Source organism: Gopherus evgoodei, chromosome 22, assembly GCF_007399415.2.
Source record: "Gopherus evgoodei ecotype Sinaloan lineage chromosome 22, rGopEvg1_v1.p, whole genome shotgun sequence".
In the NCBI taxonomy this organism is placed as follows: Eukaryota; Metazoa; Chordata; order Testudines; family Testudinidae; genus Gopherus; species Gopherus evgoodei.
In genome coordinates this window covers 13,410,529-13,473,061 of record NC_044343.1, presented here as the reverse complement: position 1 = coordinate 13,473,061, position 62,533 = coordinate 13,410,529, and the positions used below count along the sequence as shown (strand labels likewise).

Sequence of the window (62,533 nt, the reverse complement as noted above, 5' to 3'; positions counted from 1 at the left end):
TGAGGTGGCACTGGAAAGGGGGCAGGGCTGTGCCAGGTCACTGGATGGGAGGGGCAGGGCTGGCCAGGTGACTGATGGGAAGGCAGGGCTGGGCTGGGTCACTGGATGGGAGGGGCAGGGCTGGCCAGTGACTGGATGGGGAGGGGCAGGGCTGGGCTGGGTCACTGGATGGGGAGAGGCAGGGCTCTGAGGTGGCACTGAAGGGGGAGGGGCAGGGCTGTGCCAGGTCACTGGATTGAGAGGGGCAGGGCTGGGCTGGGTCACTGGATGGGGAGGGCAGGGCTGTGCCAGGTCACTGGATTGAGAGGGCAGGGCTGGGCTGGGTCACTGTGGGGAGGGGCAGGGCTGGGCCAGGTGACTGGATGGGGAGGGCAGGGCTGGGCTGGGTCACTGGATGGGGAGAGGCAGGGCTCTGAGGTGGCACTGGAAGGGGAGGGCAGGGCTGTGCCAGTCACTGGATGGGGAGGGGCAGCTGGCTGGGTCACTGGATGGGGAGGGGCAGGGCTCTGAGGTGGGACTGGATGTTCTCTCTAGCTAGGTGCTTGGCTGGTTGGCCCTTGCTCCCATGCCCAGGGACTAACCCATCACCCAGTGTGGGTCAGGAAGGGATTTTGCCCCAGGTCAGGCTGGCAGTGACCTGGGGGGGAGGGCGGTTCGCCTGCCTCTGCAGCGTGGGGGTGCGGGTCCTTGCCAGGTTCTCTGGGTCTCTCTCACTTACTCATTTCCCTGCCATTGCAGGGCCTCGGGCACTGGGGCCCCTCGGCCCTCCTTGCTGTGTCTGTGGCACAGGCCGTTCTAGTTTCCTGTGGGCTGTAATACCTTGGTCTCATTTCGGTTGTTGGATAAGTGTGCGGGGGCTGGATTGGGGGGGAGGGGGCTTTGAGCTCCAGGAAGTCAGGCTGGATGGCCTGGGGTCCCTTCTGCCTTTAAACTCTAGGACCTAGTGGTTAGAGCAGGGCAGGGGAGTCCTGGCTCTAGGAAAGCATGTGATCTAGTGGGACAGCAGAGGGACCAGGGGTCAGGACTTCTGGGCCTAGTCTTGGTTCTGCCACTGACTTGCTGGGTGGCCTTGGGCAAGACACCTCGGGGGTGGGGCGGGGGCTTCTCCCAAGTGCTCCCCTCTGGCCTCAGGGAGAAGCCGCCCAGTGCCCTCAGTGGGAGCAGATATGGGCCAGAGCCGAGCGCCTGAGAATCCCACCTTTCTATTGTTTCCATCTGCAAAGCCGGGATGCTGCCGTCTTGGGGAGGTGCAAGAGGGGCTGGGGGTAATGAAGGGATGATTGGTATGTGTTTGGAGGCTGTCTGCGGGAAGGAGCTGTCTTGGTGTGAAAGGACCTTGTGTGATGGTAGCTGGACAGTTCACCAGGCTCATGTTAGGCTGTGTGATCATTAGTCACAAAGATCAGCATCATGCTACACCTTACCCAGGTCACCTGGTGTTGGTCAGACACTGGCTCATGGTTATCACCATAAACACCTTCAGCTCAGACCCGCCAGGTGTGAACACACCCATCACACTGACATTCATGGGCAGTTGTGGTGCTGAGAGGGGAAAATGCCTTTCTGATAATAACAGTGACATGTAATCCCCCATGTCTACACCTCGAAGAATCTCAAAGCTCTTCACAACTGCACAACACGTAGTGGGAATCAGTTCACCCCAGACTAAAGGCAGCTGCTTCTGGGTGGAGCGAAACAGCTGTCCTAATGTTTGCTTGACAGTTTCTCTTTGAACAAGAAAACTCCAACAGAGTGGAGACAGGGTTGGCCCCTGCAGTCCTTCCTTCTCTGCAGCCCAGAGACCAATGGCCGTCTCTGTCTCCTCCCAGGTGATTGCTGCATTTTCTCAGAGACAGGATTCCCCAGAGCTGCTGTGGATGCGCTGATGAGCCAGGCAGCATGTCAACAGTAAGTGGTGCAGGCTGCTCCAGCCCTCGCAGGGCCCCTGGCAGCACAAAATCCCAGGAGCGTGGCTGACTTTCACTTTCCTGGAGGGCTGGATTTTCAGACCCGGGTGCCTGTAGTGTGCACGAGGCCATGCACATGGGCAGCATGTGGGCACCACAGCCTGGGGAACACAGCCACACGGGGGGCAGATTGTGCAGGCACCACTGGTCAAGAAGGGGTCACTGAATGTGACATCCCAAGGTGAAATCCCGCTATCTCCCTCCCCCCACGCACTTGCAGGTCTCCCCTCCTCTCCTTCACCCACTCACCGCCCTTTGGCTGGGCTGTGCCCTGGGACCATCTCCAAATGCATGAGTGGCCTAGCCCCTCCACTCCTCCTTTATGGAACCCCCGGTGCCAGGGTCTGACCCATTCCCTCGAGCTCCAAGGCATAAACCAGCCGCTATCTGCCTGGGGCCAGCAAGGAAGAGCCTTCCATCATGGGCAGATAATTGTCCTGTTGTCCCTTAATGGCGCTACGCGCCCCTTCTCCTGCAGCAGCTGGCACTGGGGGAGATGATCCCATCTGGCATGACACTGCTTGCCTTCCTAGCTAACCTACAGCGCCTGCACGCCCCTCTACCATTGCCTAGTTGGCACCTGTTTGCCTGGCAATACCTGGCATTGTGTCATACCCGCTCGGCCCTTTGATCAGCTGTGGGGCACCCCATACCCCTTGCAGCTCGGGTGGGGAGTGCCCCAAAGTCACAGCGTGGAAGTGCCCGTCTCGCCCTTGCAGTCCTGCAGGGGGTTCAGCCAGTCCCTAGAGCGTGCCCCTTACACCCACCTGGAGGGGCGGCAGTCTCGTGTCTAGCTGCCAGGGGAGCAGGGCTTGTTGCCAGCTGCCCTCATGCCACCCCTGTTGCCACAGAAATGCTGGTTGCCGGGGACGCAGTGCATCACCAAGCGACCACACCAAGCCCAAAGCCCGCGAGCTCGCCTTCCGCAAGGGCGACATTGTCACCATCGTCGAGGTCTGCGAGGTGAGCTGGGCAGCGCAGGGCATGGGACACGAGCCCAGAGGGCCAGGCCGGCTGGCTCCAGCCTGTTGCACGAGCACTGGGGGAGGGGCTGTTCCCAAGGGCAAACCACCGTTAAGGGGACCTGCAGAAAGAGCAGCGGCTGCTTGCCCACGTTCTCCTGGCAATGGGGCAAAAGCCCCCGCCTCCTCTAGGGGCTCTGTGGGGCAGGGACCCCCTTTCCTTAGCCGTGTGTGTGCAGTGCCTGGCCCAGCCGCACGGGCCCCAAGGAGCTGCTGTAACACTGCTCCATGAAGCATGGGTATAGAGCCGGCAGGGTCAGACTCTGATTTAGCCTAGGACGGCAGGATCCCACCTGGCACCACCCCACCGTCCATCCTCGCCCCCCCCCAGCTCGCCCCTCCCCACATCACTCCCTTCCCAACTCCCCACCCTCGTCACAGCAGCAATGAGAACCTGCCAGTGGAGGGAGTCGGGGGTGAGGATTGCTGGGGGTGGACTAGTGGAATTGTCTCCACATGCCCTTTCCCCTGGGGAGTAAGACCCCCCCCCCAAAGTGCCAGTGGCATCAAGATCCCACCACATTCCCCTGCAGCAGAAAGGCTGGTACCAAGCAAAACACAACGACACCGGCGAGGAGGGGCTGCTCTCGGCCAGCTCGGTGCGGGAGCGTGAAGCCATCCGCGTCGACCCCAAGCTCAGCCTGATGCCGTGAGTACAGCCGAGCCCCCGCAGCACTGAGGCATAGGGTGCGCTTGCGTTATGAAGGAGACCGATTTCCTTCCCACTTTTGGCTGGGGTCAGCGGGTTCTACGGTGCTGGCACCCACCACCCAGAGCACCTGGGAGTTAACACCATGCCTAGGCCGCGGGCCTCGCCATGGCTCAGGACACATCTAGTAAGGGGGGAAGACAGGGTCATTTTACAGCTCTACTGGCTGATGTAGGAGTAACTCAAATCTCAGGCTTCAGGCCACGTGCTGGTCACTGTAGGGGTCAGGAAGGGGATATTCCCCACTCTATAGTCAGCTGCGTGGGGTTGGCCAGGTGCATTGTGGGTGCTTTTTGCCCTTCTCCCAAAGCATCAAGGATTGGCCTAGCCACAGGCTGGATGTCTGGCTACGTGGGCCTCCCCTGGAGTGCCCCCCGCCACCAGACTGGAGTGACCAGGGGGTCAGCCCTGCTCTGGCTGGGAGAGGGGCCAGCTGGGTAGTGACCTTCTCCTGGGGCTATTGGTCTCTACGGTGGCACTCAGAGGGGGTGGGTAGGTGGGCGGTTGGCTGGATGTAGTGCAGGAGCAGCTCATCCTCCGCCCCTTCCCCACACTCCCGGGATGGGAGGGTGCTCTGGTGGGGTGGGGGGCGGTCTCCGCCGTACTGCTTATGTGTGGAGCTGGGCCTGATTCCCTAGTGCATGTAGTGTTTCCTCTCAGGTGCCCTCAGGAGGAGTGGGAGATACGAGGGTAGGGATAGGCTACAGAGTGACCTAGACAAATTAGAGGATTGGGCCAAAAAACCTGATGAGGTTCAACAAGGACAAGTGCAGAGTCCTGCACTTAGGACAGAAGAATCCCATTCACTCTTACAGACTAGGGTCTGAGTGGCTAGCAGGGCTGGCTCCAGGCCCCAGCACGCCAAGCGCGTGCTTGGGGCGGCATGCCGCGGGGGGCACTCTGCCGGTTGCCAGGAGAGCAGCAGGTGGCTCCGGTGAACCTCCCCCAGGCGTCCCTGCGGAGGGTCCGCTGGTCCTGCGGCTCCAGTGGAGCATCCGCAGGCACGCCTGCGGGAGGTCCACCGGAGCCGCGGGACCGGCAAGCGGCAGAGCACCCCTCATGGCGTGCCACTGCTTGGGGTGGCAAAAATGGCTAGAGCCAGCCTTGGCGGCTAGGAAGTAGTTCTGCAGAAAAGGACCTAGGGGTTACAGTGGACGAGAAGCTGGATATGAGTCAACAGTGTGTCCTTGTTGCCAAGAGGCCAACAGTATTTTGGGCTGTATAAGTAGGGGCATTGCCAGCAGATCAAGGGACGTAATAGTTCCCCTCTATTCGACATTGGTGAGGCCTCATCTGGAGTACTGGTCCAGTTTGGGGCCCCACACTACAAGAAGAATGTGGACAAACTGGAAAGAGTCCAGTGGAGGGCAACAAATGATTAGGGGGCTGGAGCACATGACTTCTGAGGAGAGGCTGAGGGAACTGGGATTGTGTAGTCTGCAGAAGAGAAGAATGAGGATGCATCTAGACTGTTCTCAGTGGTACCAGATGACAGAACGAGGAGCAATGGTCTCAAGTTGCAGTGGGGGAGGTCTAGGTTGGATATTAGGAAAAACTTTTTCACTAGGAGGGTGGTGAAGCACTGGAATGGGTTCCCTAGGGAGGTGGTGGAATCTTCTTCCTTAGAGGTTTTAAGGTCAGGCTTGACAAAGCCTTGGCTAGGATGATTTAGTTGGAATTGGTCCGGCTCTGAGCAGGGGGTTGGACTAGATGACCTCCTGAGGTCCCTTCCAACTCTGATATTCTATGATTCTATGATTCTTCTCCTTGTCCCCCAGCTGGTTCCATGGGAAGATCTCTGGTGTGGAGGCCGTGCAGGCGCTCCAGCCCCTGAGGACGGGCTCTTCTGGTGCGGGAGTCCATCCGGCACCCTGGGGACTACGTGCGTGCGTCAGCTTCGGCAAGGAGGTCATCCACTACCGTCATCTACCAGGAGAACGGCTGAGCATTGATGCCTCCATCTGCTTCTACAACCTCATTGACATGATCGAGGTCAGTGGGACGCCTGCCCAGGGTCCCAGCCCCCCGTGGCAACTCGCGCAGGCATAGCTCCCTGGAGCCACTGGGCAAAGAAACTAGCCAGAGAAAAAGCATCAGGCCCAAGAGCACCCGGGCTCAGCTCCAGGGCTGCATAAGAATCTAGACAAGCAGGTGCTCCATCCCGGGGATGCGGGGAGGGGGCGGGGGGCAAGCTACTCCTTCACTGCATCCAGCCACTCGCCCACCTTCCCCCCCTGCCGAGACCAACAGCCCTGGGAGAAGGTCATTGCTCAGCTGCCCCCGCCCAATTCTCAGTGCTCTGTCCCAACCTGTGCGACTGCTGTCAGCCAAAACCGCACGATCTAAATATAGAGCTGCTGCTGAAACCCAGCGGAAGGAAGTGGAGTTTGCTATTTCTTAGCAGTCATCCTCAGGCCTCTGCATCACCTCCCAGCCCAGGGCTGCTGTGACGAACTGGGAATGTTCTTGATGTTTCCTCTGAATACTGTGTTGGTGCCTCAGTGTCCCCTATGCAGTCTTAAGTATCTAGGTGGTGGGATAAGGGCATGTGATTGCTGAAGAGCAAAGGGACAGTGCACCTAAATGCCTGGCACTCTGTCTCCTAGCAACTGATGGCCTGGGCCCCTCCCCTGCAAAGGTGCCAGCTGAAGGTGTTGGAGACAAAGAGATCAGGTGACCTCCTGGCCCGGGAAAGGAGCTGAGCAGAGAGGAGGGGCTAGGGGAGTTGTTAGTCTGGAGCTGGCTGGGGACGAGGAGTGAAGTGCAGACGTGGGGGGTCTGGCTCACTGCCCCCAGAATGGACCCAGCGAGGGGTCCGTTCGCTGTACCTACAAGCTCTGTGTTAGACCCTGTTCCTGTCATCGAATAAACCTCTGTTTTACTGGCTGGCTGAGAGTCACGTCTGAGTGCAAAGTGGGGTGCAGGACCCTGTGGCTTCCCCAGGACCCCACCTGGGTGGGCTCGCTGTGGGAAGCGCACGGAGGGGCAGAGGATGCTGAATGCTCCAAGGAAAGACCCAGGAGGTGAAGCCGTGTGAGCTTCTTGCCCTGAACAAGTCTGCTCCAAGGGAGAGGAGGCTCCCCAAAGTCCTGACGGCTTGGTGGGGCTGTTCCAGAGCAGCGCCTGGGGACTCCGTGACAGCTGCTGACACCCGAATCTGGGGAAAGGACCCTGCCGGACGAAGCAGGGATGTATTTTATCCCTACCTAACAGGCAGAGAAACTGAGACGGGGAAAAGCAGCAGAGTTCTGTGCACCTGCATCCGACGAAGTGGCTATTCACCCCCAAAGCTCATGCTCCAGTACATCTGTTAGTCTATAAGGTGCCCCAGGACTCTTAGTCTGGATCTGTAAAAGCAGCAAACACGGCTACCCCCTGACACTTGAGACAGGAGGTGGCCTACTCCTGGTTGCACAATCAATCAGCCACAGAGCTGGAACTAGCCTTCAGGAGTCCTATGTGCCAATCCTGAGCCCTCCCAGGAGCCTGGGAGATGGACCTCGGGCGGGGGAGGCGGCATTGGCGTTCCATTTTGCCTATGCCGAGTCCCACCAGGTGGCAGGGGGCAGATCTCCATTGACAGATGGACACATTCACTGACTTGCCCAAGAGGGCTAGTGGCTGAGCCAGGAATCAAACCCAGGTCTCCTGCAGCCTTGGCCAAGGCCCTGTTGGCCAGGCTTGGCCAGTCTTCCTGCTGGGTTAGAGGGCTTGGTAGGGCCTTGGTCTGGGAGGGTGGCAGCGCATTCCCAGTGGGGGCGGGGCTAGGAGAGGAGCAGTCCTGGCTGTTACAGTGCCCCCTACTGGTCACTTTGTGATGAGTTCGTTCCAGCTCCCTTTGACCGTCACTGGGGTCTGCGGTGCGTGCGCACGCACACACAGAGTCTCAGCAACGCCTGCAGGGAATGGGAGAGGCTCTCAGACACCCTCTCCCCCCACTCCGGCACAGTAGGCCACTCCAGCTCCATGCAGAGTGGAGAGGGTGGCACAATCCTAGGGTGGTGTGGGACCCTCTGGGCTGCCAGTCCTGCTCTCTCTGGCAGGTCTCAGCACCTGCTTCCAGGTAGGGCTGGCATAACGCTGGGCTGTAGGGTGCAGCAGGCTTACTGGGCAGCAGCTGCGAGCCTGAGTAACTCTGTCTGTCTGGTCTGTCTGTCTGCAGCACTATATGAAGGATCAGGGAGCCATCTGCACCAAGCTGGTAAAACCCAAACCAAAGCCTGGGCTGAAGTCTGCTGAGGAGGAGCTGGCCAAGGGTATGAGGGATCTGTCTGCAAACTGCAGGGGTGGGCGGTGAAGGGGGATGGGGACACCAGGGCAAGTGGCTGGGACTTTGGGGGGAAGGTAAATCCCCAGGGTCCAACGTTCTCGAGCAACAGCTGGGAGCTCTGGCCAAGGAAGCCCATTGCCAGGGCTGAGCTGGGTGGAGCTTATGGGGTGTGAAACTCGCACTCAGCTCACGGAGGGTCCTCGATCGGTGTCCAGGCCCAACACGGAGGGAAGACCCAGCCCTGCCCCTTGTAACTAGCCAGTCTCCTCTCACCTGCAGCTGGCTGGTTACTGAAACTGCAGCACCTCACACTGGGAGACAAGATTGGGGAAGGAGAATTCGGAGGTGAGCGCTCGGGGCGGTCCAGGGAGCGGGTGGATCCTGAGGTGGCATGAGGCCCTGCCCACCCAGTGCACGGATTGGGCTCTGGGGAGCAGGCTGGGTGGGCAGCCCTGGAGGCTGAGTCCCTCTGTACAGCTGGGCAGCGCTGGGCACACCCCCTTGCTCCCATCAGCAAGCCCTGTGGGAGCCATGGGGGGCTAAGCTGGGAGGGTCTCGTGGCTGGGATAGACTGGGGGGATAGTTATCACGGGGACGTGCATACCAGGCCCTAGGAGCTACCCCATGATGGACCCCCCAGGCTCACTCCCAGGCTGGACTCACCCTTGGAGTTACCCCTCCCCTGCTTTCCCTTCACCTCCTCCAGATGTGGATGGGCTACTCAGCTGTGCCCTCCCTGCCCCAGACCCTGCTTCCATTTCCGCCTCGCCAGGCTGGGGCCACCGTCTTAGCACCTGACCACTCTCTCTCCCCACCCCCGCAGCCGTCCTGCAGGGAGAGTACATGGGGCAGAAAGTGGCCGTGAAGAACATCAAGTGCGATGTCACCGCCCAGGCCTTTCTCGCTGAGACCGCTGCCATGACGTAAGTGAGCCAAGAGGCTGGGCGGGCGCTCCCTTCCCTGCCCCCCGGTGCTCTGCAGGATTCCCCAGCGGGCAGGGAGCAGGGGCATGGGCAGCCTGCGAGGGATGACTGGGCATGCAGGGATCCTACTGGGGGCTGTGTGCGGGAGATGGAGAGCAGGCCGACAGGACGACTTGTGCTGGTAAAGCTGCATTGCTCGGGTGTGATCGCTGAGCCCCAGGGCTAAGCCGCTGTACCAGGAGAGCTCCTGTAATGGGGAGGGCGGGGGGGGGAGGGGCTGGAATAAGTGACGCTGACGAAAGCGTGGTTTGGCCAGCGTGACTGGCATCCGCACTAGGGGCACTTTGCTGCTCTAGCACCATGGCTCTCAGCCTTTCCAGCTACTGTACCCCTTTCTGGAGCCCGAGGCCCGAGCCCCGTCTCCAGGGCTGAAGCATGTAACTTAGTTTTGTGGGGCCCCCTGTGATGTGAGGCCCCAGGCAACTGCCCTGTTGGCCACACCCTAACACTGGCCCTGCACTTTCAACCCCCCTAAAGCTGTCCTGCGACCCCCTGGGGGTCCTGATGCCCAGGTTGAGAAACACTGATCTAGATGAGTGGCAAAGAGTCCTGTGGCACCTTGTAGACTAACAGACGTATTGGAGCATGAGCTTTCGTGGTGAATACCCACTTCGTCGGATGCATCCAAAGCTCATGCTCCAATACGTCTGTTAGTCTATAAGGGGCCACAGAACTCTGCCACTTTTACAGATCAGACTAACACGGCTACCCCTCTGACACTGATCTAGATGAGTGAACACCCCCCCTGGAAGACCTCTGCGTACCCCCAGGGGTACATGTACCCCTGGTTGAGAACCCCTGGGCTAGCAAGGGAGTAGCCTGGTGAAGAGCTGGCGTCCCTCTGTGAGACCGGGAGCTGTGTGTTTGTGAGAGAGACTGTGTGTTTCATAATGAACCTCAGTAATAACTACTGATAATTTACAGTGACTGTGATTTCAATATTAATCATTTATTATTCTGACTCCTTCTTAGCATTATATTGTGGTGGCCTCCATCCAGCCAGAGCCCCCCAGTGGGGGCACTGGACAAACACGTAGTGAGGGACAGCCCGTGCCCCGAAGAGAAAACTTGCTAGAGAAATTCAGGCTGGCAATAAGGCATGCCCTTTGAACAGCGGGCTTAGCGAAGCACTGGAATAACTTGCCAAGGATGTGGCAGACTCTCCATCTCCTGCAGTCTTTAAATCTAGACTGGATGTGTCTTTCCAGCTCAGCCACGAGTTATGGGCTGGATGCAGGACTGACTGGGCGAGGCTCTCAGGCCTGTGCGCTAATCAGAGCGGCCCCTTCTGGTCGTAAGGTCTGTGACTGTAGGATGGGGTTCCCAGGTGTCCAGTTTGCGACTGGAACGCCTGGCTGAAAAGGGATCCTGATGGCTCCGGTCGGCACCACCGACTGGGCTGTTAAAAGTCTGGTCAGCAGCGCAGCAGGGACCGAGGGCTAAGGCAGGCTTCCTACCTGCCCTGGCTCCACACTGCTCTTGGAAGTAGCCACCAGGCCCCTGCAGTCCCTAGGTGCTGGGGTAGCCAGGGAGGCTCCATTGCCCCACCTTGAGTATTGGCTCCACAGCTCTTATTGGCTGGAAAGGCAGAGCGCACTGCGCAGTGCGGCCTGACCGCCCATACACCTAAAGGCTGCAGGGACCTGGCAGCTGCTTCCTTGGAGCTATGGTAAGCGTCTCCGGGACCCCGCACCACCACCCCTGCACCTCAACTCCCTGGCCCAGCATGGAGCCACTTCCTGCACCCCAAACCCCTCATTCCCACTCCCAGCCGGAGCCCTCACACCCCACACACCCCAACCCCCTGGCCCCCAGAGCCCCCTCCTGCACCCAAACCTCTCATCCCCCCCCTCACCCCTTCCTGCAACCCAATCCCCTGCCCCAGCCTGGTGAAAGTGAGTGAGGGTGGGGAAGACGAGCGATGGAGGGAGGGGGATGAAGCAAGTGGGGGTGGGCCCCCAGAGTAGGGGCGTGGCATGGGCAGGGCCTCAGAGAAGGGGTGGGCCAGGGGGTACAGTTTTGTGGGATTAGAAAGTTGGGAACCCTACTGTGGGAAGAGCTCTGAGTGTAAGAGCCAAGCCCTAGCAGGGGGAGCTGCGGTGGGCGCTGCCAACAGGTCTTCATGTGGGGGGTAATAGAACGAAGAGGGTCTTTCCCTACAGATTAGCTGGTGGGAGCAGCAGTTGCATGTTGGCCCCTGCGGAGCAGAGGGGGAAGTGGTGGCTTTGCAGGTTTTCCCCATGTGAGAGGGAGGGACCAGGTGCTTGCTGGGGAGCCAGGCATCCCCCTCCCATTGCTGACAGAGCAGACAGGTGAGCTTGTGGGTGGGGTAAACTGTGGAAGGCTCTGATGGCTAGGACAAGGGGTTCAGCTACCCCAGTGCCAGGCAGCTTAGCCCAGGAGGGGGCCCCCCACAAGCATTAGCAGCCCCAAGCTTTACATGGGTGGCCACCCCTGCAAGGGGCACAGCTTAGCAGAATGTCTGGGCCCTGTACGAACCCAGAGCTGCCCGGGGTTGAGTGACCGTGTCCAGCGGTTAGTCTGACGGATACTCACCCCACAAAGAACAAGGCTGTAGTCAGGGCCCTGGGAGCCCCAGGATTGCAGCCTGCCTGCCAGGGAGCACGCTGCAGAATTAGGCTCCAGCCCCTCAGCTTTTGTTTTGTGTGTAACACTGACAGACCCCAGGCGTCAGCAGGCAGGATTGAACCCAGGAGCTTAGTGTGTGAGTCTGTACCCCAGGAGCTTAGTGTGTGAGTCTGTACCCCGGAGCTAAGTGTGTGAGTCTGTACCCCAGGAGCTAAGTGTGTGAGTCTGTACCCCAGGAGCTTAGTGTGTGAGTCTGTACCCCAGGAGCTTAGTGTGTGAGTCTGTACCCCAGGAGCTAAGTGTGTGAGTCTGTACCCCAGGAGCTAAGTGTGTGAGTCTGTACCCCAGGATAGGAGCCAACTGGTGCCAGCTAAGCCCGAAGAGGAGACTCTTTTCTCATCTCTCTCAGTGGTCTCGGTGCCACTAGATGAGACAGAACCCCACACCCAGGTGTGGTGTGTGTGTTACACGTGTTCCTGTGTCCCCTCCCTCGCGGGACAGGGGCTGGGTGTGTGGTGGGTTACACGTGTTCCTGTGTCCCCCCCTCGCGGACAGGGGCTGCGTGTGTGTGTGGGTTACATGTGTTCCTGTGTCCCCTCCCTGCCGGGACAGGGCCTGGGTGTGTGTGTGTGGGTTACATGTGTTCCTGTGTCCCCTCCCTGCCGGGACAGGGGCTGTGTGTGTGTGTGTGTTACACGTGTTCCTGTCTCCCCTCCCTCGCGGGACAGGGGCTGGGTGTGTGTGTGTGTTACACGTGTTCCTCTCCCCTCCCTCGCGGCAGGGGCTGGGTGTGTGTGGGTTAAATGTGTTCCTGTGTCCCCTCCCTGCCGGGACAGGGCCTGGGTGTGTGTGTGTGGGTTACATGTGTTCCTGTGTCCCCTCCCTGCCGGGACAGGGGCTGTGTGTGTGTGTGTTACACGTGTTCCTGTCTCCCCTCCCTCGCGGACAGGGGGGTTGGTGTGTGTGTTACACGTGTTCCTGTCTCCCCTCCCTCGCGGGACAGGGGCTGGGTGTGTGTGTGGGGTTACATGTGTTCCTGTGTCCCCTCCCTGCCGGACAGGGGCTGGTGTGTGTGGTGTTACACGTGTTCCTGTGTCCCCTCCTCGCGGGACAGGGGCTGTGTGTGTGTGGGTTACACGTGTTCCTGTGTCCCCTCCCTCGCTGGACAGGCGCTGCGTGTGTGTGTGTGTTACACGTGTTCCTGTGTCCCCTCCCTCGCAGGACAGGGCTGGGTGTGTGTGGGTTACACGTGTTCCTGTGTCCCCTCCCTGCCGGGACAGGGGCTGGGTGTGTGTGTGTTACACTGTTCCTGTGTCCCCTCCCTCGCGGGACAGGGGCTGGGTGTGTGTGTGTGTGTTACAATGTGTTCCTGTGTCCCCTCCCTCGCGGGGACAGGGGCTGGGTGTGTGTGTGTGTTACACGTGTTCCTGTGTCCCCTCCCTCGCGGGGACAGGTGCTGGGTGTGTGTAGGTGGGTTACACGTGTTCCTGTGTCCCCTCCCTCGCGGGACAGGGGCTGGTGGGTGTGTGTGGGTGTTACATGTGTTCCTGTGGCCCCTCCCTGCCGGGACAGGGGCTGGGTGTGTGGTGGTGTTACATGTTTTCCTGTGTCCCCTTCCTCGCGGGACAGGGGCTGGGTGTGTGTGGTGTGTGTGTGTGTGTGTTACACGTGTTCCTGTGTCCCCTCCCTCGCGGACAGGGGCTGGGTGTGTGTGTGTGTGTGTGTGTTAAACGTTTCCTGTGTCCCCTCCCTTGCGGGACAGGGGCTGGGTGTGTGTGTGGGTTACATGTTTCCTGTGTCCCCTCCCTCGCGGGACAGGGCTGGGTGTGTGCGGTGGGTTACACGTGTCCCTGTGTCCCCTCCCTCGCGGGACAGGGGCTGTGTGTGTGTGTGTGTTACACGTGTTCCTGTGTCCCCTCCCTCGCGGGACAGGGGCTGTGTGTGTGTGTGTGTTACAACGTGTTCCTGTGTCCATCTCCCTCGCGGGACAGGGGCTGGGTGTGTGTGTGTGGGTTACACGTGTCCCTGTGTCCCCTCCCTCGCGGGACAGGGCTGGGTGTGTGTGTGTGTTACACGTGTTCCTGTGTCCCCTCCCTCGCGGGACAGGGGCTTGTGGTGTGTGTGTGTGTACACGTGTTCCTGTGTCCATCCTCCCCGCAGGACAGGGGCTGGGGGGTGTGTGTGGGTTACACGTGTTCCTGTGTCCCCTCCCTCGCTGGACAGGGGCTCGTGTGTGTGTGTGTGTTACACGTGTTCCTGTGTCCCCTCCCTGCCGGGACAGGGGCTGGGTGTGTGTGTGTGTTACACGTGTTCCTGTGTCCCCTCCCCGCGGGACAGGGGCTGGGTGTGTGAGTGTGTGTTACATGTGTTCCTGTGTCCCCCTCCCTCGCGGGACAGGGGCTGGGTGTGTGTGTGTGTTACTCGTGTTCCTGTGTCCCCTCCCTCGCGGGACAGTGCTGGGTGTGTGTGGGGTTACACGTGTTCCCTGTGTCCCCCTCCTCGCGGGACAGGGGCTGGTGTGTGTGTGTGTGTTACATGTGTGCCTGTGTCCCCTCCCTGCCGGGACAGGGGCTGGGTGTGTGTGTGTTGTGTTACACGGTGTTCCTGTGTCCCCTCCCTCGCGGGACAGGGGCTGAGTGTGTGTGTGTGTGTGTGTTACACGTGTTCCTGTGTCCCCTCCCTTGCGGGACAGGGGCTGTTGTGTGTGTGTGTGTTACACGTGTTCCTGTGTCCCCTCCCTCACGGACAGGGGCTGTGTGTGTGGGTGTGTTACAACGTTTCCTGTGTCCCCTCCCTCGCGGGACAGGGGCTGGGTGTGTGTGTGGGTTACACGTGTCCCTGTGTCCATCTCCCTCGCGGGACAGGGGCTGGGGTGTGTGTGTGTGTTACTACTCGTGTTCCTGTGTCCATCTCCCTCGCGGGACAGGGGCTGGGTGTGTGTGTGGGTTACATGTGTTCCCTGTGTCCCCTCCCTCGCGGGACAGGGGCTGGGTGTGTGTGTGGGTTACACGTGTCCCTGTGTCCCCTCCCTCGCGGGACAGGGGCTGTGTGTGTGTGTGTGTTACACGTGTTTCCTGTGTCCCCTCCCTCGCAGGACCGGGGCTGGGTGTGTGTGTGTGGGTTACTCGTTCTCCTGTGTCCCCTCCCTCGCGGGACAGGGGCTGGGTGTGTGTGTGTGTGTGTTACACGTGTTCCTGTGTCCCCTCCCTCGCAGGACAGGGCTGGGTGTGTGTGTGTGGGTTACACGTGTTCCTGTGTCCCCTCCCTGCCGGGACAGGGGCTGTGTGTGTGGTGTGTGTTACACGTGTTCCTGTGTCCCCTCCCTCGCAGGACAGGGGCTGGGTGTGTGTGTGGGTTACATGTGTTCCTGTGTCCCCTCCCGGCCGGGACAGGGGCTGGGTGTGTGTGTGTGTGGGTTACATGTGTTCCTGTGTCCCCTCCCTGCCGGGACAGGGGCTGTGTGTTGGTGGTGTGTTACCGTGTTCCTGTCTCCCCTCCCTCGCGGGACAGGGGCTGGGTGTGTGTGTGGGTTACATGTGTTTCCTGTGTCCCCTCCCTGCCGGGACAGGGGCTGGTGTGTGTGTGTTGTTACACGTGGTTCCTGTGTCCCCATCCTCGCGGGACAGGGGCTGTGTGTGGTGTGGGTTACACGTGTTCCTGTGTCCCCTCCCATCGCTGGACAGGGGCTGGGTGTGTGTGTGTGGGTTACACGTGTTCCCTGTGTCCCCTCCCTCGCAGGACAGGGGCTGGGTGTGTGTGTGGGTTACATGTGTTCCTGTGTCCCCTCCCTGCCGGGACAGGGGCTGGGTGTGTGTGTGTGTTACACGTGTTCCTGTGTCCCCTCCCTCGCGGGACAGGGGCTGGGTGTGTGTGTGTGTGTTACATGTGTGCCTGTGTCCCCTCCCTCGCGGGACAGGGGCTGGGTGTGTGTGTGGTGTTACACGTGTTCCTGTGTCCCCTCCCTCGCGGACAGGTGCTGGGTGATGTGTGTGGGTTACACTGTTTCCTGTGTCCCCTCCCTCGCGGGACAGGGGCTGGGTGTGTGTGTTGTGTTACACGTGTTCCTGTGTCCCCTCCCTGCCGGGACAGGGGCTGGGTGTGTGTGTGTGTGTTACATGTGTTCCTGTGTCCCCTCCCTCGCGGGACAGGGGCTGGGTGTGTGTGTGTGTGTGTGTGTTACACGTGTTCCTGTGTCCCCTCCCTCGTGGGACAGGGGCTGGGTGTGTGTGTGTGTGTGTGTGTTACACGTGTTCCTGTGTCCCCTCCCTTGCGGGACAGGGGCTGTGTGTGTGTTGGGTGGGTTACATGTGTTCCTGGTGTCCCCTCCCTCCTGGACAGGGGCTGGGTGTGTGTGTGGGTTACACGTGTCCCTGTGTCCCCTCCCTCGCGGGACAGGGGCTGGGTGTGTGTGTGTGTTACACGTGTTCCTGGTGTCCCCTCCCTCGCGGACAGGGGCTGGGTGTGTGTGTGTGTTACACGTGTTCCTGTGTCCATCTCCCTCGCGGGACAGGGGCTGGGTGTGTGTGTGTGGGTTACACGTGTCCCTGTGTCCCCTCCCTCGCGGGACAGGGGCTGGGTGTGTGTGTGTGTTTACACGTGTTCCTGTGTCCCCTCCCTCGCGGGACAGGGGCTGGGTGTGTGTGTGTGTTACACGTGTTCCTGTGTCCATCTCCCTCGCAGGACAGGGGCTTGGGTGTGTGTGTGGGTTACACGTGTTCCTGTGTCCCCTCCCTCGCTGGACAGGGGCTGCGTGTGTGTGTGTGTGTTACACGTGTTCCTGTGTCCCTCCCTCGCAGGACAGGGGCTGGGTGTGTGTGTGGGTTACACGTGTCCCTGTGTCCCCATCCTCGCGGGACAGGGGCTGGGTGTGTGTGTGTGTGTGTGTGTTACACGTGTTCCTGTGTCCCCTCCCTCGCGGGACAGGGGCTGGGTGTGTGTGTGTGTTACACGTGTTCCTGTGTCCATCTCCCTCGCGGGACAGGGGCTGGGTGTGTGTGTGTGGGTTACACGTGTCCCTGTGTCCCCATCCCTCGCGGGACAGGGGCTGTGTGTGGTGTGTGTGTTACACGTGTTCCTGTGTCCCCTCCCTCGCGGGACAGGGGGCTGGGTGTGTGTGTGTGTTACACGTGTTCCTGTGTCCATCTCCCTCGCAGGACAGGGGCTGGGTGTGTGTGTGTGTTACATGTGTTCCTGTGTCCCCTCCCTCGCAGGACAGGGGCTGTGTGTGTGTGTGTGTTACACGTGTTCCTGTGTCCCCTCCCTCGCGGGACAGGGGCTGGGTGTGTGTGTGTGTTACACGTGTTCCTGTGTCCCCTCCCTCGCGGGACAGGGGCTGGGTGTGTGTGTGTGTGTTACACGTGTTCCTGTGTCCCCTCCCTGCCGGGACAGGGACTGGGTGTGGTGGTGTGTGTTACACGTGTTCCTGTGTCCCCTCCCTCGCGGGACAGGGGCTGGGTGTGTGTGTGTGTGTGTGTTACACGTGTTCCTGTGTCCCCTCCCTCGCGGGACAGGGGCTGGGTGTGTGTGTGTGTTACACGTGTCCCTGTGTCCCTTCGCATCGCGGGACAGGGGCTGGGGGTGTGTGTGTGTTACACGTGTTCCTGTGTCCCCTCCCTCGTGGGACAGGGCTGGGTGTGTGTGGTGTGTTACACGTGGTCCTGTGTCCATCTCCCTCGCGGGACAGGGGCTGTGTGTGTGTGTGTGTGTTACACGTGTTCCTGTGTCCATCTCCCTCGCAGGACAGGGGCTGGGTGTGTGTGTGTGTTACATGTGTTCCTGTGTCCCCTCCCTCGCGGGACAGGGGCTGTGTGTGTGTGTGTGTTACACGTGTTCCTGTGTCCCCTCCCTCGCGGGACAGGGGCTGTGTGTGTGTGTGTGTTACACGTGTTCCTGTGTCCCCTCCCTCGCGGGACTGGGGCTGGGTGTGTGTGTGGGTTACACGTGTTCCTGTGTCCCCTCCCTCGCGGGACAGGGGCTGGGTGTGTGTGTGTGTTACACGTGTTCCTGTGTCCCCTCCCTCGCGGAACAGGGGCTGTGTGTGTGTGTGTGTTACACGTGTTCCTGTGTCCCCTCCCTCGCGGGACAGGGGCTGTGTGTGTGTGTGTGTTACACGTGTTCCTGTGTCCCCTCCCTCGCGGGACAGGGGCTGGGTGTGTGTGTGTGTTACATGTGTTCCCTGTGTCCCCTCCCTCGCGGACAGGGGCTGGTGTGTGTGTGTGTTACACGTGTTCCTGTGTCCATCTCCCTCGCAGGACAGGGGCTGGGTGTGTGTGTGTGGGGGGGTTCCCTGTGTACCCACCCACGCAGGACAGGGGCTGTGTGTGTGTGTGTGTTACACGTGTTCCTGTGTCCCCCTCCCTCGCGTGACAGGGGCTGGGTGTGTGTGTGGGTTACACGTGTTCCTGTGTCCCCTCCCTCGCGGGACAGGGGCTGGGTGTGTGTGTGTGTGTGTTACACGTGTTCCTGTGTCCCCTCCCTCGCGGGACAGGGGCTGGGTGTGTGTGTGTGTGGGGGGGTTCCCTGTGTTCCCTCCCTCGCGGGACAAGGGCTGGGTGTGTGTGTGGGTTACATGTGTTCCTGTGTCCCCTCCCTCGCGGGACAGGGGCTGGGTGTGTGTGTGTGTGGGGGGTTCCCTGTGTCCCCTCCCTCGCGGGACAGGGGCTGGGTGTGTGTGTGTGGGGGGGGTTCCCTGTGTCCCCTCCCTCGCAGGACAGGGGCTGGGTGTGTGTGTGTGGGGGGGGTTCCCTGTGTACCTCTCCCTCGCAGGACAGGGGCTCGGTGTATGTGTGTGTATGTGGGGGGTTCCTGTGTCCCCTCCCTCGCAGGACAGGGGCTGGGTGTGTGTGTGTGTGGGTTACATGTGTTCCCTGTGTCCCCTCCCTCGCAGGACAGGGGCTTGGTGTGTGTGTGTGTGAGGGGGTTCCCTTTGTCCCCTCCCTTGCGGGACAGGGGCTGGGTGCGTGTGTGTGTTGGGGGGTTCCCTGTGTCCATCTCCCTCGCAGGAAAGGGGCTGGGTGTATGTGTGTGTGTGGGGGGTTCCCTGTGTCCATCTTCCTCACAGGACAGGGGCTGGGTGTGTGTGTGTGTGTGGGGGGGGTTCCCTGTGTCCATCTCCCTCGCAGGACAGGGGCTGGGTGTGTGTGTGTGTGTGTGTGGGGTTCCCTGTGTCCATCTCCCTCGCAGGAAAGGGGCTGGGTGTATGTGTGTGTGGGGGGGGGTTCCCTGTGTCCATCTCCCTCGCAGGACAGGGGCTGGGTGTGTGTGTGTGTGTGGGGGGTTCCCTGTGTCTGGCTGGGTGTGTGTGTGTGTGGGGGGGGGGTTCCCTGTGTACTTCTCCCTCGCAGGACAGGGGCTGGGTGTGTGTGGGGGGGGGGGGGGGGTTTCCCTGTGTCCATCTCCCTCGCGGGACAGGGGCTGGGTGTATGTGTGTGTATGTGGGGGGTTCCCTGTGTCCCCTCCCTCGTGGGACAGGGGCTGGGTGTATGTGTGTGTGTGGGGGGGGTTCCCTGTGTCCATCTCCCTCGCGGGACAGGGGCTGGTGTATGTGTGTGTATGTGGGGGTTCCCTGGGTCCCTCTCCCTCGCAGGACAGGGGCTGGGTGTATGTGTGTGTGTGTGTGGGGGGGTTCCCTGTGTCCCTCTCCCTCGCAGGACAGGGGCTGGGTGTATGTGCGCGTGGGGGGGTTCCTTGTGTACCTCTCCCTCGCAGGACAGGGACTGGGTGTATGTGTGTGTGTGGGGGGTTCCCTGTGTATCTCTCCCTCGCAGGACAGGGGCTGGGTGTATGTGTGTGTGTGGGGGTTCCCTGTGTCCCTCTCCCTCGCAGGACAGGGGCGGGGTGTGTGTGTGTGTGTGGGGGGGGGTTCCCTGTGTCCCTCTCCCTCGCAGGACAGGGGCTGGGTGTGTGTGTGGGTGGGGGGGGTTCCCTGTGTATCTCTCCCTCGCAGGACAGGGGCTGGGTGTATGTGTGTGCATGTGGGGGGTTCCCTGTGTCCATCTCCCTCGCAGGACAGGGGCTGGGTGTGTGTGTGTGTGTGGGGGTTCCCTGTGTACCTCTCCCTCGCAGGACAGGGGCTGGGTGTATGTGTGTGTGTGGGGGGGGGGGTTCCCTGTGTCCCTCTCCCTCGCAGGACAGGGGCTGGGTGTGTGTTTGTGGGGGGGGGTTCCCTGTGTCCCTCTCCCTCGCAGGACAGGGGCTGGGTGTATGTGTGTGTATGTGGAGGGTTCCCTGTGTCCCTCTCCCTCGCAGGACAGGGGCTGGGTGTATGTGTGTGTATGTGGAGGGTTCCCTGTGTCCCTCTCCCTCGCAGGACAGGGGCTGTGTGTGTGTGTGTGGGGGGTTCCCTGTGTCCATCTCCCTCGCAGGACAGGGGCTGGGTGTATGTCTGTGATTGTGATTGCATGTGTGTGTGTGTGTGTGTGTGTGTGTGTGCGTGTGTGTGTGTGTGTGTGTATTCCCCATGGCCCCTCCCTCGCAGCCTAGTTCCCTGTGTACCCTCCCTCGCAGGACAGGGGCTGGGTGTGTGTTTGTGTATTCCCCATGCTCCCCTCCCTTGCAGGCCAGGGGGCTGTGTGTGTGTGTAGGGGGGTTCCTTGTGTCCCCCTCCCTCAAAGCCAGGGGCTCTCTTCGTGTGGTGTGCCACGTGTAGTTAGAGCCTTCCCCTTGGCAGGAGCGGCGCCAGGGTTTCTGTCGCCCTAGGCAGAATTCAGGGGGCAGCATTTTGTGTGCTCCCCACGGGGCGCACAGGAGCTTCCAGTTCCACTCCCACCGCGCCGCCGAAGAAGGACCCTCCGCCGAAACGCCGCAGGCGACAGTAGCAGTCATTGAGCTGCTCAATTGCCTGTTTTCCATGGCACGTCGGCTGAAGGTCCTTCTTTGGCAGCGCAATGGGAGCGGAACCGGAAACTCCCATGCGCCCCGTGGGGAGCATACAAAATGCTGCCCCCCAAATCCTGGCGCCCTAGGAGACCGCCAAGGGTCGCCTAATGGAAGCGCCAGCCCTGCCCCCCGGCCCAGCACCGGACGGACGTTTCCTTGACGTGGCCATTCCCTCCTCCAGGAAGGTCCGTCACAAAAAACCTGGTGCGGCTGCTGGGCGTGATCCTGCACAACGGCCTCTATATCGTCATGGAGTACATGAGCAAGGTGAGAGCAATCGTGGGCCCAGCCTGCCCTGCTGCATCAGAGCAAACCAGGGTCCCCAACCGGCCCTTTGCACCAGTGATGCCTCTCCAGCACCCCTGTTCCCCGGGCACGCAGGGGCTGGAGCCTGGCCTGGAGAACAGTTCATGGCTAGGCCGCAGGGTCAGATTCGGCCTGGGTCAGCAGTGACTGGAAACCCTTCCTCTCTGGGAAGATGGTGGGTCCCAGGGCAGTTTGCAGGGAATAGGCCCCCGTTGCAAACCCAACCCCTGCAGAGAGGCCAGGGACCGACTGGGCCGTGGAGACCATTCTTCCAGCTCATCCTGCATGGGGGGCAGTAAGATCAGGCAGGAGGCATGGGTGGGGGGCAGCGCTAGCCCAGCTGGCGGGCCAGAGGGCTCCTGTCACCGGGGCTGGCCGTGCAGAACCTTCCGCTAATGCAAGAGGTGACAGGTTCTCATAACTGTTTCTCTCTCCTCCGGCAGGGGAACCTGGTCAACTTCCTGCGGACACGGGGCAGATCAGTCCTCCAGCCCAAGCAGCTCATCCAGTTCGCCCTGTGAGTCCTGCACCTTTCCCCCACTGTGGCCTGGATGCTCCAAGCAGGGGATAATTCTGGTCCTCTCAGTCAGGACAAGCCTTGTCTAAAGTTACCCTCATCATAGGTGGCCCCTTTCCATGCCCTCTGTCCCCTTGAGAATCTAAAGCACTTCACATTTCTCCTGGGAGGCAGGCCCCAGCCATTGTCCTCATTTCCCAAAAGGAAAATGATTTGCCCAGGGCCACACAGTGAGTCAGTGGTGGACCGGGAAATCCTGAGTCCGTCCCCTGCCCTGCACAGGTCGGAGACTGGGGTTAGGTTATGCTCTTATTCGAGCTGCAAAGGGATGGCACGCCCCAGGCAGGCTGCAGCCAAGAGTTGTCCTCGTTAGTGAGGGGCTAAGTCATGTCTGTGGTTCAAGGGTAGAGGTTGGGTGTGAAGATGGGCACTGATACAGCTGATCCCTTCTCCCCCCATGCACCCGCTGCCCTTGGTTTCGGCTGCCCATGGTGTGCAGGGACATCTCCCAGGGGATGGACTACCTGGAGTCCAAGAAGCTGGTGCACAGAGACCTTGCTGCCCGCAACATCCTGATCTCAGAGGAGAATGTGGCCAAAGTGAGTGACTTCGGCTTGGCCAAGGTGGACCCAAAAGGCGTAGATGCCACCAAGCTGCCAGTCAAGTGGACGGCTCCGGAGGCCCTGAAAAACAATGTGAGTGAGGGGGAGGGGATTGGCAGGGCCACCCGGCCCAGCCCTGCCTTCCGCAGGGCTCCTGCCCTTCACATCATCTTGGCGAGCCCAAGTGAGATTTGTCACAGGCCGTGATGCCCACATTTGATGCTGGTACAGCAACATGCTTGGGTGGTGCCCGTGCAGCCACACGTCTCCCAGCCCAGCCGTGCGTTTCCCTGTGCCTGAGCATCCCCCACGCTGCCTCGCCGCCTTCGTCTCAGTGCATTCTGGGAGAATCCGGGCAGCTGTCCTGTCGTGCCTCAGCAGGGGGCGAAGTGCCCAGGCACACGTGCGTAGAGTGGCACCACTGTGGCAATGCATCCTGGGATTGCTAGTGCACCGAGAACAGGGAGCAAGGCAGAGCCGCCAAACCCAGGAGCCAGCCTGGGCCTCTGGCAAAGCGACACCCGCTGGGCTGCCATGTGTGCGGGCACAGTCGTGTGTGGAGCCAGCTGTGTCACATCTGGTTACAGACCCAGATCCAGTTACACTAGACACAGGGCCAAGGAGATTCTCTCCAAAGGGCCCATCCCCCAATGCGTGGCCCTACCACTCTCCTGGAGCACTCAGAAATGGGGCGAGGTCGTTCACCAGGTGGGATACAGGCTCTTGCCCCCATCCCTGGCCTGTGTCACCAGCCCTGCGTGGCTTTGTGGCTGCTTGCTGCGGCATCACCTTCCTCACATTCCCTGCAGAAATTCTCTACCAAGTCGGACGTCTGGAGCTATGGGATCCTCCTGTGGGAACTGTTCTCCTACGGCCGGGCGCCCTACTCCAAGATGGTGAGTGCTGGCTGGCTCCTGACATCCCTGGGCTAAGGCCTAGATGGCACAAGGATCCAGTTAAACCTGATTTCTCGGGTCTTGCTAATGCCAAGTGCCTGGGCATGGGGGAAGCATGAGAGCGCCAGTGCCATGGAGAGCAACTGTTCTATGGGGTGTGGAGGTGCCGTGTGGAGCAGGGGTGCAGCAGGAGTGGCTGTGTCACAGGGGGAGATGGGGGCTCGAGGGTGGGTGAGAGCATGCAGACAGAGGTGGGCAGGATTTAGCACTGCCCTGGGTGGTGATGGGATGGATCATGGCATTACTCTGCAGAAAGGCCCTGGCTGGATGCAGAAAGGGAGCCAGGGAGCTCACAGCAGGTCTCTCTCTCTCTGCTCAAGACTCTGAAGGAAGTGACGGAGAAGGTGGAGAAGGGGTACCGGATGGAGGCCCCTGAGGAATGCCCACCCTCCCTCTACACCCTGATGAAGAGCTGCTGGGAGACAGAGCCGGGGAAGCGGCCTTCCTTCAGGAAGCTCACCGAGAAGCTGCAGAAGGAGCTGAAGCACATAGGGGACAGTTAGCCCTGGTGGCTCCTGCTCCGAGGGCCGCAACAGCCCCAACTCCCTGCGCCTGCATGAGCTGAGAGACTGGTTCCAAGGGGCCCATATTTACCCTGGCAGCCCTAGCATGTCCCTACCATGAGCACAGCTCTCCGAGAGAGCGTAGAGGCTGGGAATAGACTGTCATCATGTGCCTCATGGGTACAAGTACGCCGGGGGTGTGCTCGGTTCTGAACCGTGCCTGGCAGGTTTCTGATTCGTTCAGGATGAGTCTGGTCACATGGCCCCGTGGATTGCAATCTGGTGGCCATATGCCCCCCCCCCCCCCATCCACTAGTCACAAACTACAGCTCAGGGACGGCTGGGAGGAGTGTGTCCCATTGCACTGAGCCAGCAGCACCCTCCTGTGGTGGGTGCTCAAGCATGAGAGCCCTTGACACTCCTGCAATCAGCGGAAATGGCTGAAATGTTCAGCGTAGCCAGGGCGTGTCCAGGGCCCAGGGATTGGGCTGGGGCTGGGGCAGGAGAATGGTGGGTGGAGAGGAAGTGCTGCTCTCTGGCTCTTGGAACCTGGACTCGGTTCTCCGGAGGCTCCTGCTGATGTTTATTTCCAAGTGTTTGCCTCATGTTTTAGTGATTGAAAATGTGGCAGCAGCACAAAATGAACAGAGTCCCACTGTCCTCTGCTTGGCCCGTGAGTTATTCATCAGGACCAGCCGAGATTCGGCAAAATTCAGCCAAAGTAGCTCATCAGCTTCGTGGCTAAAGGCATCGTTGTAACAGGGGATGCCCGATTGGGTGTCAGGCCCGGCCTTTGCCTCAGTTTCCCTTTGTGGAGGTCTCCAGCCAGACTCTTGTAAGTCAAGTAAGCCTTCCCGTGCTTGCCAATGTCTCAGCCCCTGCTGCCTGGTGTTCCCTCCAGCCTGTTCCTCTTTAGGTTTCTGCCCCTTGCTGCCAGCAGCTCCAGCTTGGCATGGCTCGCCCTCACCCAGCTGCCAGTTGGCCTGTAGGTGTCACCTGATCCCAGACCTGGCACCTGGGCGGTGGCCAAGTAGTTGCAGGTGGGACGAAGGCCAGCCCACGCTGCGACAGTCATTTGGATTAGCCAGTAAGGAATGTGGCTTCTTTCCTCGAGACACTGCTGACGCATCCCCCTCTACACACAGTGTAGTAAGATGAGGCCCTGAAACAAACTCTTGTGTCAGAGGCCCAGTCTGAGGCCTGAAGCCTGAACCAAAGTACTTCCAGGCATTGCTAAGCAAAAGGTGGGCTATGAGCCAGGCAGTGGGCACATATCCACACCTAATGTACATACACAGCAGCACACAACCAGCCACACTGATACGCCCTCATACATAGAATCATAAAATCTCAGGGCTGGAAGGGAGCTCAGGAGGTATCTAGTCCAACCCCCTGCTCAAAGGAGGACCAACCCCAACTAAATCATCCCAGCGGGGGCTTTGTCAAGCCGGGCCTTAAAAACCTCTAGGAAGGAGATTCCACCACCTCCCTAGGGAACCCATTCCAGTGCTTCACCACCCTCCTAGTGAAATAGTGTTTCCTAATATCCAACCTAAACCTCCCCCATTGCAACTTGAGACCATTGCTCCTTGTTCTGTCATTAGGGACCACTGAGAACAGCCGAGCTCCATCCTCTTTGGAACCCCCTTCAGGTAGTTGAAAGCAGCTATCAAATCCCCCCTCACTCTTCTCTTCTGCAGACTAAACAATCCCAGTTCCCTCAGCCTCTCCTCGTAAGTCATGTACCCCAGCCCCCTGATCATTTTCATTGCCCCCTGCTGGACTGTTTCCAATTTGTCCACATCCCTTCTGTAGTGGGGGGACCAGAACTGAACACAATGCTCCAGGTGTGGCCTCATCACTCCCTTGATCTGCTGGCAGTGCTCCTAATAATGCAGCCCAGTATGTATGCAAACAGACAGGAACAGGCACATACACCCATATATGCACGCACCACATATCTGTGTGGACACTTGCAAAGATGGACCTTTGGTCTGACCCAGTATGGCCATTCTTATGTTTGTAAACATTCATGGTATGTACATATACATGCTCACACATGTATGTTCTTACACACGTGTGCCCAGGCAAACACTCTTACATGTGTGTGCACACACTGAAACCAGGCCGTGTTCACAGTGCACCCTGTCCCCTGAGCCATGTGAGCTGGGGAAGACAGAAGTCCCAGGGAGGAGCCCCCACCCATACCGGAGCAGCCCTAGAAGCTGGTTCTGCAGCAGGGAGCCTCCCGCACACGCGGTATGACCAGGCATCAGGTGGCTTTGCCCCTGTGCTGGCTGGCTCTGACCCCTCTTGCCCACTCTCACTTCCCCCCCCCCGCATGCTCTCTTGCCTACCTTCCCTCCCTCCTCTCCCCTGCCCTGATCACCCCCCCATCCCAATGGCCTTCTGTGGCCCTGCCCTCCCCCCCCCGTCTTCCCAGTTAGCCAATTCCACCGCCCCCAGCACTAAGCCCCACCCAAAGGATTAAACTAACACACCCTGGCCCCAAGTGAGGTTTGCACCCCTCATGCTGCTCATCTGTTCCACCATTTCCGGGTGGCAGCTGGCTAGGGCCGCTAGACACGCTCCATGGCAAGGCCCAGCTATTACTCTGCCTGCTGCTTGGCACAATGGGCCAGTGCTGCTGTAATACAAATAATAATAATTACACACACACACACACACACACACCTGCTGACACTAGTGTGCACTCACACAGACACCTGATATTGGTGCACTCACACACACCTGCTGACACTAATGTGCACTCTCTCTCTCTCACACACACACACACACCTGCTGATATTAGTGCACTCACATACCCCTGCTGACACTAGCATGGACACATCTGCTGACACTAGTGTGCATGCACACACACCCCTGCTGACACTAGTGTGCATGCACATACACACCTGCTGACAATAGTGTGCAGTCTCACACACACCTGTTGATATTAGTGCACTCACACACCTGCTGACAGGAGCATGGACACACCTGCTGACACTAGTGTGCAGTCTCTCACACACCTGCTGACACTAGGTGCACTCACATATACCTGCTGACACTAGTGCACATGCTAATGCACACACCTGCTGACACTAGTGTGCACTCACATATACCTGCTGACACAAATGCACATGCTAATGCACACACCTGCTGACACTAGTGTGCACTCACACACACTTGCTGACACTAGCATGGACACACCTGCTGACACTAGTGTGCATGCTAATACACACACCTGTTGACACTAGCATGTCCTCACACACACCTGCTGACACTAGTGTGCATGCTAACACACACCTGTTGACACTGGTGTCCACTCATACACCCCTGCTGATACTAGCATATGCACACACACTCATGCGTGCACACACACCTGCTGATACTCATGTGCACACACACACACCCCTGCTCTCACTCCTTCTGAAACTAGCATCTACTAGCACAGGCTCAGTCTATGGCTAGTTAAACTTCCCATGGCTGGAAACTTCACTTATGATATGACCCTCCCAGGATGGGATTTTCCCTCACAGGGCCCCAAACCCTCTCCAAAATGTTTCCACCTCTGTACCTGAAGTCCAGGGGGGATAGTGCCACAAAGCACCCCCATGGCAGGTGGGGGTAGGGTGTGTGCTCAGGGCTTCCTGTCCCTCCCAGCACAAACCCTCCCCCCCGCACCTGATGATGCTTAGCTCATTCCTGAGCCCTGCAGGGCCTGGTACTGAGCCCCCCGGGTGCCAGCTGGAGTGCAGGGTGCTTAGCACTGAAAATGCAGCTACCTCTGCCCATCCCCACCCCTGGCATTTAGAGCGGAGTTGAAAGTTGGGAAATATTTTGGGGGGGGAAATTGTGAATCCCCCCCCTTCGTTAAATCAGGATTTTGAGACCCATGTCCCAGCGGCACTGACTGCAGGGCACTGCTCTGGGGAGTTCATGGTGCACTGTCCCGGCTGCTCCTGAGCCACAGCAGAGAGGAGTCTGTTGCAACTCGTGCTTTTAGCTCTGCTGGGTCCAGTTCAGCCCTGGGTGCTGGCCCAGACAGTGGCCGTCACACCCACTCGAGTGACTGGTGCTCGCTGGCATGTGCAGCGTTCACAGCCGCTCCCGTGTGGCACACGCCTTGTGCACACTCTCTGCACAGGAGAAGACAGCTCCAGTGGGTACAGCCAGCAAACAGGACAATGCATCTGCCTGGATGCAGCAAAATCTCCCCACGGTGGAACATGGTGGAAATCCATCCATGTGTGGCACTTCCTGGCCTCAGTCACCACAGTATCTGAACCCCTTGCAGCCTTTGAGGGGTTCACCTCCCACCCCCCTTGATGTGCTGTGATCCTTGTACCAAAGGGGAACTGAGGCACAGAGAAACGGGGAGCAAGGTTTAGACATTGAAGAGATGCAGGTGCGTAAGTCCCAGATGTAGGCACCACTGGTCCAGGAAACCAGGCTCCGTGGCTGCTGAGCCCTGCAGGGGGCTGGATCCCTCTCTCCCCTCCCGCCCAGGTACCAGAGAGATCCATGCATGGGGGAAGACAGGTGGTGACGCACCTGTTTTACCTGCAGGGCCTGAACCATTGTTCATACAGCGGGGCCATCACGCTGCACACAAACCAAGCAGTGAAGGAGGAGGAACTGCCTTCAGCCCTGTAGTTCAGTACTCACCTGGGGGGCGGGAGCTGCCTTTCGCACTTGCCTGCAGGGGGGGCTGCCTTTAGCCTGGTAGTTAGGTACTCACCCCGGGGGGAGGGAGGGAGCTGCCTTTAGCCTGTGGTTAAGTACTCGCTGTGACGTTCCCCCTGGTGTTATCTGGACCAGTGATCTGCTAGGTCACTCCACCCCTTGACTCTGGGAGCCAGCCTTACCCTGCACTGCTCTGAGCACCCCACTCTTGGGCTGGTCACGCACAGCCTCTGGCATGGAACTGCTCCTTGGACTGTGCAACCGAATGACACTAGCCAATATCTCCAGTCCCAGACACAACCCAGGAACCTCCGTCTTGCAGTGTCCAGTTATGCCCGCTGGACGCTGCAAGCTTATGAGTTCATCAGTTTAACAAAGAAATTGATATGTACCAGGCTTGTTATCCCAAGGGGAGCCTCTGTCACACTGCAAACCAAATGCACTGCTTCAGGTGAATAAACAAACAGATTTATTAACTATAAAGGTAGATTTAAGAGATTATAAATCAAAGCATACGTCAGATTTGGTCAAATGAAACAAAAGCAAAACGCATTCTAACCCGATCTTATCACTTTCGATGTCCTTACGAACTTAGATTCTTCTCCCCACAGGCTGGCTGGCTGCTCTTCAGCCAGGCTCTCCCCTTTGATCAGTACTTCAGTTTCTTGGTGTGGTGGTGGCCATAGATGTAGGTGGAAGAGAGGGAGAGAGCATGGCAAACATCTCTCCTTTTTAACATGTACTTTCTTGCCTCCTGGCTTTGGGCCCCCGCCCCTTGAGACTCAGGTGAGCCTTACCTCCTCGCAGTCCCAAACTGCCCAAAGGAAGGAGCATGACTCCCTTGAGGGTCTAGCACAGGGGTGGGCAACCTGCGCCGGAGAAGGAGCCAGAGTTTACCAATTTACATTGCCAAAGAGCCACAGTAACACATCAGCAGCCCCCCAGCTCCCACCCAGCACCCCCCAGCTGCTGGCAGCCCCACCACTCAGCGCCTACTTCCCCCTCCCACAGCAATCAGCTGTTTCATGTGCTCAGGAGGCTATGGGGGGGGGGGAGCGAGGGCATGGCAAGCTCAGGGAAAGGGGCAGGGGTCTTGGGGGAAGGGGTTGAGCTTGGGGTGAGCATGGGGGTTGAGCAGTGAGCACCCCCCAGCACCTGTAGCTCCAGCCCCGGAGTCGGTGCCTAGACAAGGAGCCGCATATTAACCTCTGAAGAGTTGCATGGGGCTACGTAGCCACCCTTGGTCTAACTGATTTTTTTGTTGCTGCTTAAGCCAGCGTCCATTGTTCCTTGTAAAGCTAGCCTGGGTTTGTCCCATCCACGCCTTGAGGAGGTGTGAACTGCCCCTCTGCTCTTGGAGATTTTTTTTCTGGGGTTGCTTTAAGCCATGAGGACACATTTTCAGCCTCATAACTATATACATGAAATTATAACCTGTAACATTACTGTAACAACAATGCTCAGTTTATTATGAGCCTTCTAAAGACACCCAACATGACAAACTTTGCATACCACACAATCATTTTATACAGATGAACAAGGGGGTGTAGGGTATTCCCCCGAAGTACAGAGCATCACACTCACCCAGGGGTGGGAGCTGCCATTAGCCTGTGGTTAGGTACTCGCCTGGGGGGGTTGGAACTGCTGTTAGCCCATGGTTAGGTCCTCACCTGGGAGGTAGGGGGTGGGAGCTGCCATTAGCCCATGGTTAGGTACTCACCCAGGGGTAGGAGCTGCCATTAACCAATGGTTAGGTACTCGCCCGGGTGTGGGAGCTGCTGTTAGCCCAGTAGTTAGTTACGCCTCAGTATTAGCCAGGGCGGCTCAATCAAGGGGTTCCCTGCCTGGCATGCTGGGTTCTGTGGGTTGCAGGCTAAGGCAGCTTCCTCTCCCTCTCCGTGGCACAGGGTACCTGGCTGAGCGGGGATGAATCCCAGTGGCTTTTGAGGCACCAGGAGAAAAGTGTTGGGATGCTTGGTGGCACAGCACAAAGTGCCTTTGTAAATCTAGCTCTGACTGCCATATCAGTGCCTAACACCAAAACACAGACCCCCAGAAGCCTCTGTCTGCCCCATTCCCCATGGCACCTACATGTCTGCCAGGGACATGTGCACAGCTACCTGACACCTGGTGCCTAGGACCCGACCCCATTCCCCAGTGTCCCTGTGGTTAGCTCACTCCCCTAGGTTATGAGGAGACAGGTGCAAATCCCTGTTCTGCCTGAGAGCAGATGGGACTTAAACCCAGGTCTGTCATCGTCCAGGTGCTGCAGGGTACGCTGGATGGGAGGGGAGCACTCTGTCTCTGCTGCTGAAGCTGCCTCACCCTGTAAGATAATTAAATAGTCCGGGAGCAGCTGGCTCTCCCACCCCCAGGGTGCCCCAGCATGCCCGCTGAGTGTTTACGTATGTAAGCAGAGTCAGGATGAGCTCTATCCTGATATCCGGTGGTGAATTATGGCGAGTGTGGAAAAGAATTTCAGGGGCTGATCTTGTTTGCATAGGCACACTCACCCCGCCTAGCACAAGTCCATGGCCGCCAGAGATGGTCACTTTGACAGCTGTGGGATCCTCAATTTCTCTGTTTTTGGGGCAGGAAGAATAAAGTATTGTTACGTTGATTATGTGAATGAAGGACTATGAAACTGTTTTATGACAGAGGGTCTCACCATCAACTATATAGCACTTGCTAGACAAGGGACATGGGTTCAAAAACCCAATGGGTGGGGGTATGGGATTCAGATGGTATAGTTTTTTTTATTTTAAATAAATAGGATGTGGAATATTAATTGTACTTTCTTCATGGTTGAAGAGCAGAGCTAATTTTGATTCTATTAGGAGCCCATCTAGAGGCTGCTGTGCTAAATTTGCTTTAGGGTATTGGGGCTCCCCTATTACAAGCTGAAATCCTTAAAAGCGCTAAACTTACTGAGCTGAGTGCTGTGTTAACTAGTAAGGGAACCTCAAGATCTATCGCTAAGCGGCTGGCAGAGCAGAGCAGTTTGCAGCATGGCTGGAGCAGAACAGTGAGCAGAGCAGAGCGGAGCTGAGCAGTTTGTGGGACAGTTGGAGCGGCCCACGGAACAGTGAGTGGAGCAGAGCTGAGTGGTTTGTGGGGCCGTTGGAGTGGCCCACAGAACAGCGAGCGAGCGGAGCAGAGTGGAGCGGTTTGCGGGGACGGCTGGAGAGGCTCACGGGTCAGCTGGAGGAGCGGTGCAGCTGGTGGAGTGGAGCCGGTTGTGGTGAAGGCTGCAGCAGAACTCCACGGAGAGGCAGGGCAGTTGGCCCCAACCCACGTAAGGTGCCCCTTAACACCCTGTGTGCCCACCCCCCCATTTCCACCCAGGCTAGGGGGGTAAAACTCTGCAGATAAACTTTTGAACTCTGGGGCAGCACTGACTAGGGACAGATACTTTTGGGTTGTTGGACTTTGGGGTGATTGGACTTAAGACCTTATGGGGAAAAGGACACTGCCAAACTTACTTGGTGGGTCTTTTGCTCATGGTTTATTTTATGAATCCTGTTTGTGGTGTTTCCCCAATATGATGGCACATTGTTTCCCTCCTTTCTTAAGAGGATTTTGCTACTCTCAGGCTCTGTGCTTGCGAGTGGGGAAGTATTGCCTCCTAGAGGCGCCCAGGGGGATGGTATGTAATTGTCCCAGGTCACGGGGTGGGGGCTCGAGCCGATTTGCATTGAGTTATTGAAACGGAACCCCTGGATACTGAACCCGGCCCTTGTTGCTGTCAACTCAAAGGGGCAGAAGGGTTACATGTATTTCATACAAAACCAGAACAGTTTCAGTTGGTGAGATGCAGCCCAGCGATTAGGGCACTCATGAGGTGGGAGACCAGGGTGTGGTCCCTTCCGCTATCAGGCCCTGGGGGATTTGAACGTTGGTCTCCCCACCCAGGGGTGTGCTCTGATCACAGGGATGGGCATTGCAGCAGCACCTCCTACTTTTGCCAGTAAGGCCTGAGCTGGTTTTGGTACCTAACGCCAGGCGAGAGGTCACAGCTGAGAGCTGCTGGCAGAGACAGGCACCTCCCACCAGCCCAAACAGCTCCCGGCTCCCTTTGAATGGCAGGGTGAGGGCCACCCCCATCTCCTCAGCATTTCCTCCTGACTGGCTTAGTGAGTTCTGCGCTTACCTTCTTCAGATGCCTGACGCTCCCCAGCCTTGTGCAGGGTGCCTGGGCACCTAACTCAGGGCTGAGGAGGCACCTAACCATCAGGCGTTGCAGCCCTGACCCAAGTCCCCTTCCTGGCCAGAGCCCTAGTGACACACAGCAAGTCTAGGATGGAGCAAGACTTGAACCCAGGTCTTTGTGCTGGGGCGTGACCCCGGGCCTAGCCTCACTCTGTTTATAGGGTGATTTGCTTCTTTGGCAATGCCAACGACTCTCTGTCATCTCCACCCTAGCAGGGCTGGAGCAGGCAGGGTTTCTGCCTGGCAGAGGCCCAGCTGTGGAGCTTAGACCCAGACCTGCAGGCCGGTGCTGCTTGGGGCTTTGGCATAGGCCCCTTCCTGAGTAACAGCCCAAAATCCCCCCAGGCACTTTAGCTGCACTAGGGCTGCTCCCCAGTACACCTGGACCCGCCCTCGATGATGTCTGGAGCCTACACATGCCACTGGGTGCTGAGAGCTGTGACCTCAGCTTTAGCTTGGGGGGAAGGTGGGTGCGTGAAGAGGGCATGGGCCGGTCCCTTTCCCCAACTCTCCTAGGAACAGCAGCTGTTTTCTAAACAAACCCCCCTCACGTAGGTGGCAGGGAGCCAAGGGGGCATCTCGGCTCCATGAAGATTAAAACTCAGCCTCCACCTCCCTCAGCCCTTTTCCCTCCAGAGCAGACAACCCCCAGGCCCAGGGCCTGTGTGTGCCTGTCTCCCTCCATCCTTGGCCTCAGAGAGAGACCGAGCAAAACTCACACAGCTGCTCAGTGGCCTAGGATGGAACTTTTCTGATTCCATCAAAGAAATTAGTTCAAAAGCGTCTCTAAGCCTCTGGGCTCAAATTAGACAGATCTCTGACTCAGGGGAGGGCCAGCCCAGCCCAAGGTTCAGGGTAACGGGCTTGGCTGCATAGCAAAATCAGAGGGGAGGGTCTGTGTGTTGGGGGGCAAAAAGATTTAACCCTAAAATACCCCCTCTCTACCAATACGCTGCATGGAGTGTCTCTATTTCCCTGCCCTGGCTCAGAGCATAGCCCTGCCCTACACAGGGATTAGACTTTTAATCAGTGTCTGTGTGGGAAATTGCTCACATGGAGATAAAGCGCAAGGCACCTCCTTGGGGCACCTCCATGATCACCCAGACTGCCCAGCTGCAGAAGGCGGGGGGAGGATGTACACAGCCCCCCGCCTCATGCTGGCTCACAATCTCATTGCCTTGGTGGTGTCCGGATTAACCGTGTGGGTGGGTGTGCGTGCACACACACATACATGTGTGCATGTGCACATGTGAATGTGTGTGTATGTGTGCATGCATGCGCGTGTGTGTGTATGTGTGCGCGTGCTCGTGTGCATGTGTTTGCATGTGTGTGTGTGCATGTGTAGGGGTGTGTGTGCATGTGCCAGGGACAGGTGGCTCCACTTCAATCCCCTTCTTGTCGCCATTCCAGCCTTTCGAACCTTGGTGAGTTTTGCTGCCTAATCCTCTTGTGTCTCGCGCCACACTGTATTCCAGCACCTCGCTAACCCCGGGGGCTCGGCTCGGCTGCAGACACGGCAGCTGGGACAGCTCCAACCATCAGCTGGTCCAACTGGGGTGGGGGATCCCAGCTAGGGTGACCAGATGTCCTGATTTTATAGGGACTGTCCTGATTTTGGGGGCTTTTTCTTATATAGGCACCTATTACCCCCCCCCACCCCATTCCAAATTTTTACACTTGCTGTCTGGTCACCCTAATCCCAGCTGCTTCTAGATGTGCGGCAGGCTGGAGGTTGAAGGACAGCACAGTAGGGCTGCGGCCAGGGCCAGGCAGGCCAACACGTTTGCAGGACCTGATGCAGGACCAGGAGATATAGCCATGCGGGGAGCAGAGGGGGTGAACAGCAGCCCAAGAGAAGGCCACTCCTCTTCTCCTGAGACAGTTCTCACAGGGCCCTAGTGTGGGGCTGACAGCCCTGTAGCCCCCCAGTCTATCTGTACGGGAGGTAGCTGTTTGTCCATCTGCATTTGTAATGCAGCCATCACTATGGTTTCTGGACATCAGGTGCGGCCAGAGAGCAGCAATGGAAGCACCTCTCCCTGGATTGCAGCCAACATGTCCCTGTCAGCCTTTGGGCCTAGCCTCTCCACTGACCCGGCCTAGAGCCTGGTTTGCATAACTCTCCCGCCCCCGGTCCCGGCTGGCCAGGCCTGTGCAGGTGCATGGCTCCTTGTAGGTACCGCAGCATGATCCCACTGACCTCCAGAGGGCTGCACGGGGCAAAGGAGGGGACCTGTGACGTGCCATGGCACAGCCAGTGCCAGCAGGGCCTCAGCCTCCATCCTGAGCCCCCCCTGGAGCCCCGTCACTCTCCTTCCCAGCTCAGCTCCTCTAAACACCTGGGTCTGTCAAACCCGCCCTCCAGCCACATACCCCCTCATGCTGCTGCCCATCTCTGAGCCCCGGCCGCCCATCTGTCTCTCTGTGCGGTTGAGGTGCCCCAAGCCATGTGGGATGGCCCAGGTGCTATGTCGCGGGGAGGCCTCTGAGGCTGGGGGACTGGTTCTCTCCATGGTGGGTCTGTTTCCGAGGCAGCTGGGCTAGCAGGGAACCGTGCAGGCCTCTGCCCCACACAGCCACTCGCTTTCCACCCTGGCGGCTGCAGATCCCCTCTAATGCCTTAATCCTGCTGTTATCCCTGCCAGCCCCTACAACGATATTCCTTGACCTTGACACCCTGGCCCTCTCCAGGAAGGGGGGCCCAGTAGCTTGTGGCACCAGGGTTTTGAAACCCAAGGGCTGGCTGGGCTCTGCTTCACCAGGGCCTCCCTTCTGTAGGCCACTGGGAGGCGAGGATCTGGGGGACTAGCAGCTCTGCCCAGCGGGATGGCCCACATGGAGTTTGAGGGATGCCAGCAGTGGGCACAGAGTGAGTCCCCAGAGAGGCCACATCCATCAGCATCTGGGTGTGACCGATGCCCCAATCCAGGTGTCAACTGGGCTGTCAGAATCCCCCAGGGGAGGCCGTGCTGGGATCACTATCCGCCTTCTGGGGCTGGTGTCCTGACCATGTCAGAAACACCGGGCTTCTGTGGCCGAAGCCCCACACCAGGAGCTACCGCGAGTGAAGGGGCGTGAATGGGCGAGGGGAGGAGTGAGGGAGGAGAGAGTGATAGGACGAGGAGGACGACAGAGACAGTGATAGATGGAAAGAGAGAGGAGGAAAGCTAGTGGGCACAAGAGCAGGGAGAGGGCTCTGCAGAGACAGCAGCTCCAGAAGGAAGCACTGGGCCAAGTTCACTTCTGGTGCTTGTTCCCAGAGCTTCCCTGGCTCCCAGGGAGGCCCCAGGTAGGACACCCAATGCTTGTGGCCCTGCTAACTGGGTACAAATATGGAGCCTTTAATAGCTGGGCTAGGATTTGTCAGTAGCCAATGAATGGGATGTTTTCAGTTAGTACAGAGGGTCTCAGAGTGGGCATTTGGTGGCATCTAGTTCTTTGCTTTGCTATAGATTGTTAAGCAGCTGCCATCTTTCCCTCCAGAGGGGGCTGCATTCCAGTGGTGGCTAAAGCAATTCCGATATTATACTTTAAGTGCTAAGCTCACCTTGCCCTTGATGATGGCACTGCAGCTGCAATTCTCTGCTATCTGTGTGCTGCAGTACATGGTGCCACGAGGCTTGGTCAGTGGGTGCTAAATTTTCAAAAGCAGCCATTGATCTGGGGCCCCCAACCTGAGCCCCAGAGGGGGGCAAGTGGGGCAATTTGCCCCTGTCCCCGCAGGGGCCCCCATAAGAGTTTTTTGGGGCCCCTGGAACAGGGTCCTTTACTCACTTTGGGGGCCTCAGAAAACTCTCGCAGGGCCCAGGCCCCTGGAGCTTCTTCTGCTCCGGGTCTTCGGTGGCAATTCGGTGGCGGGGGGGTCCTTCCGCTCCGAGGCCTGCCGCCAAAGTGCCCCAAAGTCCTGTGGCAGGGGGTCCTTCTGCCCTGGGACCCACCTCCGAGGTGCTGGGTCTTCGGTGGCAATTCGGTGGCAGGGGGGCCCTCCGCCGAAGACTCCAGGCCCCCTGAATCCTCTGGGTGGCCCTGTGGGACATAGGGCCTTGTAGCATTGTGTCTTCTTGATGGCATGCAGGAGTTTGCACAGTGATTTACAAACAAAGTACCTGTTGCTTCTACAGGCGCTGCTGTTGGGAAGGCAATTTCCGTTCTCCATCTGCAGAAGGCCATGTCTCAATGCAGGGTGGGTGCAAGGATGTTTCGTGCCCTAGGCAAAACTTCCATCTTGTGCCCCCACTCCTCCCTGAGCCCTGTGGCAGCTCTCCGCCCCCAACCCCCCCGCCCTGAGGTGCCCCCCCTGCAGCGGCTCCCTCCCTCCACCCTGTGCCCAAGCCAAGGCAGCTCCCCCCGGCCCGGGGAGTCGTGTGCCAGCTCCCCGCCCCAGCTCACTCCTGCTCCGCATCCTCCCCGAGCACGCCATCGCCACTCCACTTCTCCCGCCTCCCAGGCTTGCGGCACCAATCAGCCGTTTGACGCCGCAAGCCTGGGAGGGAGAGAAGCAGAGGGGGGCGGCGTGCTCAGGGGAGGAGGTGGAGCAGAGGTTAGCTGGGGTGGGGAGTTCCCCTGCGTGCCACCCCCACCCCCTTACTTGCTGCAGGAGGTTCTTCCTGTGCTCCCCTGCCCCAGCTCCCTCCGCCTAAATGCCGATGAGAACCAGGGCGGCTGAACATCCGGCTGCCGCAGTTGCCGCCCAAGGACCTGAAATGCCGCCCCCCCAAATGCTAGCACCCTTGGTCGCCTAATGGGTTACACCAGCCCTGTCTCAATGGCTGAGCCCAGCAGGGGCTGGGACACCGAGCCTCTGCCCCACTCAGAATCCAGTGCTCGATGCGTACGTCTGCCTGGGAGTGAGTGTGTCGGGGTGTGGGAGTGTGTGTGTGAGATGAAGGATTCTGAATGTGTGGCGGGGGCTGTCTGAGGGTGAGGTTGGTTGGTGTGTGATGTGAATGAGTTTGTGTGAGTGCAGATTGCGGCTACTAGAGGATGAAACTGTTTCTCTAGCAGGGTCCGATCAATATTTTCCCAAGTGACCCTTGAAGCTGGTGCCTCGGTAGCTGAGGACTCAGCCTGAGACACCCTGGGACTGCCAGTGCTGAGCTCCCACAGCCCCAGCTGGGCCTGGCAGAGAGTCTCTAGTGCCATGCGTCTCACTGCTCCTGGAGGACGGCAGAAAGGGCAGCTGTGTGGGTGCACCTGAGGGGCAGGGACCAGCTGCCACAGGTCAGTGTTACTCCGCCCTTGGCTCCCTGATTTTAAGGCACTGTCCCATATTTCATTTATTTGTCCCTTAAGGTGTCCCTGATGTTAAGCCATATTGAAGTGTATTCCTGTGGCTGACAGGTACCATGTCAATGTTACATTGCCGCTTGGGAGAACTGTTGCAGAGGGCAGTAGAAGTGTACGCTGGAGAGAAAAACACACAACATGCTCAGGGAACTGGTGCTTCCCTAAAACGTCCCTTAAATTAAGGGGTGGGCTCTTGTTTTCCACATGGGTTCCTCTTATTTGCATCCAGCAAAGGGTGTGCCCCAAGGGTCCAGGGACTGAGCTGTGCGGTGGCTGCAGCAGTCACCACATGCATTTCAGGGAAAATGCTCGGGCCTCTCAGATCCAGAGACACAGGCCCTACTGGTCCTCACTGCTTGCTGTAATAGCCTTAGGCATCCTCTGGTCTCTGGGGCGGAGGTGTGGCAGCAGACTGAGATTCACTCCTGTGGCAGGCAGCAGTTCCCTCCCCCCTACACACACACAGAGCAGGGCTCATCCCCTCCAGCAGGGGGCATCAGGCACACACATACACACACACACACGCACACGCTAGCTGGAGACATGAGAACCCCAAGCAGCAACCTCTGGGGTAGCTGGAATCAAAGGAGTTAGGTGCCTGTCTATAATGTGGCATCATCCCAAGTGGGGTCAATGCAGCTTTGGATCTAGAATGGTTATTGTCCAAAACTCACCCATCTTCCCTCCCTGCAATACAGAGAGGTTTCCCCCCTGTGTTGGCTGTTTCCAGGATTTCTCCCAGCCAGCCCTTTCTCCTCTTTCTCTGGCCTCCACCTGGCTCAGAGCCTCGCCATCTTTTATGGGGCATTAGTGAGACCCACCTGCTCTGGCAGCCAAGGTGAGTCAGTGGAATAGCTCTGTGTCCACATGCAGGGTTCTCAAAGCTGACACTGTCACCATAGCCAGGCAGAAGCTGCCACCTCTGCAGCTACCCTCTGTTTTGCTGTGTTCCATTTGTCACTTTCTTGGCTGTGGCGCTTGGCAGTGGCCCTGAGCCTACGGGCAGGGCAAAGGGATTGTCGCCTGTTGCACACACACACACCGTGCCTACTTGCAGAGGGAGCAGGATGGTGCCCTGCTCCAAATGGCTGGAGATCTCCCCAGGGAGCTGGCGGCAGCGGTGAAGGCGAGGAGGAGGCGGGAGATGGGGGTTGAGGAAGCTGCAGGAGGTGGATTTTGAAGCCTGAGGAGCCGAGTGCAGGGCACTGCCCGTGTGGTGAAGGAGAAGCACTTACTGGTGTATGGCTCAGCTTGCCTCCTGCTAAATGAATCCAAACAGACAGCCCACTTGCTTGGCCTGCGTGGCCCATGGGTGAGGTGGGAGCAGCCTATGCCAGCCAAGGCGGGTTCAGATGGCTTCTGGGATGGAAACATTCAGAATCTTGAAATTTTAGACATTCGGATCCCACCATGCTGGGCGACAGCTAAGACATGGACTAGACTAAACCCAGGCTGCCTCCTCTCCTCCCTCGGCCACAGACACGACCCTGTTCAGCTGCCACAGCCCCGCCTGCTCCTCCCTCGCTGTGTGTGAGGCTGCGTTCAAATGATCTGGTGTCTAGGGACTGGCTGAAATCTGGGCTCTGGCAGCAGATTATCCCAGGAAAGGCTGGGGCTTTCCCACTGCCCGGGGGGTGAGGCTGCACCTCCTGGCACTGCTGGGGCTCTCCCACTGCCCTGGGGGTGAGGCTGCACCTCCTGGAACTGCTGGGGCTCTCCCACTGCCCGGGGGGGTGGTGAGACTGCACCTCCTGGCACTGCTGTGGCTCTCCCACTGCCCGGGGGGTGAGGCTGCATGTCCTGGCACTGCTGGGGCTCCCCACGGCCCAGGGGGTGAGGCTGCACGTCCTGGCACTTCTGGGGCTCCCCATGGCCCGGGGGGTGAGGCTGCACGTCCTGGCACTTCTGGGGCTTTCCCACGGCCAGGGGGGTGAGGCTGCATGTCCTGGCACTGCTGGGGCTCTCCCACTGCCTGGGGGGTGAGGCTGCATGTCCTGGCACTGCTGGGGCTCCCCACGGCCCAGGGGGTGAGGCTGCACGTCCTGGCACTTCTGGGGCTCCCCATGGCCCGGGGGGTGAGGCTGCACGTCCTGGCACTTCTGGGGCTCCCCATGGCTCGGGGGGTGAGGCTGCACGTCCTGGCACTGCTGGCGTGTCACTAGAGAGCCGGGGTCAGCGTGGCTCAGCCCGAGCTCTCTGCCATCCTGGATACGTTGGGGTTGGCTCCGTCCCATACGCAGGATTTCAGCCTGTTCTGGATGCCCCGTGGCTGCGGACCGAGGGGGCCCTTCGAGAGCTGGGCCAGGAATTCCTGCCATGACACTTATGCCCCTTTCTCTGGTCCCAAATTGACACTGAGAGTGAAGGGGTCTGTGTGCGCTCCCTGCTGGAGAGAGGGAGGTTGCAGGATTCTGAACAGCAATATGTGAAATCCTTGTTTGGCACCAAGCAGCCTGTGAAGGTGCTGGCTGGGGGAGAGGATGCATCTTTCACCGAGCCCGGACAGGGTCTGAGGGGTCTAAGCACTGAAGTAGCTTTTGAATTCTCCTCTCTCTGTCTCCAGAGAGTACCTGGCTATCTAGCTACCTACCCCGCTAGCTATCGCTCCATCGCTACTCAGGCCCCAGGCTATCTGGTCAGACCTCATCGGCCTTGGTACAGCGAGATTTTGGAAGCACACAGAATGCAGGACCCAAGGGACATTTGTATCCAATCCATAATCAAAGGCTCACACGCCCTGGAACTAGGGGAAATCGGGGTATTTTATTTTTGCAAAACCCATGTGCCTCTTTTTATTTTTCTCATGTGAAAATATGCATAAAGTGTCACTTTCACTCCTAGCCGGAGGCAGTGTGGTGCAGTGGGTAGGGCCCTGATGTGGGATCAGGACTCCTGGGCTCTGCACTTGATTCTGCAGGTGACCTTGAGTAAGTCTCTTCTGTTTCTCTTCCCACCTGCTGTCTATTTAGCTTGTCAGGTCTTGGGAGCAGGGAGGTGTCTGATTCTGTGTTTGTACAGCCCTCAGGACTGAGGGACCCACATCTTGGTGGAGGCTGTGACACTGTCTCAGGCACTCAGAATTATGGGTCACCTCTTTACCCCTCTGCCTTAGCAAAGGGGTTTGCTAGGAAGTTGAAGTGTGTGCCACTTCCTTGACACTCAGTCAGGTGCCACCCAACCGATCTCCTCCAAAGGTCTGCCAGCCTTTACTTCGCTTTGCAGGTAGCCAGCTCCCAAGCCCCCAGCTGAGCATGTTCCCCTGGATGTGCCCAGAAATGCCCAAGTCCGCGATCTCCGGAGACACAGTGCACACGCCTGTTTGATTGAGTCAGTGACTCACATTACAGACTATACTGAGAATGACATACAATAACACAAGGAGAAGTTTGTTAACAAAGATGAGATTTAAGTGATACTGGGTAAGGAGAGAGAAAACAGCGGAGAGACTAAACATAACTTTAGCAGGCTAAACTCTTTGTCTGAGATTAGCTTCTTACCTAAAGCAACCTCTGTGTCACCGTCCCCCAGGGCCAGGATCCAGCTTTCACACTGGCCCTTTTGCTTCCTCAGTGCTGGATACCAAAAATGCCTGTTTGCCTCCTTCTTACAGTCCAGTAACGTTCAAATTGTAGCCTGCTGTTTGCTCTCGGAGCGCTGGTTGCTTGTTGTTCTTCTCAGCCTCTTGTTACTTTGCTTTTCCTGTTATCTTCAGATGCAAATAAACTCCCAGTGTGTTTGCCTTACCCTGCTTACCTTGCATCAGAGCTCTAGGCTGCCCAGTCAACCAACGCTCCTTTGTCCGGGGAAAACAGATTTGTAATACACACGTACGACGTCTTGCACAGCACCTGTTCATGCACCTCGCAATGCTTATGACGACCAGTAGAATCTGAGCTTTTATTTGAGACCTTACACACAGTGCCTGTGCTTCCATTTAAGCGACCTAGGTGGTTGCCTAGGACACCAGGATTTGGGGGGGTGGCATTTTGCCACCCTCGGCAGCAATTCGGTGGCAGGGGGGGGTCCTTCTGCACTCCGGGTCTTTGGCGGAAATTCTGTGGCGGGTCCTTCACTTGCTCCGGGACCCGCCGTTGAAGTGCCCCGAAGACCAGAGTGCGGAAGGACCCCATGCTGCAGAATTACCACCAACTGGGAGCGCTGGAAGGACCCCTGCCTAGGCAGGGCCGGCTTCAGGCCCCAGCGTGGAGGGCGCTCTGCCGGTTGCCGGGAGGCCCACCGAAGCAGAGGGACCGGCGAGTGGCAGAGCACCCCCCGTGGCATGCCGCTGTGCTTGGGGCGGTGAAATGGCTAGAGCCGGCCCTGTGCCTAGGGCACCAAAAACCCTGGCGCCGCTCCTGCTTTCACAACATACCATGGCAGCCATGTGTCAGGTGTAGTGAGTTTGTCAGGCCTGAGAGGTGTTGCTGTTACATGACAACAAGTCCTTTGCCAACTGCCAACTAGGGTCACAGAGGCCTAGCAGCTCCCATAATCTAACTAATAAGAACTGAAGCTGACTGCCACGGGCCTGTCTTATCACTGCACCTTTTCAGGCAGTACAGGGCTTACTGGGAGGCTGGGTTTGGTTCTCCAAAATTGACACTACCGCCCAGACCGGTTCAGCTTCCGCTTCCACTTTACCTGCCCTGCCAGAGCTCAGGTAAATGGGTATGGAGAGGCCCGTCACTAGGGATGGGGCGGGGCTGGGGAGGAGGTATAGGAATGACTATGGGTTTATGGACACTCAGGTTCAGAACCTCAGCTGGTGTAGAAGAGCATGCACCAATTTCCACCAGCTGAGGATTTGGCCCTAGTCTGTGTCGGGTGTAAATGGGCATATTTTCATTCACTAAAATCCAGATCCTAACTGTTGGTAGCCAGAACACAGCTCAGGGTACCTTCTCCCCAGAGCTGACGTGTCAAGGCTAAAACCCAACCCAAGTACATTACATTCAGCCTTCAGTCCCCGCTGAAGCTTCGCACGGATCCAGGATCCTACTTCCCTTCCTGACCTCAACTATTTGTGCAGCACCGCTGTGCACTCTGGTGCCTTCTACCCCAGAGGTGGCTGTATTTCCGCTGTGGCTGATCTATCCAGATGCCTGCAAGGTGGGGAGCATGTCCTGAAATGGCTGGGAATGAGCATGGCTGCCATACAGGATTGGGACTGCTCTTTGTAAACGACTTCAGACTCAAAGGCCCCAATATGTTATTTTTATTGTTCCCTTTTATTAAAAGTAAACTTGTCGCTGCTGAAAGGGAAACCCTATTCATTCCCTCCTCGACCCATTCAAACTCCTCACACCAGCTACGTGGTTAAAATGCTCCTGTCTTTGGAAGGTAAAAAAAAAAAAATCAAGATTCTATTTGCTCTATTTTTCAACTCTAAGGTTACTTCCTTGAGGACATTCTCTTATTACATATATTCCACAGGTACCATAGGCTTAAATAGTGCAGAGCAGACAAATAGCCATGGAAGGTTGAAGGCTGCTAAGATCACTAATACCTGCCTATTTTAGTGAGGTCTAATCTGCCTGAATCTCCTGTCTCCAGAGCACTAAGCTAGCCGAATTCTGGCAAAATACACGGCAGTATTCTCTAGTAATGGCCCCAGACGTTGCTGTGGGGCTTGGGGCCGTGGCTGGAGAATATTGGGTTATAGGTTTATAAAGGAAATCAAGCCCTTTGATTGCAGCCCCTGCACTGGGCTGCGTGTGGCTGTGCATTATCCTGCCTGAATGTTAAGCCATGTGCTCCATAAGAGCTGGAGTTTCAAAGGAAGCTGTTCAGGCCAAGGACTCTGCCTCCTTTTGAGTTTGCAAATTACCTACGGCATCACGGGTGCTCCTGGAACCACAGTGATGAGATTTTCTTGGCAAATGTGCAGTGTCTGTGCTTCACAGGGTGAAGTGACTTAACCAAGGCCCACAGGCAGACAGTGGCAGAGCTGAGGTGAGACTCGTACCCGAGTCCTGAACCCCATTTCCCAAAACTAACCCTAGGCTGCTCTCCCTCCCTTTGGGTACTGCACTCTTGGCATGTTTAATCTCAGTAACTAACCAAGAGCCTTTTTTTCTGCAGGGACATTTTCTTGCCCTGTTCCAGTAGCTGCCAGCTTGGCTCCTGGTGTTCCTCAGTACTTTTGGTAGCCATTAGAGAAATTTGGCAGCCCAAGTACTTAGGGATGTGATCTAGCAGCTAAAGACAGAAATGGGAGTTGGAGAGTTTTGGTTCTCTTCCTAACCATGTCAGAGAGTTGCTGAGTGGCCTTAGTCAAGTCACATCCCTGCTCTGTGCCTCATTTTCCCCTGCTGTAAAATGAGGCTCATGATCCTTCTTTGCTGGAAAGCACAAACGTTCTTGGATACGACAGTGAAGGGGCCCTGTCAGCACCTAGAAGGACAGACTATAATGAGAATATATAGTCCAGGTACAACAGATCACAGTAATGGGATGAGGAGACACTTGGTTCAGGTAGGGCACAGAGGTCCCTCTTGGGATATCTGCTGCACTCAATTCCCATTAGCTTCAGTGGGTGCTGAGCACCTTGCAGGATCTCACATAGACCAGCCACAACTAAAATGCAGCCACCTCTGGGGTGGAACGCACTAGCTGTTTAGCAGCACACAGCACTTCAGGTAAGTTACAGAGACCCCTCTCAGGATAGCTGCTGCCCCCACAGGAATAACACCCACTCAGCCCCAAGCATGCAGCACACTTGCCATGCCAGGCCTGTCCCACGCTGCTGGCTGCCACTCTGGGGCAGCCGAGTCGGCCGGGATGGGCTGGGCAGGGCTGGGCTGGGCTGCTCTTTGTGTCTTCCCAGGGTTCTTTCCTCTCTAGAGTGATTCGGGCAGCAGCACTGCAGCTGCTGGCAGGCAGCACTGGGTAGTCGTAGGGGAGGCGCTGGGAGCCCAGCACCTGCTGCTGTGTGCCTGCCTGAGCAGAGGAGCCCAGGGCACCCCAGGGGTGCATCACTCCGGTCCTTTTGGGGATGAAGGAAAGATGCCGAGCCCAGATTCATATAGCAGGGTGACACCTGGGACCTGGGATGGGCCTAGCAGGGGTGAGCACAGCATTGTGGGAGTGTCCACCTGGGGCAGCTGGCCCAGAGCTTGCTGGAGCTGGTGGTAAGGAGCGGTCAGCCAAGGCTTCCCTGAAAGGCCACAACCTCCTTCCTGTTCTTGAGGGCAATGGAGCTGTCTGGGACTAAGGGCTGGGGTGAAGGTGCCTTGCGAGTCCAGGCAGCTCCTGCGACAAGGCCTTGGGGGTTACCTGGGCTGCTCCCAGGGCAAAATAGCCCAGGCATGGGGGAGCGGGAAAACATGGAGAACATCCCCCAGCCCCTGCCTTGTCAGTGAACTATTCCAAAGGGCCAGAATGACACACTCCTGGCTGATTTGGCGGGACAGGAAGGGAAGAACTATTGAAACAGCGACTGATCGGAGATCTTGCCTTGTATTAAAACGGAACAAATGCCCGTGTGTGTGACCCAGGGGGCCGAGGAGCCAGTTTGCCAGCCTACCCCCACTTGTGTGAATGCTACAGGCCCTGCACATCGAGTGCAGCCCATCTCTCACGCAGTGCTGCCCTATGCTCTCCGCCAGCAGAGCCATGGGTTTCAGTGTGTGTCAGGCTCAGGCACAGGGAATATGCACCACCAGATTTGAAAGCCTACAAATCTCAGGCAGCTTTTTTGCAGTCACACCATGGTCCTGTTTTTGTGGAGGAGCTGCAGCATTTCCAGTGGAGGAAAAAAAATGGACCAGCTTGAGTGAAGCTGGGCCAATTCCTCCCACCCCTTCCAAGGAAAGGGCCCTGCTTCTGAGGCAGAAAATAGCAACATGTTGGAAATTTGAGTATCTGAAATTTCGTGTGGGAGAAGGTCGGTATTTGCACTGAAACGGCTGCTGCAAACCGCTGGCCTTTGAGGCCAGTGCTCCAAACATGATGAAACTGGCGCTAGAGCATTGTAACACCCTTCATCGTACACATTAGCTTTGCACATGCTGGGGGTGGTCTTGCAGTCCTTGCACAGTCAGGGCTCTCCATTGAGGTGTGCGTGGGTTTTGCTTGTGGCACGCCAGCTGCTCATCGACACTGGCATAGAGACTGGCAGGGCGCACCCCCCCACCCGGCATTTCCAGAGGGAGATCAGCACCAGCACCAGAGTAACTCGTTTAGAGATGAATCGGTTTTCCCATCTGTAAAGTAGAGCTAATGATACTGACCTCAGACAGCTGGGGGCTGCCTATGGCTGACATCATGCGTGGGGGGCAGTTTTTAATGCTGCAGGTTTGTTTCAGTGTCTTGAAAATCACCCTCAAAATGTTACATAATTGATGGGCAGCCCCCTAGGGATAAAATCGGGGGATTATTATTATTGTTACTGACTCAATAATAATGACTAATGTAATTCATATATTGCCATGATTATTAAAGAATGTAATTATTAATGATTAACCTTTCCCAGGCCTGTTTTGTCTGAAGATCTCAAAGCTCATCACTAACACTCGGCAGCCCGCCCACCTGGAGGAAAGCACATTTGCAATTCCCACGTGTGTGGCCCTTAGGGTGACCAGACGTCCCGATAAAATCAAGACTGTCCTGATTTTGAGAAGTTTGTCCCACATCCTGACCAGAGTATGGTCGGGAGCCATTTGTCCCAATATTTTGTTTCCTGGTCTTTGGCGACAACTCGGCAGAAAGCCCTTCAGTCTCGGATGGTCTTCGGCGGTATTTTGGCGGCAGGTGCTTCTGTCTTTGGCAGCAAGGTTTATTACCCGCCGCCAAAGACCATCCGCGAATGAAGGGCTCTCCGTCGAATGACCCCCGAACTCCCGGACGCGTTAGTGTAAAAAAACAAACAAACCCTCCCTCCCCCCCCTGCAGCAGTCCCGATATTTTCCCCTTAACATCTGGTCACCCTAGTGGCGCTCCAGTGGGTTTGGGCCCAGGGACCGGCTGGCGGCAGGGCAGGGGAGGGGGCAATACTCCATTAATGGCCAGCAGCACCGGCAGCAGCACCAGCCACCCTGCCTCTCCTCCAGGCATATTGGTACCTGCCATGCTGAGTGAAGGCCATAATGTGCAACTGCTTCTGGAGAAGCCATTCAGTGCTGATGCGGGTGTTCAGCACTGAGGAGGGGAAGGGGGAAGGGGCTGGCATGGCCGAGAGGGCACTCTCCCTCTGTATAACCATGGCACCGATACTGTGCCACGATCCCTAATCGCAGTCTGGGCTGTCTGCCCATTGCCTGGCCCAGGAGCTCAGGGGGACTTTCTGGGCAGAGTGACACCAGCTTGTGATCAGCCAGGTGGTGAGCCAGGCGGCCGGGGATGGGGATTGTGATATTAACCCAGATTAGAACTGGAGCTTTGGAAAGTTTGGGAACGGCTGCCCTAACCCCCATCTCCCATCCCCACTCTATCCTGGCCAGCTCCTTGTTCATGGCCAGACCTGAGGGGGCTTCCTAGTGATCTCCAGCATCACATGGGGAAGAGGCCCTGGGGTTTGCTCTGAAGTAGGCTGGTGCATGAGGTGTGGCCATGCACGCTAAGGGGAGGACCCGTGGAGCACTCTGCTCAGAGGCTGCCCAGGTGTCAGTGGCTCCCCTCCATCCCTGAGACTGCGAGAGTCGGGTCAGCTCCTCAAATGGGTCTTATGGCTCCAATCTCAGGCTGCTGAGCACAGAGGGGAGTTCAGGGAGGGGAGGGGAGGGGAGGGCAAGAAGATATGCTCCCCACACCCGCCTCTGCCCCCCTGGCTGGGGAAATGCTGCCATGGCTGCTGGGCATCCACAACATGGGGCCCTGGGCTCACTCCCACCCCCGAGGCCCTGCACTGAAAGGGGGAGCAGACCCTCTGGCTTGCTGGCCTCTCATTGCCCTGGAACATGGGGAGAGGCGCTGGGGCCCGGGTGGAGGAGTTCATGCCCAAATCGGCTCAGCCCCCCGGAAACATAGAACACAGGGAGAGGAAGTATCCAGTTCAGCAGTGCCCAGCACCGTCCCTCTGTGGTCAGGGGGTGTGGGCTATGGGACGCCCTCAGCACCTGGTGTTCTCATCACAAATAGCTACCTCCTCCCCTCTCCCCCAGCCCCCATCCTGCCCCCACCCTCCAGCAAGCCTGGGAGGGGCCTGCATAGCCAGGGACAAGTTTGCAGGCTCCCACTCTAAGCACAGTTGCGAGCGGGTGTGTGATTCCGGTCAGAACCGTCCTCCAGGTCTCCCTGGCTAATCGCCCCGCTCCCCCCTACCATGTCGCCACCTGGCCCGCCTCTCCAGGAGTCTTTTGGGTCACTCCTGCCTGGCTCCCCCACCTGCCCCAGTCCTCTTAATGAACTAAAAAAGTGATAAATCCCTCTCAGAGCTGACCATGTGAGTGCCCCCACATCTCCCGGCCTTCCCCTACCCCGGCAGCCCCCCGCCTCCGCCCCCCGTCCCCTCCCCGGTAAGCTGACGCAGCGTCTCTAAGCGTTAGCAGCTTTAGCTTCTAATAGGATTAGCGAGGTTTAAAACTGTCATTTGAGTGAACTAAACCTCTTGATACCCTGCATTGCACCTTCTTAACCAATTTGCCTTCAATTAGGGTAATTGGGAAACTAGCAAAGAAGTATAGCATTAATATTTTAAAGTGATGAAGTGATTATGGGCCTCAGACTAGGAAGCAAATCAATTTGCTATCTGCGCCTAAAAGGCAATTATAATCATTTGTCAGATACATCCCCTCCCTCCCGGCCACGCTCACCAATACCTTAAGGAGGTTAGATGGTAAGGCTCTGAGCACGCAGCCATTGTCAGGAAAAGGCAAATCCCTAACACAGAGCGGCAGGGGGCAGCTGGACGGGCCTCCCGGATTCGCAGCTGCCATTGTGCCATGGCACCTAAAATTAGATCGGCATGCCTGGCGAGCATGGTTAACTCGGGTGACCCCCTGCCGGGTCTGAGGCAGGCTTGGTCTCCCTAAATGTGCTGCGGATGCGATGGTGGGCTTCAGAGGCCGCTTCAGAGCTGGGTTTATCACAGTCATGCACTCAGCTGCTCAAGCTGCATTCTCATACCTGTGCACGCTGGTGCACAACGCTCGCATACATGCCAACACACACACTCATACGTATGCAGCATGCCCTCTGATGTGCACACTCACGCACCTGCTCCTGCTCAATGGAATTCACACCCCGGCATGCCCACACCTGTGCCAGTGCTCACACTTCACTCTAGTGAGGCACTTAAACATCTTTCAGGGGCTGGGCCTAAGTGACTGGCCCAAGTAAATGAATGGCAGAGCTGGGGATTGAGACCAGGTTTCCTGACTCATAGCCCCCTGCTCAGAGCACTAGACCACATTCCCAGCATTCCCACCAGCTCACCTATTAAAGCAGGTCCGAATCTTGGGGTGGGAGTGGGCAGGGCTGTTTCCACAGAAAATTTTGACTTTTCAGGTTTTGATCGAAAAGCTTTTGGGATTTGGATGAAAGTTTGGGGGTTTCAATACAAAAGTGGCTTTTTCCTCAGACACTTGCCAGGACAAGTTTTATTTAGTTTTCTGCAAAAAATTGTCTTTGGTTGAAAACCCCATTTTTAATTGAAAATGGCTTAATTGGAAAATTGTCAAGGCACCCTCACCAGGACAAATGGACAATCACCCATCAGAATGATTTCATGTCTGTCATGGAAGGCAACGCTTTAAGTAACAGACTTAAATTTCCTGCAGAGACTCAACCTTACATTTCGCATGCATACAGACCCATTCAGCCTGCCTCATAATGCAAGAACAAAGGACGTTCAAGGACATCAAAAGGTAGCAAAATCCAGCCTGAAAACAGGAAATAATTTTTTCACACAATGTACAGTAGGCCTGTGGCACTCACTGCCACAAAAGCTCACAGAAGCCAGGAGCTTGGTAGGGTTCAGAAAAGGGATTAGACATTTCTCCGGTGAATGAGCACAACCAGAGTCATAACAGTATATAGCAAAAAAGTAAATAAGAGCTTTGTAGAGGCTAGAAACCCACCTGCTTCAGGGCATAAACTAACCTCTAACTAGGGGGTTCAGGAGGGAACTGTCTCTGGGGTAGGTTGACCAGATAGCAAGTGTAAAAAATCAAGACAGGAGGTGGGAGGTAATAGGTGCTTATGTGAGAATAAGACCCCCAAATTGGGACTGTCCCTATAAAATTTGGACACCTGGTCACCCTACCCTGGGGACAGGCTACCCCATCGCTGCAGGGCACTTGCATCTTCCTCTGAAGCAGATGGTGCGGGCCACCATCCGAGACATTCCTATATTCCTAAAGTTCTCCTTGGCAAGTCAAGGGGAGCTTTGCCTGTGATTCATAGATTCTAAGCCAGCAGAAACCACCATGATTATCTAGCCTGACCTCCTGGATCACCCTGGCCAGACAACATCCCAGAAAGAATTTCTGTTTAAACTAGACTACAACTTTTAGGAGAACAGCCAACCTTGATTTAGAAATGGCCAATGACGGAGAATCTACCGCAGTCCTTGGTAAGTTGTGCCAATGGTTAATTACCCTGATTGTTAAAATACATACGCCTGATTTCCAGTCTGGATTTGTAATGGTTTTGGCTACACACAAAGTTGTACAGCTTTCACTAGGCTGGTGTAGCTACAGTGTTACAGACCCCTAATGGAGAACAGCGATACTGGTATAAATATGCTTACACCATGGTGTACAGCTATTCAAATCTTGGAAGGGGAATAAAATATACAAGGATATGGCACCTTTATACCAATACAACTGCCTCCACACCATGGGCTGTACCAGTACAACTATATCAGTAAACAATCACACCTCTACCCAGAACAGTTATACCACGGGGGGGGAGGGGGGGGAGGGCAGGCCAAAGCAATGACTGCAGAATCAGGTTCCAAACCATTTCCAGCTGGGTTTAAGAAGGAGCGTCAAAGACAGTTTCCCATTCCTCTTATAATTCAGGTCCAAATCACCCCAGGGTTTGGGATGGCTTGGATTGGAATAGTATTTGGGTTCATCTCTCTCTAAATCACTAAATAACACCATCTAGTTCATAGTAACCATTGTCGTGATGCTGAAAATCTATTGGGCCAGACTCTGTTCTCATTTACACTGGTGTCAGTCCGGAGTAATTCTACTGATGTCCATGGCGTTAGTCCAGATTTACACTGATGTAACTGAGATCAGGATTGCCTATTAAATATAACTGAAGTGTGCTGAAAAAGCCTGACCGTCAACTGGCCAAGAAATATAGCTTGTGTTGTAAAAATAATAATGTTTTGTACATCTTTAGTGTCCGCCAGCTACACAGGTCAGTAGCAATGACCAACCTCTGAGACAGGTACAGGGAAACATGCAATGCTGAAGTGACTTGCCCAAGGTCACACAATAAGAGCCAGCGAAAGAATGCCGGAGTCCTGACATCCATCCCCAGCGATGTGATCCCACATGGCCGTCAAATACAACTGATCGGCAGAGTTCCTCCTGGAATCATTATTTCAGTGGTGCCAGAGGGGTTTGCTGTAATCAAGTCACACATAATTAAGTGTTCAGGCACCCTGAGCTTTGGAAAGATGTCTTTTATATTATTGACATTAAAGTACGTAACTAAATGCTCACTGGAGAGATGTGCTCAGGAAAGCTACAGTTAAAGCCATGCTCAGATTTCCATTATCCTCATCTGCTTTCACATGCCCCAGCATTCTGCAGAAAAATCTCCATTAGGGCTGAAAGTTCCCATGGTTGCGATCACACCCCTCCCCCACAGTCTCCTCCATTGCCTTTCGCCTTATGGAAACAAGCACCTCACAGATGAAATCCAAAAAAAATCTTATGGGAGCATTATGAATTTTAATGCACAAAAGTCAGGAAAAAGTTACAGTAATAACAACATATTACGCTAATATTAATTACATTATTATCACTAATATAAACTCAACCCAGCTGCATAGAATATTATTCAAGCAACCATGGAAAGTCCAATGCAGAGCTGAAGATATTACCTATGTGCTTGTGCGGGTGATGGGCCCCTACTGTAATACAACTAATAAATTACACATACAAAAAGTACATGAAAAGAACAAAATTCAGGGTGCAAAGTCAAGCACTCATAAGTCAGGAAATGCCTGAATTCAGGCTACTCAAGTGATGTTAATGTGACACCCTTATAATTATGCCTCCTGTCACAACATCCATGTCCTCTGCCTTCAGGAAACCCAAGTTAATTCACATGTTGCCCATGGTTCATAATCTTGGGTTTTGACATCATCAGTTATGGTTTGCATGAAAAATATGGCCGAGCCACTTATGTAAGAGACACTTTAGCTGCTGCGGAGAGTCTACCATCCACATCTGACAACTCTGACCTCGTAAGGATCAATCAGCTTAAAGTGGCTAATGTCTCCAAGCTGCCTCATCTGTTATGGCCTGTTCCTGCGCTACCATCACATCAGCATTTTGCCATCTATGCCAGAGACTTCAGTAGTCACATCCCACCTGAGCCTGTACAGAATCTGATCAAAGTGGGGTAAACTTTGCAACTAGGCCTCCCTGGGTTATCTACACCTTCTTCCTGACCCTAATCAACCTGCAGCTTTTCACTCTGCCCACTGAAACCAAGGCTACTCCCCTGACCTCAGCTGGGTCACTTCCGCTGGAGATTTCCCCCTATAAGCCACCTGCAGGAGCCTTGGAAATTTTTCTCATACCCAGAGTCACCCTCTTCTCATCCAAATAGGGGTTACAGTATCCATAGTGACCACTAGTTCAAGGCTACTCTGAAACTACAGAAACGCAGACTGGGACAATTAGGGTAAACTCATAGACCAATATACAGTCTATATCCAGCGTAACGTCTTAATAGGTCAAGCATATTCCAGGCTTACCAAAGCAATTTCTAAGGCTGTGTGCAAGTCCATCCTATGTGGCTGCCAAAAAATCTATATGCCATATCTGGATGAAGAATGTGCAGGCCTTAAACAGTACAAAAATCCATTAATCCAGAAATAACCAACTATCTCCTAGACAGCCTGAAAAGCATGATAGGAAAAAGCAATCTTAGAAATGGACATACAAAACCCACCACATACACAGCAACAGAAGGTCTCTCCAAACAGCGTCTCCACACACCTGACCAACACTGCTAAAGCAGACAAAGATAAAATTATCAATCAAAAAAAAGTGGCATCAAAAATACAAGCAAACTCCACAGCTCACCCAAGATGAAAACTTTCAATCATTAGCCTACAGAAGAATTAGAAAATACACTGAACTCAGTGAAAACAGGGAAAGCCTATGGCTTTGACAATGTATCACCAGAAGTACTACAACATTGTAGGAAGAGAAGCCAGCAATGGTTGTCCATCTTCATGACTCGCATCACAGTGGAGAACATGCTACCCAAGACATGGTGGAAAGCTAAGGTGATAGCTTTATCTTGGTAGTCCATCGATCCGATGATGACAAAGTCAAGCACTCATAAGTCAGGAAATGCCTGAGTTGAAGCTACAAACTCCTGGAGCTGATGATACTATGACACCCAGGACAGAACAACTTTTGAGTGATAATCAGGCAGGTTTCCCACCAAACTGAAGCACATGTGACCAAGTGTTAGACCAAGTAATAGACTCGGAATGGATTTCAAGAGAAGAAGAAAATGGGAGTTGTCTTTTTTGATCTTACAGTAGCCTGACACCATCTGGCTCTTTGGTCTGCAATATAGGAGGTCAAGAGTTCTTCCTAGATGGGTTGTCATGGCAACTGAGCTGATGCTTTGAGGTAGACATTTTCAGGTGGCTCTGGGCCACAAAGCCAGCACCTGGATATTCCAGAAGAACAGATTCCCACAAGGTGCGTTGCCATCACCAACTTTATTTAATGTTTTCACCAGTGACCCACTGAACACCAGCTCCAGGTGGTTTAGGTACACTGACGATATTTGCTTGGCCTTACGGGAATGTGACTTCCAAACGATTGAAGAGACCCTGAACCGTCCTGTGGCTGCCACAGGTGACTATTGTAAGAAATGGAAATCAAGTATCTCAAAGACAGTATCAACATGCTTCCACTCTCTGTTTAACACCTTTTTGGAATGGTCAGCAGCTGGTCCATGATTCAAAGCCAGTGTAGGCCCTTCTAGATTGCACCCTCACATCCAAATATCATGGCACTAAAGTAGCTCAAAAGATCAAGAGCCGCAGCTGTCTCCTGCACAATCTGGTAGTGTCCATCTGAGGAGCCTAATGTAAACACTGTGTAGTTTGAGACTCGCCTTCTACTACTTGTCTGGGGAATACTGTGCACCTGTCTGGTTAAACTCTGCCCACACTGGATGACTAGACACATGGCTTCCTCATACTGTAAGAGTTATCATGAGCACACTGAAGCCACCAAACCTTGCCTGGTTCCCAGACCTAGTCAATATTCTTCCACTTAACATCTGGTGTCGGAATGCTGTCAACAAATTGATCAGCACGGTACAGCAAATGTCACAATGCCACTGTTCAGGGATATGTGGGCTGTACCTCACCACAGACTGCAGAGCATAAATCCCACCTGGACAGTGCTGCACCCTCACCATCCAGTTGATAACATCATCCGCTTGCTGTGGTGAACAGAATAGGGGAGAGCCTCTGCCATTATCGGGACTTGGGTTCCCACGCTGCCTCTGGAGCCATCTTCACAGGTTCAGGTGTGACGTGCTTCACTGCGCCAAGACCAGTTGTTCCTGGGGCCCCCTGGACAGCTCACTGTGCAGCCATGCTGCTGTGGAGAATGCTGCACACATGCTGGATGGAGGCTATTGTTTTCATGCTGGGCTCACTGAGGACTTCTCAAACTGAACACTGCTAATTCAGAGGCCATTGATTGGCTCAAGACCATTCAGCTGGTTTTGGGGGTAGGGCTTAAACCTTGCCTTGCTTGTGTGGCCCACATGCAATCTAATCTAGCTAGCTAGCTAGCTAGCTAGTTATCTAGTCATGTCTTTAATGGCACGATCTCATCCTGTGTTTTCCACAGAACCCCACTTTATTCAGTGCAGGGGATGGACAGTGCTCCCTGAAGAATGGATATCTGTTCAATATTTCTTTTTTTCCTCATTATTTAACATTGGCCCCACACTCTATTTATTGCACACAATGAAACCTTGTTCTGAAGACAAAGTGATTAATTTCCTCCTGGATGTTACTATGGTGCCGATCACTGTCTTTTCTGACTACTTTACAGACATGAATGAATTTATCTCCACTACCCCCCTAGCCGATGACTGGGTATTATCTCAGTTTTATACTTGGGCAACTCAGGCAAAGAGACATTAGAAAAGTCAAAAGTGTCTACTAATTTTGGGTGCCCACCTTGAGACATCCAGGACCTGGTTTTTCTAACTACTTAACATTATACAGCTCGTTATATGTTCAAAGCAGAGCACCCATTGACTTCAGGTGCAGCCGTGAGTGTTCAACACTTCTGAAAATCAGACCCTAGGGTCTCATGTCAGACACTCACAAAAGGAGGTGCTCACAACTGGTGACCATGGGTGAATATTGTCATGTAAGTGACTTGCCCAGCATCACACATGGAATCCTGGGTTCTATTCCAGGTCTGGAGGGGAGTGTGTGCTGCTTTGGGGATCACCCAGCCCAGTAAAGAAGTCTCTCACCTCCTGCCTTGTAAATTTGGGTGCCTTCATGCCATGCTGCTGGGGCTAATCTCTGGTTTGTTGCCCCCGAAGGCATGAAACCTGCTCCCCAGTTATCAGCTCACTTTGGCCCACACACTCCACACAGTTTGCACAACAGGGGACTTGGGCTGGGGTGAAAATGAACAAAAGGTTTATCTACTAGAAAAACCACAGATTCCAAGATGAACTAGTAAGGGGAAGCAGACACAGACATGTGACACAAAAAATAAACAGGTGCAGCCTCAGGCTTTACACTTACACACTAGATAAAAATCCTTGTTCCAGTACAAGTTACTTTGCCTTTGATAACTTTCCCAGTGCATTGGTGCTTGAATAGGGATGCTGGGGGTGTGGCAGCACCCTCTGGCTTGAAGTGGTTCCATCATATAGAGAGTTTACTTTTTGGTTCAATGGCTCTCAGCACCCCCACTCTACAAACTAGTCCAGCATCCCTGTCCCAGTGTGCCCTCTACTGCAGAGGGGATCCAGTGTTCAGGGGCAGCAGCCTGCCCAGGTGCAGGCCCTGGGTTCCTGGATAAAATCCCTCAGGCACGAGACTATTACTGGTTTGGATGAGTCCCAACACGTCGCAGAGTGTTCTCTAGTAGCCAGAGACCCTTCTGCCCTTGTTCCTCCCCAGCCTGACCTCTTCTGCCCTTTTCCCTTAGGAGGAGCCTGCTCCTATCTCTCCCCCCACTTCTGCATTTAAATCAGGTTGTTCTCTCCTCCTCCTGCCTGGGCACCAGCAGGAAGTCACTGGGCGGACAGGAGACCCTGTCTCCCAGCTCTCAGTTCCTGTGCCTAGCAGCACAGCAGCCAGGACGAGTAATTGCAGGGAAAGTCTGGCTCAGCCCCTGAAGCCCTGGGGTGGAGCATGCTCAGTGCAGATGGAATCCACAGAGCGTTTAGCTGCCAAACCGATAAATCGCTTCTGAGCATGTGCAAAGTGCAATTTTCTGAGGCGTATAAATTGGCCAAATATGTGTGGATTTTCACAGGAGCAGCAAAAGGTGCAACCCTGTCCCTAGGGTTACCGCTCTGCCAAATGTAAGTCCCTGCTCCAAAACATGGAGGTGCTAGATCTTCTTCATGAAACAGATATGAGAATCTAACAATGGTGAAACAAGGCATTTTCCCTGTGATCTCCTTCTCAGAAACAGCTGACCTATTTTAGTTGAAACTTACTAAATAAATAAATAATTCAGGTAGTGACAAAAACCCAGCACAGAAGATTTCAGCCCAATCAGTTGAAGTTTGACAAAGTTATAAGCAAGTGAAAATATAATGAAAAGCGTTGGACCCCCTGAGGTATAAGCATTGCTCTGTCTATAATAATAATAATTAATAATAATGCCAGTACAGTCTGCAGTTGAAGAGCTGGCACCGTGGAGCTGCACGATTGTTGGGTCTTAGAGACTCCTGATCAAATCTGCTCAGCCTACCAGTAAAAAACCACATTTTCAATCCCACACACAGAGCCTGGAATTCATAAGCCAAGCTGGGTTCACTACCTGGACATCACCAGCAACTAAGGCCCTAATTCTGTGACTCCACTTAGTGTTGTAAAACTCACTGAGAGCCAGAATCAGGAGTGGAGATGTGTTCTAGCTCATTCTCGGTAGCCATGTCAATTCCATGGGGCCAGCAGGAGTGTCAGAGCGTGGTCTCCTTACAGGCACTTCTTCATGGCTTCAGGTCAGCCCTGCAGGCAGCCCCTTGCCTCAGTTTCCTCTCTTGGTTCTTCAATAAACTCAGAAAAGAGGCTTTTACAAGTCTAATCACAACAGCCCTCCAAGAGAGACCTTTGGGTGAGAGCAAACTTCAGACAGGAGATGAACCACTTAGTTAAGCTTAGTCTCTAGAAAGCGTTCTATGAATTTGCTTTATATGTAACCCTTGTCTGCAATGCTCTTGCTCACTATTACTCGAATCTCTGCTCGTTGATAATAAACGTCGTCGTGTTTTCGCTATAAGTGTAGCTCAGAGCTGTGGTGTTAAGCAAGGTGCTGGCCCTGACCTCGATCTTAAAGCCGGCCTGCTAATCCTGTCAGTGGTCAGTGGATAAGGGGCTGGACACTGCAGGGAATGCTGGGAGCACTCAGGGCTCGATGTGTGCCTGTAACTACCTGTCATAAACAGATAGCTAAGGGTTAATGTCTCTTTCACCTGAAGCACCTGACCAGAGGACCAATCAGGAAACCGGATTTTTTCAACTTTGGGTGGAGGGAATTTTGTGTCTGAGGTCTTTGTGTTCTGTCTGCTTGCTTTCTCTGAGCTTTGGAGAAGTAATTTCTACTTTCTAGTCTTCTGTTTCTAAGTGTAAGGACAAAGAGATCAGATAGTAAGTTATATGGTTTCTTTTCTTTGGTATTTGCATGAATATAAGTGCTGGAGTGCTTTGATTTGTATTCTTTTTGAATAAGGCTGTTTATTCAATATTCTTTTAAGCAATCGACCCTGTATTCTTCACCTTAATATAGAGAGACCATTTGTATGTATTTTTTCTTTCTTTTTTATATAAAGCTTTCTTTTAAGACCTGTTGGAGTTTTTCTTTACTTCAGGGAAATTGAGTCTGTACTCACCAGGGAATTGGTGGGAGGAAGAAATCAGGGGAGATTTGTGTGTGTTGAATTGGCTAGCCTGATTTTGCATTCCCTCTGGGTGAAGAGGAAAGTACTTTTTGTTCCAGGACTGGGAACAGAGAGGAGGAGTCACTCTGTTTGGATTCACAGAGCTTGTGTCTGTGTATCTCTCCAGGAGCACCTGGAGGGGGGAAGGGAAAAAGGATTATTTCCCTTTGTTGTGAGACTCAAGGGATTTGGGTCTTGGGGTCCCCAGGGAAGGTTTTTCAGGGGGACCAGAGTGCCCCAAAACACTCTAATTTTTTGGGTGGTGGCAGCAAGTACCAGGTCCAAGCTGGTAGCTAAGCTTGGAGGTTTTCATGCTAACCCCCATATTTTGGACGCTAAGGTCCAAATCTGGGACTAAGGTTATGACATGAGTGGCAGTGGTGGGATATAGACAGAATCCAGAAGCCAGTAGGAATATTATATTTTTCTTTTCTCTGCTAAGGGCTTTTTAGCAGAGAGAAACAGTTGGTTTTAAAAGGGAACCAGAGAGAATTTTTTTTTCTGCTCTCTCTGGCAGTTTGTGGCTTGCATGTTAAGCAAGAAGCCATTACCAGACTGTTAAGGGTCTTTTGTCACACAATAGCACTCCCATTGAGAGTCATACCAGCACTATATACATGCAAATAAAGTGGTTTTTCAGGTTTACTTAACATTGAAGATTTGCTAAAGGCACTGTTGCTAGGCAGACTTCAGGAGGCAACAGAGAACCTGCAGTTCAGAAGATAAACACCGGAGGGCACCCCAACACAAGAAAACAGGAACCATGACTTCTAAGGCAAAAATTGAGGCCGACGGAGGCCGACGAGCAAATCAAAGAAGCTGAACACAGGCGACAACTGGAAATAAAACAAAAAGAGATGGAGATGAAAGAAAGAGAAGAACAAATCAAAGAGGCAGCACACAAAAGAAAACTAGAAGAAGAAGAGGTGGCCTACCGAAGGAAACAAGCAGAAGAAGAGTTGGCCCACCGCCGAGACATGGAAAAACACCAAAAAGAAATGGAAAAACAACAAAAAGAGAATGAAGAGAAGGAAAAACAGAGAAAACATGAACTGGACTTGGCAAAAGCTGGGCTGCATGTGCCAGCCAACCCTAACAACCCGGCGCCAATTATTGCTCCACAGCACAGGAAATTTCCCACCTACAAGGCAGGTGATGACACCGAGGCCTTCTTGGAAAATTTTGAAAGAGCCTGTCCTGGGTACAACATCCCCGAAGACCAGTACATGGTAGAATTAAGGCCACAACTCAGTGGACCTTTAGCAGAGGTGGCAGCTGAAATGCCTAAGCAGCAAATGAATGACTATAAACTTTTTCAAACCAAGGCCAGATACAGAATGGGGATAACCCCAGATCATGCCTGTCGGCGCTTCAGAACCCAAAAGTGGAAACCAGAGGTGTCATTTCCCAAACACGCCTACTACATTGCAAAAAACTATGAGGCCTGGATAACAGGAAACAACATTCAAACCTTGGAAGAACTGAACCTCCTCATACAAATGGAGCAGTTCTTGGATGGTGTTCCTGAAGACATCACACGGTACATACAAGATGGAAAACCCAAAGATCTCGCTGAGGCGGGGGAGATTGGAGCCAAATGGATGGAACTGGCAGAAAGCAAGAAAGCTACTGTCAAGGGGAACGATTACCCCAGGGGGCACACAGACCATAAACCCTACAACCGAGGACAGCCAAAGACCCCACATACCACCCAAGTAAAGCCACAGACACCCTACCCTTCCACCTCATCAGTCTCCAGTAACTCACCTCGGCCCAGTGACCCATCAGATGGAAGATGCTTTAAGTGTAATGAACTGGGACATATCAAGGCCAACTGTCCCAAAAACACCATGCGAGTGCAGTTCATTACACCACCATCACACCAAAGATCCCCAGGCCCGGATGCCTCTCAAATACCCTTGGAGCGAAGGGAAAATTTGAGAGTGGGCGGAAAGAAGGTTACTGCATGGAGAGACACGCGGGCACAAGTGTCAGCTATCCACCAATCCTTCGTTGACCCCAAATTCATCAACCCAAAGGCCAAAGTTACAATTTACCCCTTCATGTCACAAGCTGTAGACTTGCCTACAGCTCAACTGCCTGTCCAGTACAAAGGCTGGTCAGGAATGTGGACTTTTGCAGTCTATGACAATTATCCTATCCCCATGCTACTGGGGGAAGACTTGGCCAACCAGGTGAGGTGGGCCAAGAGAGTGGGAATGGTTACCCGTAGCCAAACCAGGCAAGCTTCCAGACCCATTCCTGTTCCTGAGCCGTCCACAGAGGCCCCGTCTGTGTTACCAGAGACCCAGACAGAGGTAGTGGACCCGGATTCCATGCCTACCACTGAAACAGCCACAGCATCTCCAGTCCCAGGCCCGGAACTGGAACAGCAACCAGCACCAGCAATTGCAACCCCATCTTCAAACTCAACGCCAGTGGGCGCCAGTGAGCCACAACTGGCAGAAGCAACAGACAGCCATACCCAAAAGGCTCAGCCAGAGCCTGAAATACCCTCAGGTGCACCAGCGGAGAGTGGTTCACCAGCAACGGAAACAACCCCATCACCTACATCGCTTCCAGAGGGACCAAGCCCAAGTCCACAGTCTGAGGAAGAACTGGTGACCCCAGCCTCAAGGGAACAGTTCCAGGCTGAGCAGGAAGCGGATGACAGCCTTCAGAAAGCATGGGCGGCGGCACGGAGCACCCCACCGCCTCTCAGCTCTTCTAATCGATCCCGGTTTGTTATAGACCAAGGACTTTTATACAAGGAAATTCTTTCTGGTGGACACCGGGAAGAATGGCAGCCGCAAAAACAGTTGGTGGTTCCAACTAAGTACCGGGGGAAGCTCTTAAGCTTAGCCCATGATCATCCTAGTGGCCATGCTGGGGTGAACAGAACCAAGGACCGGTTGGGGAAGTCCTTCCACTGGGAGGGGATGGGCAAGGATGTTGCCAAGTATGTCCGGTCTTGTGAGGTATGCCAAAGAGTGGGTAAGCCTCAAGACCAGGTCAAGGCCCCTCTCCAGCCACTCCCCATAATTGAGGTCCCATTTCAGCGAGTAGCTGTGGATATTCTGGGCCCTTTCCCAAAAAAGACGCCCAGAGGAAAGCAGTATGTACTGACTTTAGTGGACTTTGATACCCGATGGCCAGAAGCAGTAGCTCTAGGCAACACCAGGGCTAACACTGTGTGCCTGGCCCTAACAGACATCTTTGCCAGGGTAGGTTGGTCCTCCGACATCCTTACAGATTCAGGGTCTAATTTCCTGGCAGGGACCATGGAAAAACTGTGGGAAACTCATGGGGTGAATCACTTGGTTGCCACCCCGTACCACCATCAAACCAATGGCCTGGTGGAAAGGTTCAATGGAACTTTGGGGGCCATGATACGAAAATTCATCAACGAATTCTCCAATAATTGGGACCTAGTGTTGCAGCAATTGCTGTTTGCCTACAGGGCTGTACCACATCCCAGTTTAGGGTTTTCACCATTTGAACTTGTGTATGGTCACGAGGTTAAGGGACCATTACAGTTGGTGAAGCAGCAATGGGAGGGGTTTACGCCTTCTCCAGGAACTAACATTCTGGACTTTGTAAGCAACCTACAAAGCACCCTCCGACACTCTTTAGCCCTTGCTAGAGAGAACCTAAAGAATGCTCAGGAAGAGCAAAAGGCCTGGTATGACAGACATGCCAGAGAACGTTCCTTCAAGGTAGGAGACCAGGTTATGGTCTTGAAGGCGCAACAGGCCCATAAGATGGAAGCATCATGGGAAGGGCCATTCATGGTCCAAGAGCGCCTGGGAACTGTGAATTACCTCATAGCATTTCCCAATTCCTCACTAAAGCCTAAAGTGTACCGTGTTAATTCTCTCAAGCCTTTCTATTCCAGAGACTTACAGGTTTGTCAGTTCACAGTCCAGGGAGATGATGCTGAGTGGCCTGACGGTGTCTACTACGACGGGAAAAAAGAAGGTGGCGTGGAAGAGGTGAACCTCTCAACCACCCTGGAACGTCTGCAGCGGCAACAAATCAAGGAGCTGTGCACTAGCTTCGCCCCATTGTTCTCAGCCACCCCAGGACGGACTGAACGGGCATACCACTCCATTGATACAGGTAATGCTCACCCAATCAGAACCCCACCCTACCGGGTGTCTCCTCATGCCCAAGCTGCTATAGAACGGGAGATCCAGAACATGCTACACATGGGTATAATCCGCTCATCTACCAGTGCATGGGCATCTCCAGTGGTTCTGGTTCCCAAACCAGATGGGGAAATACGCTTTTGCGTGGACTACCGTAAGCTAAATGCGGTAACTCGTCCGGACAACTATCCAATGCCACGCACCGATGAGCTATTGGAGAAGTTGGGACGTGCCCAGTTCATCTCTACAATAGACTTAACCAAGGGGTACTGGCAAATACCGCTAGATGAACCTGCCAAGGAGAGGTCAGCATTCGTCACCCATGCGGGGGTGTATGAATTCAATGTCCTTCCTTTCGGCCTTCGAAATGCACCCGCCACCTTCCAGAGGCTGGTAGATGGTCTACTAGCTGAACTGGGAGAATTTGCAGTTGCCTACCTAGATGATGTGGCCATTTTTTCAGACTCCTGGCCCGAACACCTACTACACCTGGAAAAGGTCTTTGAGCGCATCAGGCAGGCCGGACTAACTGTTAAGGCCAAAAAGTGTCAAATAGGCCAAAACAGAGTGACTTACCTGGAGCACCAGGTGGG

The 62,533-nt window shown here is 55.4% G+C and overlaps 1 protein-coding gene across 1 annotated transcript; it reads left to right on the top strand.

Moving 5' to 3' along the window:
• Window positions 1–1,804: 1,804 nt before the first annotated feature.
• LOC115638669 (megakaryocyte-associated tyrosine-protein kinase-like) lies at window positions 1,805–23,961 on the top strand. Its single transcript, XM_030540546.1, is given in 15 exon segments — window positions 1,805–1,908; window positions 2,819–2,853; window positions 2,855–2,930; window positions 3,523–3,638; window positions 5,477–5,539; window positions 5,541–5,581; window positions 5,584–5,690; window positions 7,861–7,954; window positions 8,248–8,313; window positions 8,792–8,891; window positions 20,603–20,684; window positions 21,167–21,240; window positions 21,740–21,935; window positions 22,652–22,738; window positions 23,119–23,961. Coding segments are annotated over 15 exon segments (1,329 nt in total). The 5' UTR covers window positions 1,805–1,899; the 3' UTR covers window positions 23,302–23,961.
• Window positions 23,962–62,533: the final 38,572 nt, after the last annotated feature.